This window comes from Eleutherodactylus coqui, chromosome 6, assembly GCF_035609145.1.
Source record: "Eleutherodactylus coqui strain aEleCoq1 chromosome 6, aEleCoq1.hap1, whole genome shotgun sequence".
Classification (NCBI taxonomy): Eukaryota; Metazoa; Chordata; class Amphibia; order Anura; family Eleutherodactylidae; genus Eleutherodactylus; species Eleutherodactylus coqui.
Window position 1 is genome coordinate 220648348 of NC_089842.1, and position 68772 is coordinate 220717119.

General features: G+C 52.9%; 5 protein-coding genes across 8 annotated transcripts in view; 2 read left to right on the forward strand and 3 right to left on the reverse strand.

The window, feature by feature from the left end:
* Positions 1 to 4140: 4140 nt before the first annotated feature.
* On the reverse strand, positions 4141 to 15092 carry CRTC2 (CREB regulated transcription coactivator 2). 3 transcript variants are annotated; one of them, XM_066608854.1, is made up of 14 exons: positions 14904 to 15092; positions 14483 to 14584; positions 13564 to 13680; positions 12894 to 12952; positions 11721 to 11789; positions 11415 to 11518; positions 9143 to 9222; positions 9010 to 9059; positions 8677 to 8918; positions 8112 to 8521; positions 7676 to 8035; positions 5732 to 5785; positions 5478 to 5622; positions 4141 to 5404 (listed from the first exon to the last, which is right to left on the reverse strand). In XM_066608854.1, the coding sequence occupies exons 1-14, from the start codon at positions 15042 to 15044 to the stop codon at positions 5196 to 5198; spliced, it is 2142 nt and encodes a 713-aa protein (XP_066464951.1). In that variant the 5' UTR covers positions 15045 to 15092; the 3' UTR covers positions 4141 to 5195. The 3 variants fall into 3 exon arrangements, with proteins under 3 accessions (XP_066464951.1, XP_066464953.1, XP_066464952.1); XM_066608856.1 differs by lacking the exon at positions 14904 to 15092 and adding an exon at positions 14715 to 14864; XM_066608855.1 differs by lacking the exon at positions 11721 to 11789.
* A 2101-nt stretch (positions 15093 to 17193) lies between these two features.
* Positions 17194 to 24086, reverse strand: SLC39A1 (solute carrier family 39 member 1). The gene is made up of 4 exons (XM_066608860.1): positions 23996 to 24086; positions 22157 to 22350; positions 21914 to 22044; positions 17194 to 20147 (listed from the first exon to the last, which is right to left on the reverse strand). The coding sequence occupies exons 2-4, from the start codon at positions 22329 to 22331 to the stop codon at positions 19512 to 19514; spliced, it is 942 nt and encodes a 313-aa protein (XP_066464957.1). The 5' UTR covers positions 22332 to 22350; positions 23996 to 24086; the 3' UTR covers positions 17194 to 19511.
* Positions 24059 to 46785, forward strand: TDRKH (tudor and KH domain containing). 2 transcript variants are annotated; one of them, XM_066608857.1, is made up of 14 exons: positions 24059 to 24214; positions 24285 to 24394; positions 24459 to 24544; positions 24623 to 24815; positions 24989 to 25125; positions 25200 to 25437; positions 26040 to 26203; positions 28688 to 28860; positions 28954 to 29018; positions 43245 to 43393; positions 45317 to 45421; positions 45491 to 45569; positions 45794 to 46258; positions 46631 to 46785. In XM_066608857.1, the coding sequence occupies exons 2-14, from the start codon at positions 24289 to 24291 to the stop codon at positions 46681 to 46683; spliced, it is 2013 nt and encodes a 670-aa protein (XP_066464954.1). In that variant the 5' UTR covers positions 24059 to 24214; positions 24285 to 24288; the 3' UTR covers positions 46684 to 46785. The 2 variants fall into 2 exon arrangements, with proteins under 2 accessions (XP_066464954.1, XP_066464955.1); XM_066608858.1 differs by having other exon boundaries at positions 25200 to 25362.
* A 4781-nt stretch (positions 46786 to 51566) lies between these two features.
* On the forward strand, positions 51567 to 57332 carry MRPL9 (mitochondrial ribosomal protein L9). Its single transcript, XM_066608861.1, has 7 exons — positions 51567 to 51699; positions 51958 to 52117; positions 52188 to 52312; positions 52410 to 52463; positions 52948 to 53049; positions 56611 to 56694; positions 56975 to 57332. The coding sequence occupies exons 1-7, from the start codon at positions 51640 to 51642 to the stop codon at positions 57215 to 57217; spliced, it is 828 nt and encodes a 275-aa protein (XP_066464958.1). The 5' UTR covers positions 51567 to 51639; the 3' UTR covers positions 57218 to 57332.
* Positions 57333 to 68607: 11275 nt separating this feature from the next.
* RIIAD1 (regulatory subunit of type II PKA R-subunit domain containing 1) overlaps positions 68608 to 68772 on the reverse strand; it is an 11248-nt gene continuing 11083 nt past the window's right edge. The window contains exon 4 of the mRNA XM_066608862.1: positions 68608 to 68772. This exon is cut by the window's right edge and continues 123 nt beyond it. The gene's annotated coding sequence lies outside the window, so the exon portion shown is untranslated.

A 68772-nucleotide genomic window follows, 5' to 3' on the forward strand; every position in this document is an offset into this window, starting at 1 on the left:
TACACTGACACCTACAGGCAGATGCAGGTAATACGCCTGATTTGTTTATATTTTCCATACTACCACCAGGTAATACGTGTGATTTACTATTTCTAGTCTCCATATGCCACCTACAGGCCACTCGGTCTAGTTACACTGTAGAATCTATTAGTTTAGTGTTTCGACACTGCCACCTACAGGCAGAGCTTTGTAATTACACTAAAGAGCCTATTAGTTGCTTCTGCCCTGCCCCAACACACACTTGTGATTTATTTTTCTATGCTCGATGCTGCCATCTATAGACATCTAGGTCCAATTACACAACAGGGTCTATTAGTGTATTAACACTGAACCCATAGGGAGCTGCCAGTAATAAGTGTCATTTAGTAATAATATATACTCAGTACTGCCACCTGAAGACAATGAAATTAATTACAGAGCCAACTAGCTTATTTGCTCTTTGCTGCCACCTGCAGGCAGCTCGCTGGAATTACATCATAGGAAGCCTAGCAGCTTAGGATCAGCACACTACCACCTGCAGGCAGCTCGCTATAATTACACTATAAGAAGCCTAACAGCTTTGGATCAGTACAATGCCACCTACAGGCAGCTGTGGGAAACGCATATGACTGTTTATATTCTCTCTGCTACCATCTGCAGGCAGCTCGCTGGAATTACACAATAGGAAGCCTAGCAGCTTAGAGTCAGTAGACTGCCACCTATAGGCAGCTGCAAGTAATATGTGTGATTGTTTATATTGTCTCTGCTGCCACGTGCAGGCAGCTTGCTGTAATTACACTATAGGAATGCTAGCAGCTTAGGACCAGTATACTGCCACCTGCAGGCAGCTCGCTGGAATTACACTATAAAAAGCCTAGTAGCTTAGGATCAATGCACTGCCACCTACAGGCAGCTGTGGATAATGCATGGGATGGTTTATATTCTCTCTGCTGCCACCTCCAGGCAGCTGCAGGGAACATGTGTGAGTTTTTATGCTCTATGCTGCCATATGCAGGCAGCTCACTATAATTACACTACAAGAAGCCTAACAGCTTAGGATCAGTACATTGCCACCTACAGGCAGCTGTAAGAAACACATATGACGCTTTATATTCTCTCTGCTACCATCTGCAGGCAGCTCGCTGGAATTACACTATAGGAATCTTAGCAGCTTAGGATCAGTACACTGCCATCTACAGGCAGCTACGAGTACCAAGTGTGATGGTTTATATGGGCCTTTGCTGCCACCTACTGGCAGCTCGCTGGAATTACACCATAGAAAACCTAGTAGCTTAAGATCAATACACTGCCATCTACAGGCAGCTATGGGTAATACATGGGATGGTTTATAGTCTCTCTGCAGGCAGCTCGCTAGAATTACACTATAAGCCTAACAGCTTTGGATCAGTACAATGCCACCTACAGGCAGCTGTGGGAAACCCGTATGACGGTTTATATTCTCTTTGCTGCCACCTGCAGGCAGCTCGCTGGAATTACCCCATAGAAAGCCTAGTAGCTTAGGCTCAATACACTGCCATATACAGGCAGCTGTGGGTAATACATGGGATGGTTTATAGTCTCTCTACAGACAGCTCGCTATAATTACACTATAAGAAGCCTAACAGCTTAGGATCAGTAGCCTGCCACCTCCAGGCAGCTGTGGGAAATGCGTATGATGCTTTATATTCTCTCTGTTACCATCTGCAGGCAGCTCGCTGGAATTACACTATAGAAAGCCTAGCAGCTTAGAATCAGTAGACTGCCACCTATAGGCAGCTGTAAGTAATACATGTGATTATTTATATTTTCTCTGCTGCCACCTCACTGTAATTACACTATAGGAAGCCTAGTAGCTTAGGATCAGTACACTGTCATCTACAGGCAGCTGCAGGGAACACGTATGATAGTTTATATGCTCTATGCTGCCATCTGCAAGCACCTATGGGAAATGTGTATGACGGTTCATATTCTCTCTACTACCATCTGCAGGCAGCTCGCTGGAATTACACTATAGGAAGCTTAGAATCAGTAGACAGCCACCTATAGGCAGCTGCAAGTAATACAGTGAGTTGCCGGCAGGTGGCAGCAGAGAGAATATAAACAATCACATTTAATTACACCTTAGGAAGCCTAGCAGCTTAGGATCAGTACACTGCCATCTAGTGTCAGTTGTGGGTAATACATGCTCTCTGCTGCCATCTGCAGGCAGGTCGCTATAATTACACTATAGGAAGACAAGTAGCTTAGGATCAGTACATTGCCATCTACAGCAGTTGCGGGGAACACGTGTGATAATTGATATGCTCTTTGCTGCCACCTGCAGGCAACACGCGTGATTGTTTATATTCTCTCTGCTGGCACCTGCCGACAGCTCACTGTAACTACACTTTAGGAAGCCTAGCAGCTTAGGCTCAGTACACTGCCATCTACAGGCGGCTGTAAGTAATACATGGGATGGTTTATATGCTCTCTGCTGCCATCTGCAGGCAGCTCGCTATAATTACAGTATAAAAAGCCTAACAGCTTAGGATCGGTACACTGCCACCTACAGGCAGCTGCAGGTAATACATGGGATTTTTTATATTCTCTGTTGCCACCTGCAGGGAGCTCACTGTAATTACGCTATAGGAAGCCTAGTAATTTAGGATCAGTAGACTGCCATTTACTGTGTGAACAATGTCTTGCAACCAAAAACCGCTTCTCTTTTTGTGACAAGAGAAGTTGAGACACTCTTTAATAAAGGCTGAAAGTTTCACATATTACATGATAACTTTTTTTGGATTATTGCACTATAGGAAGCCTAGTAGTTAGGATTAGTACACTGCTATCTACAGGTGGCTGCAGGTAATACATGGGATGGTTTATAGTCTCTCTGCTGCCAGCAGCAGGCAGCTCGCTGGAATTACACTACAAGAAGCCTAGCAATTGAGGAATAGTACAATGCCACCTACAGGTAGCTGTGGTTAACAGGTATGATTGTTTATATTCTCTGCTGCCATCTGCAGGCAGCTCTCTGTATTTACATTATAGGGAGCCTAGTAGCTTAGGATCAGCACACTAGCACCTGCAGGCAGTTCAGTAGAATTAGACTATGTAGTCTAGCAGTTTAGAATCAGTACACTGCCACCTACAGGCAGCTGCAAGTAACACGTACGATGGTTTACATTCTCTCTGCTGCCACAAGCAGGCAGCTTGTTGAAATTTCACTATAGGAAGCCTAGCAGCTTAGGATCAGTACACTGCCACCTACAGGTAGCTGCAGGAAACACGTGTGATGGTTTATATGTAGAGATGAGTGAGGCTCACTAGGTAAGTTCAACTACTCGAGTGAGCCTCGCTCATCTCGAGTAACTGCCCCCCCCTCCACTCCCGAGCACGCTCTGAGAAGGCAGTTACTCGAGATGAGCGAGGCTCGCTCGAGTAATTGCCCTTACCAAGGGTGCTCGCTCGTCTCTATTTATATGCTCTCTGCTGCCATCTGCAGGCAGCTCTCTGTATTAACACTATAGGAAGCCTAGTAGCTTAGGATCAGTACACTGCCACCTGGAGGCAGCTCGCTATAATTACACTATAAAAAGCCTAACAGCTTAAGATCAGTACACTGCCACCTACAGGCAAGCTGCAGGTAATACATGGGATGGTTTATATTCTGTCTGTTGCCACCTGCAGGCAGCTCGCTGTAATTACACTATAGGAAGCGTAGCAGCTTAGGATCAGTACACTGCCATCTACAGGTAATACATAGGATGGTATATTCTCTCTGCTGCCACCTGCAGGCAGCAGCTGGTAATACCAGTCATTGTTGGAAATGTATGAAGCACATCTCGGCGCCGCCCAGCGCCTTAACAGAGACCCCGCCTACCATAACTTTCTTGGTAGAGGTAGCTCCACCCTTCCCAACAGGCTCCACCCCCCCCCCTTTTTTTGCAAAAACTTTGCACTTTTTTTTTCCACATCAGAAACGGAAATGTTTCCAGTATGTGTAGCCGTACGCCGCCCCCCGCAGTTCGAGCCTGATATTATGCAGTTGCTCTTATACGGTCACATGACTAAATGATGGCATCTGAATGTTACAGTAAGCATGCAATATGGCGGACCCACCTCTACACCTCATCTTACCTGCAGCACGCGTGAGCTGTACAAGAACAAATGGCGCGGGGGTCAGCAGAGTTCAGTTTTATTTCTGCTATCTTATAAAAAGGCTTCATACACGTATGTACATTTATACAGCGCGGCCTAGAAAAGGGGACGCACACAATGCGGATCATCATCAGTGGGGCGGCGGATCATCTCCGTTTATACGAAAGAGGGCGACAACTAATTACACCCACGTCTACATTTTGCCTGCAAAATTGGGAGTCAATAAATAACAAGTGTTCGCTAAAAAAATATTACGAAAATAGAAAAGTGGCGCACAGGGCGGGATGGGGGGGGGGGGGGAGGCTGCTGTGTGTACTAAGCACTGGTCTACCAGTACAGAGATGAGGACGAGGCGCCATCACTGCGAATGATGAAGACCGGACTAGAAAGTGCCTTACCCATGGCCCCGCCCACTCGCTCCCCTCCACCATTCTAGAACATGGATTATTAAAGATTACCGGAAAATAGTCTCATTTATAATGATAGAAAACGGCAGGCGAATACTGCACGCACAGCGGCTGGAGGCGCAACGGCGACCGAATGTTCATCTGTTCCACGCAACATCACCCTACATAGGTGATGTCATCCACGGGGCGGAGTCATCCACGGGGCGGAGTCATCCACGGGGCGGAGTCATCCACGGGGCGGAGTCATCCACGGGGCGGAGTCATCCACGGGGCGGAGTCCTGCACGTAAGTCTCAGATTAGACGTCCCTTAAAGTGCTCAAAAAGGTTAACAAATATTTTCCGTTTCGCCGTCGCATTTCCTGGATGAGGCGGTGGGATGTTCGCCGCCCTCCACGCCCACAGAATAAAAAATAAGTTATGGATTCCGGCAGTAAAATGTTTTTCTTCTTACAAAAAAATCTCGCGATCTGGCGCGGTCGATACGAAAATAGACATTTTAGGTTGAGGAAACAGATTTCTTTTGACATCCCTGAATTTTGAGTGTCCGTGGTCCGCCCACTCCCATCATGAGGGCGACGGCCAGACACACGGATGTTGGGCGGCCCGTGGAGCAGACACCTGTCCTCCATCCAGAACTCCCGGGCCGACACCGGCAGGACCGCTGACACTCACTGCAGCCGGTCAGAGCGGAAGGAGTCCTCCACCAGGGGGTCCGTCAGCGGGGCATAGGGGTCACTGAGCATATTAAGTCCATCCAGAGTGAGGGGCTCAATGTTTAGATCTTCATCCAAACCCAGGGACTGATCCACTTCAAAGCCGGGGACCGCGGACAGCGCGCTGGTGATCTCTTTGGAGAAGCCGGGAGGGGAGTCTACGGCTGGAAGGAGGAAGAAAATGGTTAATTTGCAGTGGAAGAGGGGGAGCGAGGAGACGGATAGTGGTGGGCGCACCTGTCAGGATGATATTGGGGATGGGGTCGTATCGGCTGCAGTTGTTCAGCTTCTTCAGGGGCTGCGAGGAGTTCTGCACCGGAGGATACTCCCCAGGAAAGTAGCTGCCGCTCAGGCCCGGCCGGCCGCCCTCCATCACGTTACACTGTTCAAAGTGAGCACAGACATGCACATCAGCGCCCCCTCCACCAGCTACTGTTAGCGCCCCCTCCACCACCTACTGTTAGCGCCCCTTGCGGTGCCAAGGCCCATACCTGCTGTGCCGCCAGCTGGAAGTCACAGTCATCAAAGAGGCTGCTGAGCAAAGACTGCGGACAGAAGGAAGAAGACAGTCAGTAAAGAGCGCGGGCACGGAGAGAAGGGAGGCCGACGGTCAGTAAAGAGCGCGCGCGCGGAGAGAGGGGAGGCCGACGGTCAGTAAAGAGCGCGGGCGCGGAGAGAGGGGAGGCCGACGGTCAGTAAAGAGCGCGGGCGCGGAGAGAGGGGAGGCCGACGGTCAGTAAAGAGCGCGGGCGCGGAGAGAGGGGAGGCCGACGGTCAGTAAAGAGCGCGGGCGCGGAGAGAGGGGAGGCCGACGGTCAGTAAAGCGCGCGGGCGCGGAGAGAGGGGAGGCCGACGGTCAGTAAAGAGCGCGGGCGCGGAGAGAGGGGAGGCCGACGGTCAGTAAAGAGCGAGGGCGCGGAGAGAGGGGAGGCCGACGGTCAGTAAAGAGCGAGGGCGCGGAGAGAGGGGAGGCCGACGGTCAGTAAAGAGCGAGGGCGCGGAGAGAGGGGAGGCCGACGGTCAGTAAAGAGCGAGGGCGCGGAGAGAGGGGAGGCCGACGGTCAGTAAAGAGCGAGGGCGCGGAGAGAGGGGAGGCCGACGGTCAGTAAAGAGCGAGGGCGCGGAGAGAGGGGAGGCCGACGGTCAGTAAAGAGCGAGGGCGCAGAGAGAGGGGAGGCCGACGGTCAGTAAAGAGCGAGGGCGCGGAGAGAGGGGAGGCCGACAGTCAGTAAAGAGCGAGGGCGCGGAGAGAGGGGAGGCCGACGGTCAGTAAAGAGCGAGGGCGCGGAGAGAGGAGAGGCCCACGGTCAGTAAAGAGCGAGGGCGCGGAGAGAGGGGAGGCCGACGGTCAGTAAAGAGCAAGGGCGCGGAGGGAGGGGAGGCCGACGGTCAGTAAAGAGCGAGGGCGCGGAGAGAGGGGAGGCCGACGGTCAGTAAAGAGCGAGGGCGGGGAGGCCGACGGTCAGTAAAGAGCGAGGGCGCGGAGAGAAGGGAGGACGACGGTCAGTAAAGAGCGAGGGCGCGGAGAGAAGAGAGGACGACGGTCAGTAAAGAGCGAGGGCGCGGAGAGAAGGGAGGCCGACGGTCAGTAAAGAGCGAGGGCGCGGAGAGAGGGGAGGCCGACGGTCAGTAAAGAGCGAGGGCGCGGAGGGAGGGGAGGCCGACGGTCAGTAAAGAGCGAGGGCGCGGAGAGAGGGGAGGCCGACGGTCAGTAAAGAGCGAGGGCGGGGAGAGAGGGGAGGCCGACGGTCAGTAAAGAGCGAGGGCGCGGAGAGAAGGGAGGACGACGGTCAGTAAAGAGCGAGGGCGCGGAGAGAAGAGAGGACGACGGTCAGTAAAGAGCGAGGGCGCGGAGAGAAGGGAGGACGACGGTCAGTAAAGAGCGAGGGCGCGGAGAGAAGGGAGGACGACGGTCAGTAAAGAGCAAGGGCGCGGAGAGAAGGGAGGACGACGGTCAGTAAAGAGCGAGGGCGCGGAGAGAAGGGAGGACGACGGTCAGTAAAGAGCAAGGGCGCGGAGAGAAGGGAGGACGACGGTCAGTAAAGAGCGAGGGCACGGAGAGAAGGGAGGACGACGGTCAGTAAAGAGCGGGGGCACGGAGAGAGGGGAGGCCGACGGTCAGTAAAGAGCGAGGGCACGGAGAGAAGGGAGGCCGACGGTCAGTAAAGAGCGAGGGCACGGAGAAAAGGGAGGCCGACGGTCAGTAAAAAGCGAGGGCACGGAGAAAAGGGAGGCCGACGGTCAGTAAAAAGCGAGGGCACGGAGAAAAGGGAGGACGACGGTCAGTAAAGAGCGAGGGCACGGAGAGAGGGGAGGACGACGGTCAGTAAAGAGCCAGGGTACGGAGAGAAGGGAGGAGACTGTAAGACCCAGGACATAGACAGAAGGGAGGAGACAGTCAGTAAGCGCTGGACAGGAGACCACCAGTAACTTACATTGCCCAAAGTGTAGTCTCCCAGGGGTGACTGGGGGTAGGGCTGAGTGCCTGCCATAAGGCCATGATTGTTTTTGTAGGAGGTTTGTGGCAATGTCTTCTGGGAAACCTCCCCTAGTCCGAGGGGGCAATGCTGGTTCATGGATTGGGGGGCTTGTTGCGATGGCTGGTGGGTCAGCATAACAGACGGCGGGGGATTCTGGGACTGATGAAAGGCCTGCTGGCCGCGGTGAATGGATGGCGGGCCTTCGGAGTGCTGGGACTCGTGCCCGGGTAGCTGGTGTAGGAGGTTTGGGTGACTGTAATGGTAAGGCGGCATCCTTGGATCAGCTGGCATCTTGCTGGTATCTAGCGGGACTCCCTACAAAAAGACAACAGGCGCTTGGGTCTGGTGGCCAGGAGGACGGCAAACTGCTGCAAAAGGCGGCGGCTGTTACCTGGGTGATGGACGTCAGCGTCGGGGACATGGTGGGCGAAAACTGCTTCTGAAGGGGCCTCCTGGAGTCACCGGTCATTGGCAATGTGAGGGGGCTGAGGGGGACCCTGCGGCGAGGGGAGGTGTTCAGCGAGGCGGAGACCAGGGGAGGGAAGGAGGAGGAGGACGACGACGACGGGGAGGATGGGGTGCTGTAGGCAGACGGCAGGCTGTGGCTGCTGGCTGAGGGCGACAGGGACTGATTGCTCAGAGAGGAGGGTAGAGACTGGCTGCTGAGCGAGGACTGCAGTGATGGGTTACTGTAGGACGTCTGTAAGGAGGCGCTGCTGAGCGACGTCTGCAGGTTCGGGTTACTCAGCGATGACTGTAGCGACTGGCGACTCAGAGAGTTCTGTACTGCGGCTGGGAAGCCTGAAACAAAAGAGAGCCAAATAACAGACAGAAGATGATACGGGGAGCGGGCGCGACCCCCTAAGGGCAGTGACTGGGGCAGCGTCGTAGGCTGTCACCAGATGCTGGGAATTGTAGTTTGCCAACAGCTAGAGAGCTGCAGGTTTAAGCCATACCTGATGAGTCAAACCCAGGGGGCATTCCCATCCTGCTGATGCCCAGGTGGGTCATGGTGCTGGTGAGGTTCCCGGTGCTGCTCCCTCCGCTTAGGCTGCTGAATCCCGACTCATCCGGGTCCAGAGGGGTGGGCAGCGGAGATGGGAAGTGCAGGTTGGTGAGGTCCGGTAGTGATCCCCCAGTATTAAGGACAGAGTTGACCGGGGGAATGCTGGCCGACTGCTCCACAGAGGGGTAAATGCTGCAGTAGAAGCATACGGGGGAGAATGTGACATCACGCTCCTGCCCCGGAGATGGCCACGCCCCATAATGCCCAGCAGTCCTCTACTCACTTAATCCCGGGGACTTCGCAGGACTTGGGCCGAGCAGCAGCAGCGGGCAGCTGTAGATATAAGCACAGGGGGTACAGTGATGCACATGACCAACAGTGGCATCAGAAACCGGGCCGACAAGCACAACACTCACTTTTTTGGCGTCACACGGGCTCAGCAGGTGCGCGCCGTCCGCCTGAGACTCTTCTATCGCTGGAACATTGAACTGGAAGGCTGCCGGGACAAAGAGAAAGTGTGAGACCAATGGAAGCGCCGCCGTCCCCTCGTCCCCCTCCCGAGAGGCCCCAGCGGGAGAGAGGCCGCCGTCCCCTCGTCCCCCTCCCGAGAGGCCCCAACGGGAGAGAGGCCGCCGTCCCCTCGTCCCCCTCCCGAGAGGCCCCAACGGGAGAGAGGCCGCCGTCCCCTCGTCCCCCTCCCAAGAGGCCCCAACGGGAGAGAGGCCGCCGTCCCCTCGTCCCCCTCCCAAGAGGCCCCAACGGGAGAGAGGCCGCCGTCCCCCTCCCAAGAGGCCCCAACGGGAGAGAGGCCCCCTCCCAAGAGGCCCCAACGGGAGAGAGGCCGCCGTCCCCTCGTCCCCCTCCCAAGAGGCCCCAACGGGAGAGAGGCCGCCGTCCCCTCGTCCCCCTCCCAAGAGGCCCCAACGGGAGAGGCCGCCGTCCCCTCGTCCCCCTCCCAAGAGGCCCCAACGGGAGAGGCCGCCGTCCCCTCGTCCCCCTCCCAAGAGGCCCCAACGGGAGAGGCCGCCGTCCCCTCGTCCCCCTCCCAAGAGGCCCCAACGGGAGAGGCCGCCGTCCCCTCGTCCCTCTCCCAAGAGGCCCCAGCGGGAGAGGCCGCCGTCCCCTCGTCCCCCTCCCAAGAGGCCCCAACGGGAGAGAGGCCGCCGTCCCCTCGTCCCCCTCCCAAGAGGCCCCAACGGGAGAGAGGCCGCCGTCCCCTCGTCCCCCTCCCAAGAGGCCCCAACGGGAGAGAGGCCGCCGTCCCCTCGTCCCCCTCCCAAGAGGCCCCAACGGGAGAGAGGCCGCCGTCCCCTCGTCCCCCTCCCAAGAGGCCCCAGCGGGAGAGGCCGCCGTCCCCTCGTCCCCCTCCCAAGAGGCCCCAACGGGAGAGAGGCCGCCGTCCCCTCGTCCCCCTCCCAAGAGGCCCCAGCGGGAGAGGCCGCCGTCCCCTCGTCCCCCTCCCAAGAGGCCCCAACGGGAGAGGCCGCCGTCCCCTCGTCCCCCTCCCAAGAGGCCCCAGCGGGAGAGAGGCCGCCGTCCCCTCGTCCCCCTCCCAAGAGGCCCCAGCGGGAGAGAGGCCGCCGTCCCCTCGTCCCCCTCCCAAGAGGCCCCAGCGGGAGAGAGGCCGCCGTCCCCTCGTCCCCCTCCCAAGAGGCCCCAGCGGGAGAGAGGCCGCCGTCCCCTCGTCCCCCTCCCAAGAGGCCCCAGCGGGAGAGAGGCCGCCGTCCCCTCGTCCCCCTCCCAAGAGGCCCCAGCGGGAGAGAGGCCGCCGTCCCCTCGTCCCCCTCCCAAGAGGCCCCAGCGGGAGAGAGGCCGCCGTCCCCTCGTCCCCCTCCCAAGAGGCCCCAGCGGGAGAGAGGCCGCCGTCCCCTCGTCCCCCTCCCAAGAGGCCCCAGCGGGAGAGAGGCCGCCGTCCCCTCGTCCCCCTCCCAAGAGGCCCCAGCGGGAGAGAGGCCGCCGTCCCCTCGTCCCCCTCCCAAGAGGCCCCAGCGGGAGAGAGGCCGCCGTCCCCTCGTCCCCCTCCCAAGAGGCCCCAGCGGGAGAGAGGCCGCCGTCCCCTCGTCCCCCTCCCAAGAGGCCCCAGCGGGAGAGAGGCCGCCGTCCCCTCATCCCCCTCCCAAGAGGCCCCAGCGGGAGAGAGGCCGCCGTCCCCTCGTCCCCCTCCCAAGAGGCCCCAGCGGGAGAGAGGCCGCCGTCCCCTCGTCCCCCTCCCAAGAGGCCCCAGCGGGAGAGAGGCCGCCGTCCCCTCGTCCCCCTCCCAAGAGGCCCCAGCGGGAGAGAGGCCGCCGTCCCCTCGTCCCCCTCCCAAGAGGCCCCAGCGGGAGAGGCCGCCGTCCCCTCGTCCCCCTCCCAAGAGGCCCCAACGGGAGAGGCCGCCGTCCCCTCGTCCCCCTCCCAAGAGGCCCCAACGGGAGAGGCCGCCGTCCCCTCGTCCCCCTCCCAAGAGGCCCCAACGGGAGAGGCCGCCGTCCCCTCGTCCCCCTCCCAAGAGGCCCCAAGGGGAGAGGCCGCCGTCCCCTCGTCCTTCTCCCCAGAGACCCCAACAGGAGCACCGCCTCCTCACCTCTGCTTTGATTGGCTACGTGTTTCCGCCACCCGCATGCATATAAGCACACAGCAGTTCGCTGCCCTTAAACACTTTGCACTGCTGTTACAATAATACATTTTCTGGCCCCCAGCGTGACTTACCACTCCTCCGGTTGGAGATGGGGACCCCATGTGACGGTCCGGGGTATGGCTCCTGGGAGGCAGGGTTCATCACACTCGTGTGCAGGGCAGAATCAGAGTTGGTTCTGATGGGGAGGAGAGGAAGGGGCACAATTCAGTCAGGGTGGGCATGTGACAGGCACAGGGAGGGCAGAAGACAGAGCAAAGCTGCTGCATCTCACGGCAGGGGGCACACACACAGTGCAGCCAGGCTCACACTGCTGCAAAGCAAAGAGGCACCCAGCGGGTATCCCAGGGGCAGGGGGCAGGGCACACAAGATGCGTCACCTGTTCAACGCGCTGGGCAGCCTGAACAGCTGTCCGGAGTCTGTGGGGTAGGTGCCCCAGGGCGAGGTCCTGGAGGAGGAAGGAGGGGGTTAATATGCAGTACACGGTAATCAGCACAAGGGGGCGGCGCAGTCTCGTTCACTCCAAGACTTATTGGCCATAAATCCACATATACTCCAGTCACAACCGGAGCTGCACTCACAATTCTGGTACCCGCATCAGCAATGTACTCAGATCCTTAAAAGTTGAGCTGAGTCTCCGTATCTGGTTCTCAGAATACCGCACAGCCTGCTCTAGTACTTCCCAAAGCAGAAGAAAAATGGCTAAAACTTAACTGCAGCCCTGGATGTGACTGGAGTACAAGACGTGATGCAACTGCAGCCCTGGATGTGACTGGAGTACAAGACGTGATGCAACTGCAGCCCTGGATGTGACTGGAGTACAAGACGTGATGCAACTGCAGCCCTGGATGTGACTGGAGTACAAGACATGATGCAACTGCAGCCCTGGATGTGACTGGAGTACAAGACATGATGCAACTGCAGCCCTGGATGTGACTGGAGTACAAGACATGATGCAACTGCAGCCCTGGATGTGACTGGAGTACAAGACATGATGCAACTGCAGCCCTGGATGTGGCTGGAGTACAAGACATGATGCAACTGCAGCCCTGGATGTGGCTGGAGTACAAGACATGATGCAACTGCAGCCCTGGATGTGGCTGGAGTACAAGACATGATGCAACTGCAGCCCTGGATGTGGCTGGAGTACAAGACATGATGCAACTGCAGCCCTGGATGTGGCTGGAGTACAAGACATGATGCAACTGCAGCCCTGGATGTGACTGGAGTACAAGACATGATGCAACTGCAGCCCTGGATGTGACTGGAGTACAAGACATGATGCAACTGCAGCCCTGGATGTGACTGGAGTACAAGACATGATGCAACTGCAGCCCTGGATGTGACTGGAGTACAAGACATGATGCAACTGCAGCCCTGGATGTGACTGGAGTAGAGGACAATTTAGCAGCATCAATGTGGCTGCAGCTCTGCGGGTGACTGGAGTAGAAGACATAACACACGATCAGTATGAGGTAAACACGGGGTGACATTGGCAGAATATTAGACCCCCTGCCACAGAAGCAACCAAAGGGTTAACTGCGCATATTACCTTTTCCAGGACTCCTGGTGCGGGGACAGATACGAAGTGCCGTACGGCGAGCTGTCAACGTTAGCAGGTTAAGGAGACATTCAGTAATGCAGCTACTGTCCTCTGGTGTCAGCCGTTCTACACTATGAGGGTCAAACTGACAGACATAGCGATCCGATGAACCGCAGCAGATGTAAAGCGACCCTTCAGTCCTACGAACAAAGATGGCCGCCCTGCTTCTCTGGACGCATCGCGAGTCTCAAAGGGCCGCTTGCATGGAACGCTTGTCAAAATCTGATCAAGTGAACTAAATGTGACAACCGCCTTCTTGTTGTCGGTGACTTTCAGTCACCATAAAAACAATTGCTGAATCGCGGCTTCTCGTGTAAACGGCCCCCCAGTGAGAAGTCTGTGTGAACGCTATGCACGAGCAGTGGTGACCTCAGCACCACCCGCTGATCACACGGGCAATGCCGGCCAATCAGAGTGCACAGCCCACATCAGGCAGTCAGAGCAGTGCGGCGGTCATCTTTCTTTGTCCCAGACTGAAGGGTCACTTTAAAGGGGCTGAACTGCAGTACCGGCCTCGGACAACAGATGGCGCTCTCTCTGCTAGTCATAGACAAGCCCCATAAGGGGCAGAGCCACCACCCCACGTATGTAAGTAGTAGCAAGAAATCAGTAAGGATATCTGGCGCATATAGCGGCGCAGCGGCGACATCATCCGGCGAGGGTCTCTGTGGTGAACTCTCTCCACTAAGCCATGATGGCGGGTGCTCCGCGGGTCCAACGGTGACTGCGGGGGGCCCTGCCGACAAATGGGGGCGTTATAGAAGACCGAGAAGGGCGGACAGGGATGAGAGAGGAAAGACGTTTGGGGGGGGGGGGGGGGCGGGGGGGAGGAAGAGGGTTGCAGAGGAGAGGGTTGCGCAGGGGAGGGGGCTGCAGAGGGAGAGGGCTGCAGAGGGAGGGGGCTGCAGAAGAAGAGGGTTGCGCAGGGGAGGGGCTGCGCAGGGGAGGGGGCTGCAGAGGGAGGGGGCTGCGCAGGGGAGAGGGTTGCGCAGGGGAGAGGGTTGCGCAGGGGAGAGGTCTGCAGAGGGGAGGGGTCTGCAGAGGGTTGCGCAGGGGAGGGGTCTGCAGAGGGTTGCGCAGGGGTCTGCAGAGGATTGCGCAGGGGAGGGGTCTGCAGAGGAGAGGGTTGCGCAGGGGAGGGGTCTGCAGAGGAGAGGGTTGCGCAGGGGAGGGGTCTGCAAAGGAGAGGGTTGCGCAGGGGAGGGGTCTGGAGAGGGTTGCGCAGGGGAGGGGTCTGCAGAGGGTTGCGCAGGGGAGGGGGCTGCAGAGGAGAGGGTTGCGCAGGGGAGGGGTCTGCAGAGGGTTGCGCAGGGGAGGGGGCTGCAGAGGAGAGGGTTGCGCAGGGGAGGGGGCTGCAGAGGAGAGGGTTGCGCAGGGGAGGGGTCTGCAGAGGGTTGCGCAGGGGAGGGGGCTGCAGAGGAGAGGGTTGCGCAGGGGAGGGGGCTGCAGAGGAGAGGGTTGCACAGGGGAGGGGGCAGAGGAGAGGGTTGCACAGGGAAGAGACGGTTGCAGGGTTGGTGTGGGCGCGAAGGGGTTACCTGGAACTCCATGGATCCGCTGCTGATCTGGTTGACGTTGGGCAGGGAGCCCCCGTAGTAGGACCCCCGCATGTGCGCCACACGGAGCTTCTGGACCTGCAGCTGCCGAATACAAACATTATAATGACATACGTGACCCTGGTAACCTGCCATGTGACGCCCGTGATCTGTGACATGTGGTCTATGACATGACGTGGTTAGACACGTGACAGCGGCGATCCGTGATGCTTACACTACATACATGCAGACAACTGGTTAGGATGCAGCACACGTGTAGCAGACACATCTATTACATGTAGGACACCTGTGACACAATCCACACGCCGCGGTATAACAGCACGCTTGTACGACACACGCCACAGGTGACTGAATCACAGAATGACAGGAGTCGTCAGCTATCGCGATATGTGGCGGCCAGTACCCGGGTGGAGCCGATGTCCATCATGACCTCCTCGAAGGCCGCCGTCTCCTCCGCCTGCCTCTGGCGCTGCAGGGCGATCTTCTCGCTGAACTTGCGGGGGTTGGAGGCTGAGCCGGGCCCGCTGGCCCCCGGAGCCGCCATTTCTCCAGCCCTTCCGCAGCCGCCGATGGGGTGCGAGAAGCCACAGAGCAAGGCAGGCCGGGAAATGTAGTTCTGCTCCGCCCTAACTCTGGAGTGCGGACGGCGGAGCGAGAGCAAACGGAATACAAATCCCGCTCACCATTGCGCAGCGCAGTCGGCGCGGAATGCAAAGCTTGCCGGGAAATGAAGTCCACGGCGACAGCTGTTAACTAAGGGTGACCCGTGCTAAAACTACATCTCCCGGTGTGCCCTGCGGTCAGCCCGCAGTAACCCCTACTAGCCCGCTCACAGACTACTATGCCTGTTACCCTCATGCCGGCTGCTATGTGCTTTCACACCGGCAATACCAAAGAGCGTAAAAATGCAGAATTATGAAACCAATGATTTTGAATGGTTTCCTTCACATTTGCAATGTCTTCACTTATGTGAAGTTGCAAGAAAAAAAAAAATTTAAAAAAACCCCACAAACCGCCTCAATGTTTGAGAAAAAGCAGCGCTGGCAATCAAAAACCACTAGAAAAAGACGCAAGATCGCGATCACCCGTGTGAAATGACCCTTAACCCCTTAGTGACGGTGCGTTTTTTTCCATTTTCGTTTTTTCCTCCTCCCTTTAAAAAAATCGTAACTCCTTTATTTATCCATCGACGTCGCTGTATGAGGGCTTGTTTTTTGCGGGATGAGTTGTATTCTTCAATGGCACTATTTATTGTACCATATAATTTACTGAAAAACGTTTTAAAAATTCTTAGCGGAGAGAAATGGAAAAAAAACGACATTCCACCATCTTTCGGTGCGTCCTGTTTCTATGGCCCACAAACTGCAACAAAAACAACCTGATATTTTTATTCTCTGGGTCGGTACGATTACTACGATACCAAACCTATATAGTATTGTTTTTTGCGGGACGAGTTGTAGTTTTCAATGGTGCTATTTAATGTACCATATAATGTACTGAAAAACTTGTAAAAAATTCTAAGTGGAGTAAAATGAAAAAAACGACATTCCGCCATCTTTCGGTGCGTCTTGTTTCTACGGCGCACAAACTGCAACAAAGGCGACCTGATAACTTTATTCTATGGGTCGGTACGATTACTACGATACCAAACTTGTATAGGTTTTTTTTGCTGTACTACTTATATATTTTTTTTAAAGATATTTAATTTTTTACATTTATTTTCTGTGTCCATTTTGTGCGCACAATAACTTTTTCATTTTTCCGCCGACGTAGTTGTGTGAGGGCTCATTTTGTGCCGTATGTCCCGACGTTTCCGTTGGTACCATTTTCGCATACAATTGACTTTCTGATCGCTTTTTATTACATTTTTTCTCGGAGATAGGGTGACCAAAAAAGTGCATTTCTGGCGTTCTTTATTTTTTTTTTTCGGACCACCTGCACCGTGCGGGGTAAATAATACATTACTTTGATAGATCAGACTTTTACGGACGCGGCGATACCAAACACATTTTTGGTTTATTATTTTGATTTTTTTTATTGCAAATATGGCAAAAGGTTGTTTAAAAACTTTTATTACTTTTTTTTTAAATATTTACTAAAAAACTTTATTGATCTTATTTTTACACTTTCTTTTAGTCCTCCTAGAGGACAACAACCAGCGACGCTTTGATCGCTCCTGCAGTATGACGTAATGCTATAGCATTACGTCATACTGTTTTTTTGACAGTCAGTCTATCAAGCCACCCTACGGGGATGGCTTGATAGGCAGTCTGCTAAGGCAGCCTTGGGGCCTTTCCAAAGGCCCCCGGCTGCCATGACACCTGCACGGCTCCCCCCGATCTCACCGCCCGGGACCCCTGAACATCGTTTGGGGGGATTGCGGCTACTGCCCACGGGTGTCAGCTGTAATAAACAGCTGACGCCCGCGCTGTATGGAGGGAGATAGCGGCGCTATCTCCCTCCATACACGTCCTGCAAGAGCAGGACGTAAAAACACTATAGGGTCGTCACTAAGGGGTTAATTAACGATGAGCATCGGAGAACGAACAAGAGGCACAAGCCGTGTGACACCTCCAGAGGGGCTCAGTGCGCAGCGGCAGCTGAAGACGCCTCTACATACAGTTCACTTACCGTTCGTTTCATGCGGCGGGAACCTCCTCAGACCCCCCAGGAATAATCCACCACGCAGGGAATAGTGGAAATATAGATATTTATTGCACTCTCACGCGGGTACAAAATATGGCGTCAATAGAAAACCCACAGATATGACAAATAACTTCAACGCAACTACTAGAAAATACAGCGAAATATCAAATCTAGAAAATGTCATGACAAGGAAGGGGTTAAAAAGTGGCGTAACAAAATTCCCATCGGAAGTGATGAATATCCAGTTGATTCCGGAGAATGGCGACTTCTGCGTCCAAAAAGCATCATGTTTGCCAATAATGCGGGTGCTGGCGAACAGAAGCGGCAGAAGTGTGGCGTATGCCGCGCTGAAAAGAAGGCGATGCTTAACAACTATTTAAAAAAAAGGCGGAGCTTCATAACAGGACAAATAGGCGGAGCCGATCAGCATGTTCTCAGCGCGTTACTTACAAAAAGCAAACTAGCAAAATCCTTAAAATGAGCTAGGAGGACGGTTAGCAGGGTAGGGGGCAGTGCGGGCCGGAGACATTTAGGACGCCCCCTTTATTTGTGCAGAACGTTTCTAAATCTTTAGGTGCAGAAACGCTAGAAAGTTTTTTCCGTATAAATTGAGCACTAGGTGGCGGCGTAGAGCGCCAATAGAAATATTATGCCGTGCGTGCTCGGAAAAATTCTCCCCGCATGAATGATGGCACAGATCTCCATCCTAGTGAACCGAACGCAGATCTTGCAGCGGATTTGTTGAGGAATTAGCGCAGATTCTACCGCAAAATCTGTGATTTGGCTTAGGGTTTTAAAGAGACCCCAGACAAGTAGGAATATTACCCTCCATGTCTACACCACGTTTTTGTCGGTATTACACTCGTTTGTGCTGGTGAGGTTATATTCCTTTACATAGGGGGCAGTATTACACTAGTTACTGCTGGTATCATATAATTGTACATAGGGGCAGTATTACGCTAGTTACTGCTGGTGTAGTAATATTCTTGTCAATAAGGGGCAGTATTGCACTAGTTATTACTGGTGTAGTAATATTCTTATCCACAGGGGGCAGTATTACATTAGTTACTGCTGGTATAGTAATATTCTTGTATATAGGGGGCCGTATTACACTAGTTACTACTAATATCATATAATTGTACATAGGGGCGGTATTACATTAGTTACTGCTGGTGTACTTATATTTGAGTCCTTAGAGAGCGGTATTACGCTAGTTACTGCTGGTGTAGTAATACTCTTATTCATAGGGGGCAGTATTACACTAGTTACTGCTTGATGAAGTAATATTCTTGTACATAGGGGGCAGTATTACACTAGTTACTGCTGGTATAGTAATATTCTTGTACATAGGGGGCAGTATTGCACTAGTTACTGCTGGTATAGTAATATTCTTGTACATAGGGGCAGTATTACACTAGTTACTGCTGGTATAGTAATATTCTTGTACATAGGGGGCAGTATTACACTAGTTACTGCTGGTATAGTAATATTCTTGTACATAGGGGCAGTATTACACTAGTTACTGCTGGTATAGTAATATTCTTGTACATAGGGGGCAGTATTACACTAGTTACTGGTGGTATAGTAATATTCTTGTACATAGGGGGCAGTATTACACTAGTTACTGCTTGGTGAAGTAATATTCTTGTACATAGGGGGCAGTATTACACTAGTTACTGCTGGTATAGTAATATTCTTGTACATAGGGGGCAGTATTACACTAGTTACTGCTGGTATAGTAATATTCTTGTACATAGGGGGCAGTATTACACTAGTTACTGCTGGTATAGTAATATTCTTGTACATAGGGGGCAGTATTACACTAGTTACTGCTGGTATAGTAATATTCTTGTACATAGGGGGCAGTATTACACTAGTTACTGCTGGTATAGTAATATTCTTGTACATAGGGGGCAGTATTACACTAGTTACTGCTGGTATAGTAATATTCTTGTACATAGGGGGCAGTATTACACTAGTTACTGCTGGTATAGTAATATTCTTGTACATAGGGGGCAGTATTACACTAGTTACTGGTGGTGAAGTAATATTCTTGTACATAGGGGGCAGTATTACACTAGTTACTGGTGGTGAAGTAATATTCTTCTTCATAGGGGGCGGTATTACACTAGTTATTGCTTGTATAGTTATATTCTTGTCTATATGTGGCGGTATTACACTAGTTACTGCTTGGTGTAGCTATATTCTTGTACATAGAGGGTGATATTACACTAGTTACTGCTGGTTTTGTTGTATTCGTATCCCTAGGAGGCGGTATTATAATATCACTACCATCTGGAGTTTCACTGGGGCTGGTACCCGTGGGGCAGGGTGTACTGACCATAACGGGTGGTTCTCTGATGCATTAGATCTTGATGAATAAAATGGCGGTGATGACGGAGAAGCCGCAGAGGATGACGATGACTTTGACGATGCGCTGGTCGCCGGCGCTCAGCTCATGGGGCAGGATCTCCATGAACGTGATGTAGAGGAAGGTTCCGGTGGCGATGCCTTCCAGGACACTGCGGGTCAGCTGGTGGATGGGGTCTGCATTCTCTGTCAACACAATGCCAAGTCCGATGCCCAGAGGAGTCATGAAGGCGAAGAGCAGCAGGCAGAAGAGGATGGCCCGCGGGCGGAGGCGGCCCTGTGCCAGCTTCAGGGTTAAGCTGAAGGAGATGATGCACTTGTGTATGAGGAGCGCCAGGCAGGTCTCCAGCACCTTACTGCCCTCCTGCAGGAGCCCGACAGCGAGACCCTCCAAGACCGAATGTAAGGAGAGAGACAGGACCAGAACCACCGCCCGCACGGCAGAGTGGGCGTTCACATCCACATGGACGTGCGGCTGGTCCGTGTGCGGGATCCTGGAGTCCGAACCCAGGAGGGAGTGTGTCTCCTCCGACCACCCCGGCTGCTCCTTGTAACTCAGCACGATCTGCTCCAAGACGAGGACCAAGAAGAAGCCCATGGCCAAGATGAACTCCTGCAGCGGGAACTGAAGCTGGGGGCCAAACACAGAATGCAAGGGGTTAAACAGGCCAGCTCTGCCCACACACAAACAAGCAGTACCCGGGACCAAGTGCCATCTTTTGTGTCAGGTGGCTAAGTTTTATGTTGTGTCATGTGACCAGGAGTTGTGTGTGTTAGGTCTCATGTCATGTCTCTAGGTATAGTGTAACGTGCATTATGTCCAGTGTCACATGACTAAGTATTATGTCTCATGTTATATGACTAGGTATTACATCCCGGCTCCAGGAGTTATGTGAATATGTCCTGTGACTCATGACCAGGCATCACGTCTCTTGTCACATGACTAGGTACTATGTCCCATGTTATGCGACTAGTGTAGTCGGACGCTTCATGGCGATGTCACGCTGCAACTCTGGCTGGGGGGGCTGGGAGTGACATTTCTGTGCGGGCCCCTGCGAGACCCGCTCACAGAAATAGAGCATGCTCGTGTATTTTCACGCTGACAAGTCGCGGCCGTCTGCATAGGATTGCATTTTCTAATGCTATCCTATGCAGGCGGGCACGGGTGGAAATTCTGCGGAAAATCCCGCCTCAGAATTTCCGCCCGAGTGCAGGGGGCCTTACTCACATACCAGGATTAGGGGGACTTGAGGGTATTTAAGGTCCCCCTATGAAGTAAGTCCTAGCTTATATCCTATACCACACCACTTAGCACATAGCAGCACTCTAGCTTGGATGGATACAAGATGTGATACGGGCGGGCATGGAGGCTCTAGTACCCTGTTGCACCGCCTCTAGCTTGGATACAAGATGTGATACATGCGGGCATGGAGGCTCTAGTACCCTGTTGCACCGCCTCTAGCTTGGATACAAGATGTGAAACGGGCAGGATGTCTCTGGATGGCGGACAATGAAACAGTTGGGGCTGCTGGTGCTTGTCGGATGATCAGACGCTTCTCTCTACTAGTGGTCTGTAGGGGGCGTCTTGAGCCCGGTCACCTTGTGTGCCCGTATCCACTGGTCCCAACACCTCCTAACAGTCTGGTCAGACGCTCCTCTCTACTGGTGGTCTGTAGGAGGCATCATGAGCCTGGTCACCTTGTGTGCCCCCATCCACTGGACCCAACACCTCCGGTCAGAACGGCCGGTGGGGGACAATTCATCGATATGACCATCCAGCTTCTCACATCCCAATAATGCGCCCCTCTCAGACTCTGGTAACGGGGTGAAATCTCTTCTCTGCGCCGTAGAGGCGTCTAGTGGTCTTCAAGCTCTACACAAGCGGAAGAAGAGGTCACTACACACAAGGGGCCTCCGAGAGCCTTTTATAGGCCAAGGGGGAACCACTTTTAGGGTCTCCGGTGACAAGACCGTCCATCTAATCACCACAACTCCCATCATTACAGATCTGCCTGAGATGGAACTGCAGGATGGGGTCTACAGCAGAGCGACAACTTCTGGGGATTGCCGTTTCGTGTCACATGTGCTGGCATTGTGTCTCATGTGACGAGCTATTGGTTCTATGTCCTGTGACCAGGTAACATGTGTCACGTCATATATGTAGTTACGTGTATCACGACTTGTGTTACACGTCCAGGCATTATGTGTATTATGTCCAGTGTCATGTGACCAGGCGTCACGTGCCGTATCATATGATTAGGTATAATGTCCCATGTCTCTTATTGTGACTTGGTATGTGCCTAATCTAGTGACCAGGTGTCATGTGACTAGGTGTTGTCTCCTGCTGTGTGATTGGGTATTATATTCCGTGTCATGTGACCAGGCGTGGTTACTTACGGTTAGATTCAGCTTCATGATGGCATCGTTCATCCCCGAGAGGTAATCCGGCAGCAGATCGAGGAGGCAGGTGGCCAGAAAGACGCCGCCGGAGAAACAACTGATCAGACTCAGCGCTCTGCGCCGATCACCTGCAACAGGTAATTAACGCTGATGTTACAAGCTGGCTCCACCCAGCGCAGCCGCTGCACACTGACATCACATGGGGTGTCTGAGCCCCGCACCCTCCCCGGCAGGACTTACCCAGGACGTCCGAGGCTGCTTGACGTCTGAAAAGGAAGAGTGGGGTCAGGCCGCTGACTAGGGTCAGGAGGAGCAGAGTCACCAGAGAGCCCAGCTTCACCTCCAGGCCGCCGACCGACAGCGAAGCCGCCTCCAGGTTCGGGCTCCACACCACGCTGGCGGGGTTCACCTCCATGATGAGTCACCAGAGGGCACTACAAAGCAGAAGACATGTTATATCCTGCCCCTCCTGTATATTACCCTACACGGCGCAACTACCCAGCACAGCGGAGGAACAGCGGGCATTGTAGAACATCGATTACACTAGTGGGCGCCAACTAAAGAAGAGGGGGGTGAGGAGAGTAACAAGCACCACTTATGGGGGAGGATGGGCAGCACCTATAGCGCAGCCCCCTATAGAACAGCAGAAGCCTTAGCAGGTGGCAAATACATAGGGATGCGGCAGCGGGCGCCTGACTGCACGGTGGGGACCGCAGCCAGTGCTGTGGTGGAGTATATAAAGGGCCGTAGCGCCCCCTGTAACAGCCACTGCCTTGGAGGGCTTTCACTTGTTTGGGGTTCCCGTGGTCAAATGTCTCCTTCTCTGGACGGAACCAAACAGCGCTGTGCGGCATTTTGAGCGCTATCTGTGACGGGGCCTCCGGCGGACACTGAAGTGTGGTACCAGCCTTACGGAATTATGGGTCACTGACTGTATAGAAGGTCGTGTCAAATCTCTGACAGGAGGTGGTGAGAGGCACCAGGAAGGTCTGAGTGAGGTGGGAGGTACAATAAGGTGCGGCCGTGGGGTGAGAGGTACAATAAGGCGCGGCCGTGGGGTGGGAGGTACAATAAGGCGCGGACGTGGGGTGGGAGGTACAATAAGGTGCGGACGTGGGGTGAGAGGTACAATAAGGTGCGGACGTGGGGTGAGAGGTACAATAAGGTACGGCCGTGGGGTGAGAGGTAGAATAAGGTACGGCCGTGGGGTGAGAGGTACAATAAGGTACGGCCGTGGGGTGAGAGGTACAATAAGGCACGGCCGTGGGGTGAGAGGTACAATAAGGCACGGCCGTGGGGTAGGAGGTACAATATGGCGCGGCCGTGGGGTAGGAGGTACAATATGGCGCGGCCGTGGGGTAGGAGGTACAATATGGCGCGGCCGTGGGGTAGGAGGTACAATATGGCGCGGCCGTGGGGTAGGAGGTACAATATGGCGCGGCCGTGGGGTAGGAGGTACAATATGGCGCGGCCGTGGGGTAGGAGGTACAATATGGCGCGGCCGTGGGGTAGGAGGTACAATATGGCGCGGCCGTGGGGTAGGAGGTACAATATGGCGCGGCCGTGGGGTAGGAGGTACAATATGGCGCGACCGTGGGGTAGGAGGTACAATATGGCGCGGCCGTGGGGTGGGAGGTACAATAAGGTACGGCCGTGGGGTGGGAGGTACAATATGGCGCGGCCATGGGGTAGGAGGTACAATAAGGTGCGGCCGTGGGGTGGGAGGTACAATATGGCGCGGCCGTGAGGCATAATAAGGTACAGCAGTGAGGTACGGTAGGAGGTACAATAAGGTACAGCCGTGGGGTGGGAGGTACAATATGGCGCGGCTGTGGGGTGGGAGGTACAATAAGGTGCAGCAGTGAGGTATAATAAGGTACAGCAGTGAGGTAGGAGGTACAATAAGGCACGGCCGTTAGTTAGAGATACAATAAGGCATGGCCGTGGGGTACAATAAAGTACAGCATTGAGGTACGGTAGGAGGTATAATAAGGTACAGCAGTGAGGTAGGAAATACAAGAAGGTACGGCCATGAGGTATAATAAGGTACAGCAACGAGGTATAAGCCACATTTCTCACCCCTCTGGTCAGGCCCCTAATCTTTAGACCCTTCTTCCCAGAACGATGTACTGCGCATGCTCGTCCGCCATCTTGCTACACCCGGAAGTAGCGTCCCCCATCCGCATCACGGGCTTCAGAGGTGCCGAGCACCGGTACGGGGCGGACTAACGCTGGAGTGGGAGGAGATAAATACCGGAGCGGCGCCCCCGGCGGCCCTTTGCTTAGCTGAGCCGGCAGGTAAGTAGTGACCGGTCCGTTGCTATAGGTGACTGTCCTGCTGAGGGTCCCATATTTGTTGCCTTTGCAGGGTGATGGAGCGGTGGAGCAGCCTCAGCACCGGGCAGAAGGTGGCGGTGGCACTGGGCGTGTCAGCGGGAGCAGCGCTGCTATACGTGTGGTACGCCAGACCGCGGACAGGTGAGAGTGCGTTGCGCAGCGACCGCCACCCCGAGCGACCTGTAACACCTGTGTCCCCTCCCAGCCCCCCACCAGGACGAGCTGTGTGTGACCGTCCCCCGACATGCCGCAGAGCTCATCATAGGGCAGGACGGCGCCCTCACTGACCAGGTGAGTCATGGCGGTTGTATCCGCGCCGGACACAAAGCACGTAGATTTGTGTTTACGGCTACCGGTTCTCTCTCGTAGCTGCGGACAGGGAGCCACGCCCGCATCGTGGTGAGCGCCGCTCCGGATGGCGTAGGAGACCGCGAGCTGACCATCCGGGGCAGCCCTGCACAAGTGCGCCAAACCCGGCAGCTGCTGCACGGGATCCTGCAGGACGGCGCCGCGCTGAGGGTGGAGCTGCACTTCCCCGCCATATCTATGGGCCGCATTATAGGTAAAGCGAGGCATGATGGCCGCCATGTTACTGCCTCTGAACTGCACCAGGGAGTCCTCCTGTGTCAGTCTTCACAGCGGTCCTGGCATGCTGTTCCTGATGCAGGAGGCTCCGACGCATCGGCTTGGTGATTGGCGCGTCGGGCCGCCTGCAGTCTTCTCTGTTGGTTGCAGGACAGGGAGGCGAGCGGATACGGGAAATTACCCGAAGCTCAGGAGCCAGAATAGAGTGCGAGCGCCAGGCGGAGAGCAGCGGGGCGACACGACGCATCACCGTCAGCGGGAGCTGCCAGCAGGTGGAGGCGGCCAAGGTGCGTGGAGAGAGGGCTGAGGGGCGTAGTAATCCCAGCATCACATAACATCCCTCTACTGTTCCTCCGGGCAGACCCTCCTCCAGAAAGCGTCCGAAGAGGCGGCTGCTGTCCAGCGTCGCGCTGCAGAATCCTCCACCTTCCGCTCACGAAGGAAAGAGATCATTGCTGTGAAGAAGGAAGACGGACAGCGCCCCCAGGAGGGCGAGAAACAGCCGCAGACCATGGACTATGCAGGTGACAGACCCCCGGAGGACGACCTCCAGCTTCTAGAAAACATGGCCGACTGCGCCTATGTCTGCAAGTTTGAGGGTAACTGTAATGTCTTTCTTAAAGGGGTTTTCTCGTTGGGGGGTCCGGGGGGGGGGAGAGTTTACGCAGCTGGAGGATGCCCTGTGGGAGTAGGCTGGCTGTGCGTAGCGGGACCACCTCTCCAGGTGGGGAGGGGGGCTCATGAACTGTGCAGCGCTGCTAAGCTCACAGGAGGTGTTCAGGGGTCCCGGAGGTTGGAGCCGCAGTGATCAGACACTTATCCCCCATTCTGTGTAGAGGGGCTACGTTATTTTGGCAGCCTCTTTACCCCAGCATCACATGACTCCCTTCAGCACTTCTGATTGGTTGGGGGTGGTTATACAGGTACTTCTACCATTATTAGGGGAGGAGTTTGATGCCATGTGACCCCAGGGGCGATCACAAAGTAATATAATTCACACTTAGGCCGCTGCAGACGGCCGGGTGGGATCCAGCAGCGAGAATTTTCGCCGCGGGACCCGACCCGAGCGCCTGCAGAGAGCAGCGCGTACTCACCCGCGCCCCGCAGCTCCGGATCTTTCATGTGCCGTCTGTCGGGCAATTTCCGCCCGTCTGCAGGCGGCCTTAAAAATGTGTAAAGTTTTAGTGGTTTCTTTCGTCAGTCCCCAGTCCGGACTACAACTTCCAGGCAGATGAGTTCGTGGACGTCTACATGTCGGCCATAGAGAACCCCGAACACTTCTGGATCCAGATCCTGGGGTCCCGCTCCTCGCAGCTGGACAAACTGACCACTGAGATGAGTGACCACTACCAGAGGCAGAAGAGGGTGAGTGCCTGCCCCCGACTACTTGAGCTCCGCCCACTGGGTTTGCTGCCCCTCTCCCTTAGGCCGCCTGCAGACGAGCGGGTCGGATCCGGCGGCGAGAATTCTCGCCGCGGGACTCGACCCGAGAGCCTGCAGTGACGAGCGCATACTCACCCGCACCTGGCGGCCCCGGCTCTTTCATATGCCGGCTGCCGCGCAGACCGGAGCCAGCGGCCGGGTGAGTGCGAGCCCCGCACAGAAATAGGACATGCCGCGGTTTGTTTGCCGCGCGAGATTTCGCACGGCCAAACCGCGGCCGTCTGCATAGGAGTGCGTATTGTAATGCACTCCTATGCAGGCTTTCAGTGGCGGAAATACCGCCGCGGGATTTCCGCCCATCTGCAGGCGGCCTTATGATGCCTTCCCCAATCTATTTCCATAGTGGAATCAACGCAGCTAAAACCTCGTCAAAACCCGCGAATGTTCTGCAGCGGATTTGGCTGCACGCTGACCTAGCGCAGTCAGTGGTCAGAATACACATGTGAGGTTCTGGTGTGTTTTTGCGCAGAACTGCATGGAGAAGTGGCGTTATTTCTTGCAGAAATGCTTTGGAAATTCAACATGCGGATTTTGCCCAGTGACTAGGCTCAATCTACGTGCCAAGTCCATGGCAGAATCCGTGACGGAAGCGTAACACAGCTACGGGATACTGCTGCCTGCTGTGGGTCTAAAGGCGGAATATTCTGCATCACATTCCACAATGTGAAGATGCCCTTAGCAAGTCGCGGCCTTGGCTTTGTCGCCCTCCTTAGCCTGGGGTCACACGGGGTGGATTTCATTGTGGAAAATCCGCGTGTGGCCCGCTAATCCTGGGATTAACCAGCCATGTGGATGACCTTTGTCAAAAATCTTGTCCACAGGGGCAGCGCATCTGTCACGGCAAAGGTGGCGATGCAGTGCAGATTCCTGGGACACTTCTATGGGAGAGCCGGCCGCAACAGAAAAGCATGCAGCTAAGTTTCTCCAAAATCCGCGGCTAAGTACCGCGGGTTTTAACGCTGCGCTTTCCCGGCGGGTTTTTTGCTGCGGTGAAACCGTAAGATTTCTGCCAAGGATACGACCCATGTGACCCCAGCTTTAGGAAGTCGCAGCCTTGGCTTTGTCGACCTCCAGAAAGTCGCGGCCTTGGCTTTGTCGCCCCCTCCCCGCTTAGGATGTCGCAGCCCTGGCTTTGTTGCCCCTTCCTCCCCGCTTGGGATGTCGCGGCCTTGGCTTTGTCGTCCCCACCTTCCCGCTTGGGATGTCGCGGCCTTGGCTTTGTCGCCCCCTCCTTCCCGCTTAGGAAGTCGCGGCCTTGGCTTTGTCGTCCCCACCTTCCCGCTTGGGATGTCGCGGCCTTGGCTTTGTCGTCCCCACCTTCCCGCTTGGGATGTCGCGGCCTCGGCTTTGTCGCCCCCTCCTTCCAGCTTAGGAAGTCGCGGCCTTGGCTTTGTCGCCCCCTCCTTCCCGCTTAGGAAGTCGCGGCCTTGGCTTTGTCGCCCCCTCCTTCCCGCTTAGGAAGTCGCGGCCTTGGCTTTGTCGCCCCCTCCTTCCCGCTTAGGAAGTCGCGGCCTTGGCTTTGTCGCCCCCTCGTTCCCGCTTAGGAAGTCGCGGCCTTGGCTTTGTCGCCCCCTCGTTCCCGCTTAGGAAGTCGCGGCCTTGGCTTTGTCGTCCCCACCTTCCCGCTTAGGAAGTCGCGGCCTTGGCTTTGTCGCCCCCTCCTTCCCGCTTAGGAAGTCGCGGCCTTGGCTTTGTCGCCCCCCTCCTTCCCGCTTAGGAAGTCGCGGCCTTGGCTTTGTCGCCCCCCTCCTTCCCTCTTAGGAAGTCGCGGCCTTGGCTTTGTCGCCCCCCTCCTTCCCTCTTAGGAAGTCGCGGCCTTGGCTTTGTCGCCCCCCTCCTTCCCGCTTAGGAAGTCGCGGCCTTGGCTTTGTCGCCCCCCTCCTTCCCGCTTAGGAAGTCGCGGCCTTGGCTTTGTCGCCCCCCTCCTTCCCGCTTAGGAAGTCGCGACCTTGGCTTTGTCGCCCCCCTCCTTCCCGCTTAGGAAGTCGCGGCCTTGGCTTTGTCGCCCCCCTCCTTCCCGCTTAGGAAGTCGCGGCTTTGGCTTTGTCGCCCCCCTCCTTCCCGCTTAGGAAGTCGCGGCTTTGGCTTTGTCGCCCCCTCCTTCCCGCTTAGGAAGTCGCGGCCTTGGCTTTGTCGCCCCCTCCTCCCCGAATAGGAAGTCGTGGCCCTGTTTAGGAAGTTACGACCTTAGCTTTGTCGCCCCCTTTGGATGTCGCGGCCTTGGCTTTTTTTGCTTCCTCCTTTTAATGTTGCTTTCTTTTAATGTCGTGGCCTCGTCGCCCCACCCCTTAGGATGTCGCAGCCTCGTCGCCCCCTCCCCCCTTAGGGTGCCGCGGCCTTGTCGGCCCACTTAGGATGCCGCGGCCTCGTCGATGCCTCCTCCTTTTAATGTTGCTTTCTTTTCAGGGGTCTGTGCCAGAGGTGCAGGTGGGCGACATTGTTGCTGCTCCCTTCCACAGCGATAAGTTTTGGTACCGGGCCGAGGTGCTGGGCTTCCTAAAGAACGGAAATGTGGATCTCTACTATGTGGACTATGGTGACAACTGGGACACGTTGAGAGAGAACCTGTACCCGCTGCGGTGAGTGGCAGCGCAAAAATCCCCCCCTCACCCCATTGTGTCATCCCACGCCCGGATTCCTGTCCTCTGTAACATACACTTGTCCTCTTCCAGGAGTGATTTCCTGAGTCTCCCCTTCCAGGCGATTGAGTGCTGCCTCTCTGGTGTCGCCCCCAACGGTGAGTTGTCTAGCAGATAAGCGATCAAGTAGTCGTTCCTGTGAACCCTGATGTAGCCTTTTATCTTTACAGTCTAGTCAGATGGCCAATATGGCCACCATTACAGCTGCCAGCCAGCAGATCTCTGGTTTTTACATCGATTCGGGGTGGGCAGCACCGAACAAAACTTATATGGATTTGTCATTCAGGAAAATAGATGACAGCGCTGTCGTGGTGACGATGCTGCTCTTCCTGGAGCAGAGGGAACTGAGAAAAAGCTTCACCACTCCTGATGAGGAGAAGGGATGTGTTGCAGTACCATGTAGGAGTGTGGTGCAGCTTGCTCTGTGGCAATGCCAGGGCTGGCCATAGGTGTCGCCATCTTCTGCCATTACAACCATTGACAGGCTGCATGGTGGCTCCTCTTTCTGTACACCCGCCGATCATCGGGTTTGTTTACCTACTACCATCCCCATAGAAACCAGTGTGGGGGCTGTCTGCCAGCGTTCCAACTTCCACCAGTTCATGTCCGTTCTCATGCGCAGTGGCCATAACTATCGCAGTGAGAGCGCAGGAAATGGGGGACATCCAGACTGCCTCCAATGCGGATGGAATTGATGGTACGTTGTTTTCAGTCAGGGCAGGAACCAATGTTCTGCGAATGGTGCGACACGTCGTCTGAAGAAGACACCAATCATCGCGCAACTTTCACTTCTCATACTACTGAGGTAAAATGAATGCTGCGCTGTGATTGGTTACTCTGGCCAACAAGGACAGATTTTCTTTCAGACAAATCGTTATAGCAATAATCGTTGCGTCTAAATGTGCGCCCATCGTGCACTGCTAGCTGATCGTTAAATTCAGTCCAACCTAAAAATCGGGGCTCAGCCTTATCAGTAGTTCTCCACGGGGAGTGCTGAGAGCATTGTTTTCTGCTGGAGAACAAAGGATCTCAATGCAGATAAGAGCCCGGGCTATTGACTGCATTCAGTGAAGTCTTCATTTGCATACTTAATAGCTCTTAAGTAGCTGAGTAGCTACTTAAAAGTTTATGCAAAATGATCGCTTGAAGCGGTCACTCAAACTGTCCTTTGAGCGATCATCGGCTGGTGTAAATGGGCCTTAACCGTGTGGTGCTGCGATACTTTTCCGTGGCGACCCTGCAGAGTGGTCATCTGTATTTGCAAGTGGGTAAGAGTTGTGTACAGCGCAAAAGTAACCAAAGCCCCCATTCGCCACATGGACAATGATGTCGTTGTCGGTCCTGGACAGCTTGAACATATCGGTCACCACAAACGCAAGCGGCCTCTGTACGGTTGAGATGCCGACCAGCTGTAGGTGTGTGCAGGGGAGAGATGTGGGGGCCATTCACAGCACCGTATATGCAAGCCACATACTGTCTGTACGTCCCACAGACAGCACAAGGCCCGTTACAGCCTCTGCGGATATGCATGATTTTTCACACAGACCGTGAAAGAAATGTCCACCTCTATTGCCTGCTTTCACAAAGGATGGTATGCAGTGTGACATTATGATTTAAGGCTGTACAGCTCCGATGTTGGAAGACGTCCGTCGGGGTTCTCTTACTGTATATTGCCAGCCTCTCTGCTGTCGGAGCCTATCCAACGTGTCACCTCATGCAGTACTGGCTTTAGCCAGCAGATAGCGCTGTTGTATAACGCAGAAAAAGAGTAAGCCCCCTAGGAGAACCCGGATACAAATTGGATTGGAAAGGGTTAAGAAAAGATAAAGAAAAGGCTGAGGAAGGTGAGGAGATCAGAAAGGGGGGGAGAAAGAAAAGTTATAGGAAATGATGGGAAATAAGTGTAGAATTTAGAAAAGATCAAAACAGCGTATTTGACATCCCGGCGGGAGCAGATTGTTCCAGGGATTCCACATACTATCGTAATTCTTTATAGCATTAGTTCTAAAGGCGAAACGTTTTTCAGAAATGCGATGTTCTGAAATCGTCCTAATAAGGTCATTTACTTCAGGTATTATCAGTTCTCCACTTTCTAGATATCGCTACTTTTGCGCGCATCAATATATGGCTAATCAATCTTCTATTTTTTGGGCCGGCCTTCCTCTAGATTCAGAAGCATCAAGGCCACTGCTGGGCTCTTTGGGATCGGCTGGTCTGACAATTCATTTAACCCCTTAGTGACCAAGCCTGTTTACGCCTTAATGACCAGGCCAAATTTTGCAAATCTGACACGTGTCACTTTAGCATGGAAAAAGACCAGAAAGGTTTTGCATATCCAAGCGATTCTGACATTGTTTTATCGCCACATGTTGTACTTCATTTAGGTGGAAAAAAAAGACCGATAGAATTTGTGTTTATTTATTAAAAGCGCCAAAATTGGGAAAATTTTGAAAAAATCGTCATTTTTTCACATTTCCAACTGCAATATCTCAAATATGTGCAAACATAATATAGAAATTTTTGCTAAGATTTATATTTCCATCCGTTTACTTTATTTTGGGCGCACATTGGAAAAACTTTCGTTTTTTTTTAACCATTTAGGAGACGTACAAATGTAACATTACTTTTCAGCATTTTGAGGAACACTTTGTTTTCCTACACCAATCCAAGATTGGAAAGGCTCATAGGAGTCAAAATGATAGATACCCCCACAAGTGACCCCATTTTAAAAACTACACCCTTTAACGTATTCACTGAGGGGTGTCATGAGTATTTTAACCCCACAGTTTTTTTTCAGGAGTCAATGCAATTTAGAAGAGAAAAACAAAAATTTCATATTTTTGCAAATATGTCATTTTAAAGACAGGACTTTTTTCTATAGTACACATGAAAATTAGGATTTGCACCCCAGAATGGATACCCCTGTTTGTCCCGTGCTCAGAAACATACCCATTGTGGCCCTAATCTTACGTTTGGATGCACAATGGGGCCCAAAATGAAAGGAGCAATCGGTGGCTTTCGGAACAGAAATTTTGCTTGAAGGAGATTTAGGCCCCATTGCCCACTTGTAGAGCCATTGAGTGACCAAAACTATGGAGAACCCCCACAAGTGACCCCATTTTGAAAAGTAGACCCCTTAACGAATTTATCTAGGGGTATAATGACTTTTTTGACTTCACAGTTTTTGAATGAATCTAAGCCAAGCCGAAGGAAAAAAATTACAATTTTCATTTTTTTGGTAATTCTGTCATTTTAAAAGCAGTTTTTTTGTACAGCACATATATGAATGAAGACTTGCACCCCAAAATGGATATCCCTGTTTCTCCCGTGCTCAGAAACATACCCATTGTGGCCCTAATCATATGTCTGGATGCACAATGGGGCCCAAAATGAAAGGAGCAACCGGTGGCTTTCGGAACAGAAATTTTGCTTGAAGGAAATTTAGTCCCCATTGCCCACTTGTAGAGCCCTTGAGTGACCAAAACGATGGAGAACGCCCACAAGTGACCCCATTTTGAAAAGTAGACCCCTTAACGAATTTATCTAGGGGTAGGATGACTTTTTTGACTTCACAGTTTTTGAATGAATCTAAGCCAAGCCGAAGGAAAAAAAATACGATTTTCATTTTTTGGTAATTCTGTCATTTCAAAAGCAGTTTTTTTTGTACCACACATATATGAATGAAGACTTGCACCCCAAAATGGATACCCCTGTTTGTCCTGTGCACAGAAACATACCCATTGTGGCCCTAGTATTACGTCTATATGCACAATGGGGCCCAAAATGAAAGGAGCAACCGGTGGCTTTCGGAACAGAAATTTTGCTTGAAGGAGATTTAGGCCCTATTGCCCACTTGTAGAGCCATTGAGTGACCAAAACGATGGAGAACCCCCACAAGTGACCCCATTTTGAAAAGTAGACCCCCTAACGAATTTATCTAGGGGTATAATGACTTTTTTGACTTCACAGTTTTTGAATGAATCTAAGCCAAGCAGAAGGACAAAATTACGATTTTCATTTTTTTGGCAATTGTGTCAATTTAAAAACTGTTTTTTTTGGAAAGTGTACATAGGAATGAAGACTTTCGCCCCAAAATGGATACCCCCATTTGTCCCGTGTTCAGAAACATACCCATTGTGGCCCTAATCTACTTAAAGGACACATGGCTAGGCCTATAATGGAAGGAGCACCCGTTGGATTTCAGGGTACAACGGAATAAATTCCAGTCCCCATTGCCCACATGTAGAGCCATTGAGCGTCCAAAACGATAGAGACCCCCCACAAATGACCCATTTTAAAAACTAGACCCCTTAACAAATTCATCTAGGGTATACTGTGTATTTTGACCCCAAAGTATTTGAATGAATCTAAGCAAAGCAAAAGGAAAAAATTACGATTTTCATTTGTTTGGCAATTTTGTCAATTTAAAAACAGTTTTTTTTGTACAGTGTACATAGGAATGAAGACTTTCACCCCAAAATGGATACCCCTGTTTGTCCCCTGTTCAGAAACATACCCATTGTGGCCCTAATCTACTTACAGGACACATGGCTAGGCCCATAATGGAGGGAATGCCCGCTGGATTTCAGGGCAGAACTGAATAAATTCAAGGCCCCATTGCCCACTTATACGGAAAAAAAATTGACTTGCTAAAAATAATTCCCCCCCCCCCCCCACCATCCCCATTTTTTGGCATTCCCTAAATATTAGATAAAGGTAATAATATAAATGCGTTTTATGTCCGAAGACAGGGATAATTACGGAGGCTGGTTGGGCTGGGCACATGGGGCAAGAAAACCGGGTATCCCCCCCCCTCCTCATGTATTTTGGGGGGTATTTCGTAACCTCAGCAGCGGGGATGGGGTGTAGAAAGTGGCGCTGTGAGGCTTTGTAATCTTGCTGCGGTGCAGCGGTCTCACAGAGAAGGCGCTCAACAAGCTGCTCCTGGAACTGCAGGAAGGCGAGCGTTCCCGGGGCTTCTTGTAAATTACGGATTACAGGTAGCGGTCTGAATAACGCCGGGCTCACGTAGCCGTAGGCGGAATCTGCTTGCGGAGGCCTGCAGCTGATCCCAGCTGTGAGCCCGGCTGTGACCCTGCGTACGGTTGCGTAATGTACTGCGCTTAACAGCCTACTCACACAGGCAGTTTTTTGTTTGCATTTCCCGTGCCGTCGCTTAGAGATGACCCGGGTACCCGCAGCCCGTACACAATGTGTTTGTATATGGGGTGCGAGTATATCCGCGGTCATAGAGCACCAAGGGCTCTAGGTCGCAGATATTCGTGGTAAAATATAGCATGCTGTGTTCTGTTTCTGCGAGTGGATTACGTAATTCCGACCCGCTAATTGGGGGGAATTGTGTAATCCAATGCATGCGATTGATCCGTGGATTACTGCTGATCAAGCGCATGCAGAACCTGTAATTCCTCTCCGGTCACGCGTGACCGGCCTAATGTTAGTTCGCTACTTTATCACGTGACCGGGGACCGCTCAGCGAGGCCGCCGGTCACTGCTCCAAGCACTCAGCAACCATTGGTCACTGGGAGCAAGGAGATTTAAAATTTCCTGGGCTCCCCGCCTCCTGCGAATGTGTCCGGCATTTTGCCGGCGGGCGCATGCGCAGCAGCCGGAAAGGTCCATGGAGGATAATCGCATCTGGATTTAAATGCGGAAGCCTCCGAGAAGATGTTTCATCTCCCCTCACCGATCGCATCGGTGAGGGGAAATGAAACTGTCACTTTTTAAAGAACTTTTACGTGATCGCCATTATGCATTGGATAACGGCGATCACGTGACCAGTAACCGCATACCGCGGCTCCCCGTGACATCTCCAGGCTCTTGGCTACCTTTTGTAGCCAGCAGCAGGGAGATTTTATAGTTCTTGGGCAATCTTTCACTTTTGCGCATGCGTCCGCCATCATGCTGACGGGCGCATGCGCCGAAGCTGGGGTAACATCCGCGGATCAACATCCCACCAGGGAACAAATCCGGGACCTTGGGTACGTAATTTCATCCCCCCTTACGGATACGATCCATAAGGGGAGATGAAACTTTAACTTTTTAAACTTTTTTTTACTTTTAACTTTTTTTTTTTTTTTTACTTTTTAACTTTATATGATCACCATTATCTGATGGATAACGGTGATCATATAACTGGAAACCGCATACAGCGGTCCCCAGTCATATCTCCCTGCACTCGGCTATCTGTGACAGCCGGGTGCAGGGAGATTTTGAATTTGCCGGGCTCGCCGGCTTCTGCGCATGCGCGCCGCATCGGCACATCGCAGAAGCCAGCGGGGGGTCCAGACACCGGCCGGAGGACATCGGCGGACCTGAGGTGAGTATTTTCACCTCCCCTCATGGATCCGATCCATGAGGGGAGGTGAAACTTTACTTTTTTTACACTTTTTTAAACTTTTTTGCGATCGCCGCTATCCATTGGATAACGGCGATCGCGGTACCGGGGACCGCTCACCGCAGTCCCCGCTGACATCTCCTGCCTCCCGGCTACCTACAGGAGCCGGGAGCCAGGAGATTTTAAGTCTCCCGCGCCGCCGGGCCTTCTGCGCATGCGGCTGACGTAATGCCGCCAGGCGCGCATGCGCAGAAGGACGGCTACGGCGCCCGGAGCATCGGGACAGCTGGGACTCGTGCGACGGACATCGGTGAGTAATTTCAGCTGCTCCGATGGATCCGATCCATCAGAGCAGCTGAATCTTTAACTTTTATTGCACTTTTATTTACTTTTTTGCGATCGGCGCTATCCATTGCATAGCGCCGATCGCAATGCCGGGGGGGGCTCCGAACAGCCCGGGATGACAGCTCCATGCTGTCAGCTACCTGCGGACACCAACAGCATGGAGCTGTCACGTCCATAGCCCGAGGGGCATTATTCTCTGCAGGAAGCATGTTTTTACGTCCTCAGAGAATAAGGCCCACTTCGGGAGGACGTAAAAACACTATGGGCTGGTCGTTAAGGGGTTAATATAATATATACTGCTTTCCAAAATCTCAGAATTAATGGGGAACACCAGAAAATATGTAGAAGTGAGCCTACATGGCCATAGTTTCTCCAACAGGAAGCCTCCAGAGCCAGATGTCTAGTCTTGAGTTGTACGGGAGTAAAGTACCATCTTAAAGGGGTTGTCTCACGGAAGCAAGTGGGGTTATACACTTCTGTATGGCCATATTAATGCACTTTGTAATGTACATTGTGCATTAAATATGAGCCATACAGAAGTTATTCACTTACCCCCTCCGTTGCTGGCGTCCTCGTCTCCATGGCTCCGTCTAATTTCAGCGTGTAATCGCCCGATTAGACGCGCTTGCGCAGAAGGGTCTTCTCCCTTCTGGTCGGTCCGGGCACGACTGGCGTTCTGGCTCCGCCCCCTTCTACACGTCATCGCGTAGCTCCGCCCCGTCACGTGTGCCGATTCCAGCCAATCAGGAGGCTGGAATCGGCAATGGACTGCACAGAGCCCATGGTGCACCATGGGAGAAGACCCGCGGTGCTCCATGGGAGAAAACCGCGGTGCATCATTGGGAAAGGACCGGCGGCCATCTTTAAAAGAGGAAAAGAAGATGCTGCGCGAACTGGGAGGGAGGTAAGCGATTTTTTTTTTTTAAATTACAAACGGTATTGATTTTAACAGGGCAGAATGCGGGGGTAAGTTGAAAAAAAAAAATTTGCATTTCGCCGCGGGACAACCCCTTTAAGTTTTTTTATTTTGATTGGCCGTAGTTAAGCTTGCAGCAATTACCATTGGGAAACTGCTTGTGTGGACAGGGTTTTTCTGAAGAAACGAGCGCACCTGAAAGTATTTAGAAAGCTCTGATTTTGGTAATCTACATCTCTCAACTAGGCTCTCAAAGGACCTCAGGGCATCCCTTTCAAAGAGGTCCGCAATAACTTTTATTCCTGATTCGACCCAGGAGTTCAATCGTAAGCCATGAATAAATAATTCCAGGGCTTCCGTAGGAATTTGTTTTAGTTGACAGGATATTGTGGCGTCTGCGGATTTTAGAAGTTCTCCCCAAGCTTCCAAAGTGGCTTTCATAGGGAGAGAGATGGGATGTTTGTCTAACTTTTCTACCAGTGATGGGTGTTTGATGGTAAATAGCTTTGCATAAATCAACGTAGATAAGGACCTCACGTTCCCCAGTTCTAATTCTATGGTAAGCCAACTTATCCCCGGGAAGCGAGAGAGCCACTAAGAGGACTGGTTTAAAAGTAGAGTGTTTCAATATGCCTTCAGGTTAGGCAAGTCCGCTCCTCCCTGGGATCTATGGAGAGCTAGAATAGAAAGGGGTTTCCCATCCAGACATAGTTTGTTAGTTGTTTCTGAAACTTTGAGAGCATTAAGTGAGGGACTGGTGTCAGTAAAGAACGGAAATAATATACTGTCCCCCTGAAAATAAGACCTAGTAGAGGTTTTGCTGAAGTGCTAAATATAAGGCATCCCCGAAAATAAGACCTGTCTCTGTCCCTGCTGTGTGAGTTTGCTGTGATGAGCTTCCCCTGGTGGCCGGAAGCTGCACTGCTGTACAAGTGGTCCACGAACTGCTGTGGGTGATGGTTACAGTCCCCAGACAGTCTGTGGGTGCCACGTACTTTACAGCCCTTATTTTTTTGTGGCCCTGTGTGTGTCATGCAACCAGTGTGTCACTTTGATTCTTTAGGGGGTGATCGTTAGTCTCCAGACAGTGTGTACATGGAAATAATGGTAGTAACAAGAAATTCTTGATTGGATTCACAGTTTGTCTGGTTCTGCTGGTTTGTGATGACAACTACTGTACAGTATATAAGAAATGTTATTTTTTTTTCTGTTCAACAATAAATGTGAATTCTTCTTTATGGAAAAAGAAGAAATCCGCTGAAAATAAGACCTAGCGCATCTTTGGGAGCAAAAATTAATAGAAGACACTGTCTTATTTTCGGGAAAACAGGGTAGTAACGTGGGAAGAATTAACATTTTCTATAATACTATACGGCCCCTCCAAAGAATTAGGCCTCATGTCCACGGGGAAAAGAAGATTTTAAATCCGCAGCGTATCACCCGCACGTGGATCCGCACCCCATAGGGATGCATTGACCACCCGCGGGTAGATAAATACCCACGGATGGTCAATAAAAGGGAATTACAAAAATCCTGGAGTATGGAAAAAAAAATGGGCATGCTCCATTTAGGTGCGGGTTTCCCGTGGGGCCAGCTCCCGCGGGCTTCTATTGAAGCCTATGGAAGCCGTCCGGATCCGCAGGAGACCCGTGCCTGAATTAAACTCGCCTGCTCCGGGCGATGCAGTTCTTCCTTCCTTCGCGGCAGGGTCTTCTTTCTTTGGCCCAGCGCATGTGCGCGGCACGCTGCCGGCATGCCGAGCACATCCGCCGGGCCGAAGAAAAGATCTGGCCGCAAAGAAGAGAAGACACGCACGGTCCGCTGCGGGTAAGTTTATTCTGATTTAATGCCTCATGTCCGCGGGGCAGGAGGGACCCGCTACGGATTCTCCATGGAGAATCCGTAGCTGGCCTGATTTTCCCTGTGGACATGAGGCCTTAGAGTTCCATCTACTAAGACTTTAGCTGAGGGAGAGGTATAAAGTTTTTATCCCATTAAGTATGCTTCCATCAAATCCAAACTTTTCTAGAACAGAAGAGGCATATCCCCAGTGAAGCCTGTCAAATGCCTTTTCGGCACCCAAGGCCAGAAAAATATCGGTAGTGCTTGAGGACTCTGGTTTTGATAGCAGATTGAAGATTCTCCTTGTTCCATCCGGCGCCTGTCTTCCTTTAGTAAAACCTACTTGGTCTGAGCGTACGATATCCCGTAATATTTTAAGTAATCTCTGAGCAATGATTTTTTAATAGCGTTTCGTGTCACAGTTTAAGAGGGAAATGGGTCGGAAATCAGCTGAAGAGGAAGAATCTTTACCCGGTTTAGGAATAGTGATTATCGTGGCTTCAAGCATTTCTGGCGGAAATTTGCTTTGTGTTAGACATTGATTAAATGCTAGAGACACATGTGGGGTTGAGATTTTTTATAGTATCCATTTGAGAATCCATCTGGGCCTGGGGATTTCTGAGTTTTTAGCAGTATCTAATATTTCTTTGTGATATGGGCTTGTTCAAAAATCTGTTTAACCCTTAACAATCCAATTTTGGATTCAGTTTCCTAGAGGGTTTTCTCTTTCTGCCATTATATAATGGCGCCATCTGCTGGCTAGAGCCTGTACTGTGGTGTGGGACATGCTGGAGAGGCCTCCGACAACAGAGCGGACAGTAATATACAGTAAGAATACCCTGCCGGACGTCTTCCGAAATTGGAGCTGTCCAGACTTCAAGCAGAATGTCTTTAGACGTCAGACAATGGGTTGGAAAGGGTTAAAGATTCCGAGAGAGATGGGAGGTTCACTTTAGACAAAAACGCCTGGATTTCTGTTTGCGACGGTTGGGGGGGGGGGGGGGGTTGGATCGTCGTCTTTCAGGTTGTACAATTTCTCATAAAATGTACGAAAGGTTTCAGCGATGTATTTTGGGTGAAAGGCTTTTCCCCCAAGGAGTATCTGGGCAAGAGATATAGGGAATCTTAAATCTAGTCAAAAAGAAAATTATCAGAGCTGCCATCAAACGAGAAGGTTTGTTATACGATGCTCGAGAGATTTTCATAGCTTTATCGAAATTTTCTAGTAATAAATTACGCAATTTCTGTCTTGGTGTGAAAAGCTGAGCACGATCGGTCTCAGAGGTGGAGAAAAAGTTCTATGTCAAGGGGAATAGAAGGTATACTCTCTAGCTGAAGCGTTTAAGCCAGGGTCGCAGGGAAGGAGGAGTCCTGGGAAGATCTCCCGAAGAGTCCATAGTCCTGTCTGGAATGGGGTTAAAATCCCCACAAACTATCAATCTGCCTTATTCTCGCTTCCGCAACTTCTTAATGGCCTTATTTAGAAATCTTACTTGCACAGAGTTGGGCGCGTAGACATTAAAAGGGGTTGTCCCGCGGCAGCAAGTGGGTCTATACACTTCTGTATGGCCATATTAATGCACTTTGTAATGTACATTGTGCATTAATTATGAGCCATACAGAAGTTATTCACTTACCTGCTCCGTTGCTAGCGTCCTCGTCTCCATGGTGCCGTCTAATTTCAGCGTCTAATCACCCGATTAGACGCGCTTGCGCAGTCCGGTCTTCTCCCTTCCGAATGGGGCCGCTCGTGCCGGAGAGCTGCTCCTTGTAGCTCCGCCCTGTCACGTGTGCCGATTCCAGCCAATCAGGAGGCTGGAATCGGCAATGGAGCGCACAGAGCCCACGGTGCACCATGGGAGAAGACCCGCGGTGCATCGTGGGTGAAGATCCCGGCGGCCATCTTACTAAGGTAAGTAAGAAGTCGCGGGAGCGCGGGGATTCGGGTAAGTACTGGACGTTTGTTTTTTTTTACCCCTGCATCGGGTTTGTCTCGCACCGAACGGGGGGGGCTATTGAAAAAAAAAAACCTGTTTCGGTGCGGGACAACCCCTTTAAGGTAAAAGGGATAGAATTTATTGTACCTGAAAGAAGTATGTATCTTCCTTTAGGATCTTGTTCTACGATAAAGATATCCGTAGCAATAGTATCTTTAAATGCGACCAAAACGCCTGCTTTCTTTTCAGACGCGAGGCTAAATAGGTTAGGAAACTTGGTAGGAAACATTTTGGGGCATGCGGAGGCGTCAAAATGCGTCTCCTGGATACAAACCATGTCGGAATTGGTGGCAGGAGCCTCTTTCGATACTGCAGAGCGTTTGAATGGAGAATTGAGCCCATTTGCATTCATGGAAAGCAGCTTAACCGCCATATCTGCTTAACGACTTGCAATAGAATATTGTGGAATTGGTCGGATGTCGAATACAAACACAATAAGCAAACATTTCTGAAAGAAGAAACAGATTCCAGCAAAAGAATCAAAACGAAACAAATCGAAACAAGAAGTCCTTTGACCATATAGTGGGCTTGTACTTGGGGGAGGTAAGCAAAGTTCAACTAAGATAAAGATTAAGACGTCCTTCTTGGGCCCCATAGTTGCCGATCAGCGATCTGGATCATCCGTAAGAGAATTTTTCTCGTGGGACCGAGGTCGTCTGGATGGAACTGTTGGAGCATTTTCTGTCATCCGTATATTCCAGGAAGATGGCGAAGTAGACTCTTCTTCCGGATTGGAGAAAATGTGGGTTATTCCATCCCTCTGGACTATCAGCTTAGGTGGGAAGCCCCACTTGTAAGGACTTTACTCCTGTCTGAGGGAGTTGGTAATAGTGGCAAATGTTCTTCTCGCCTGTAGCGTAGCTTGAGATAAGTCAATAAAAAGGCGCTCCTCTCCGAAAGGCTCTGGAAGTTGGTTTGTTTTCCGGACCGCCTGCATGACGGCCTCTTTTATATGAAAATAGTGAATGTGTGCAATTACATCTCTTGGGGTTTTTTCTGATATAAACTTAGGTTTAGGCAGTCTGTGAGCTCGATCAATGATTAGCTCTGTAGGAGATACGTCTGCAAGGATGGCTTTTATCATGTGTTGTAGATATTTAGTAATCTCCGTAGGTGAGACCGATTCTGGAATTCCTCTGAATTTAACCTTATTACGGCGGTTTCTATCCTCCATGTCAGCCAATTTAGGCTTTAATTTATCCACTTCGTCGGCTAGCGCGTAGTGAGAGTCAGTAAGATCGTTGTGCGAATGAGTTAATTCGCCCATTTTGATCTGTATGAGTAATCCTCTCGTCAAACGCCGCTAGATTCGCGTTCAGTGTAGATGTCAGAGTCAAAATTGGCTTGTAAAGCGGTTTTTAGCGCAACGACCATTTCTTTCATGAAGGTTTCTGTGACTGGTTTTTCAGAGGTGGGCATATCAGAAATCATATCTTCTACATTAGAGATTATGGCCTCATGTCCACGGGGAAAATCAGGCCCGCTACGGATTCTCCATGGGGAATCCGTAGCAGGTCCCTCCTGCCCCGCGGACATGAGGCATTAAAATCAGAATAAACTCACCTGCTGCAGACGGTGCGGGTCTTCCCTTCTTCGCGGCCGGATCATCTTTCTTCAGCCCGGCGGATGTACTCGGCACACCGGCTGCGTGCCACGCGCATGCATCGGGCACATACGTCGGCCGCGAAGAAGGAAAGACCCGTACCGAGCAGGTGAGTTTAATTTAGGCGCGGGTCTCCCGTGGATCCGGACGGCTTCCGTAGGCTTCAGCAGAAGCCTGCGGAAGCCGTCCCCGCGGGAGACCCGCGCCTGAATGGAGCATGTCCGGATTTTTTCCTGCACACGGGACCCGTGCCTGTAGGGAAAAATGACATCCGCAGGTATTTAACTACCTGCGGTAGTCTAATGCATCCCTAGGGGGCGCAGATCCGTGTGCGGGAAAAACGCTCTAGATTTTAATTCTTAATTTCCCCGTGGACATGAGGCCTTAGGGCTCATCTGCTTGTTCCTGCATAAGCTTTTTTTTTTTTTTTTTTTTGAGTGGACTGGCAGAGGGAGAGATGTGTCTGCCCCTGATATCGGGGAGCCGGTGCCATTTTGGGCACATGCTGCATTCCTGCCTTTAGAGGCCATTATAATCTCTTTTGGAATTAGCTGGGATTCGGCAGAGTATTTTGGTTCCTTGAGATAACTGCCCTGGAATATGTTTTGGCAGTGAGGGGTTAATAGTTGTGTGGGCTGTGGTGTTAAACTCCGAGAGTTTTTGTGACAAGCAGGGGCTGCGGTGCAGCAGCAGACTGCAATGAGTAGACAGCCTGTGTGAAAAACTCACCCTCAGCTTCAGACCGACCAGGGAGCTCGTCCGGGGCCACAGGAACAGCGATCACCGGCGACGAGGAGATGACAGGAAAGGCGAGCTCTCCCCTCCACCAGTCACCCGAGCTAACGAGCGGCTCGGAAGCTTAGGCGTGGCAACGGCCGGCGACGCGGGGCAGGCAGGGGCAGAGAGCTCACTCCCAAGTCCCGAGACAGCAGGCAGACATATCGATCCTTCTGAAGCCGCCACGATCGGCGGCGAGAGGCCGAGAGGAGTGAAGGAGACACCAGTCTCTTCCGGCGGTGCGAGCAGTGAAGATAAGGCGTCCGATGGAGCGGAGTGCCTGTTGATGCAGGCGGTAAAGAAGTCCTCCCAGGTGTCGTGGCTGCACCCGCGATTTGCGGAGACTCTGATGGTGCTTTAGGTAGTTTTAAAGATACTGGTTCTCAGAGCTCCAAGATTACGCAGCCGTCTTGGTGCTCAGTTAGGCCACGCCCCCCAGCCTTATATGTATTTTTATATTTGGCGCTTGTCTTATTGTCTTCTCGGCAGGCGGTACCTGGTCAGATCAGGCTCTGGATGCTTTCGACACTTTGTCGCACTGCGCTGAATGGAAGCCGCTACTCGCCAAAATCTCCAGCTTTCCATCTCCGGAGGTGTCCTGCTTCCAGATCCAGCTGTATGACCCCTCCACTGACCCTGTGAGTCCAAAGCTGCCCTGCGCCCACCATCCGCTGCGTCCTGGAAGATGTACTTGCGTCACTGTACCGGTGGTAGGAGGTCTGCACTCTGCAGCATTGCATTGTGGGAGAATACAATTGCAAGGAACATTTAAAGGGCTTGTACCACAATTGTAGATTATCCCTGTCCATAGGATAGGGGATAACTTGCTGATCAGTTGGGCCCTCATTGCTGAGATCCTACCCCCCAGGGGTCCCGTGCCTCCCATTTCCCTCACTGTAGGGTTACAGTGAGCCACCAGTGCTCCATTCACTGTGAGTGGTGCTGCAGATACCAGAGTGGCCCCCGCTCAGGTATTTCCGTTGGCCCCTATTGAAATGAATGGAACACAGATTGCAAATGCTCAGCAAGTGACCCCCTACATGCTAATATCACTACGGGGAAGAAGACTCCCCCTACAGTGACAGGCAGAACAGGACAAGTGAGTCCCCTTCTGGAGAATAGCAGGGGTTTTGGCAGTGAGCCCCCCCCCCCACTGATTAGCATATTAGCCCCTATCCTATGGATGTGGGGATAACATGCAATCTTGGTGCGCCCCTTTTAAGTGAACCCGTTGGCGTCTCCTGGATTTCTGCACTGATTACTAGCACAATGTGGTCGGATTGTGTTTGTTTAGAATTGTCACGTAGATACAAAGTAACTAAAATCGTACAGCTGGACTGCTCATCAATGTAACAACCTGTTGATCCCCCTTTAGCAGTTATCACCTCCCCCTGTTTCCTGTAGATGAGGAGTTTTGGACCCTTCCTCTCTGCAAATGTATTTCAGTTCATGTGTATTTCTGGGATGACTTTTGTGCACAGTCCTCCAAGTCAGTGTCTCCATAGCGTTAAAGGGATTGTCTGGGCAACAACTATTGATGACCTATCCTCCGGGTAGGTCACCGAGGTTCACGTTTTTTCTTTCAGTGTGGATGATGACCAGTACAGCAGTCTGTATTACAGGGTGTGCCATGAAAAAGTAACCCACCTCCAGTCCCAGCACCATGCTCTTCAGAGTGGGCTATAGCTCCTTGCACCCTGCTTGGCGGCGAAGCCATGTGGCCTGATGTGACGTGTTCTGGCTTTATTTTACCCTGCTATTTAGTCCTTCTATGCACATCCCCTCAGAAAGATAGCGTTCTTCCTGCAGCAGCGAATAGTTCTTATGGAAGGCTACGCGTGAAGCGGATCAATTAAGGAAATGCAATAGGCCTTGCCAAGAAACACGGGTTCATGAACTGTTTATGGAAGAGCAAACTGTGAGCAGAGGGCTATGGCCACCACGTTTCCCGGACTTGTCCACGTGGTTTTTTATTTATTTATTAATTTTTTTAAACTGTGCGGAAATATAAAACAGAAAGTGTATGCTGGTAACCTGCATAACCTGGATGAACTCAAGGACAACCTCACAAACACTATCTATACATCACCGCTGAAGAGCTGTAGGCAGTATCAGCCAACATGTTGAGACGTTCTCAGAGGTGCATAGAAGTAAATTGGGACTGCTTTTAGCATGTTGTAATGTGGGTAAATCAATAGTTTTGGGAAAAACAGACCACTTGCTCGTTCTTCCTGACACAGTATTGTCAGAGGCGGGCTACTTTTTCTGTGGTCCACCCTGTATCACTTACATTTGTGTTTCTCGAGATACAATTAGACCACATTTTATTAATAATCACTGCAGAAATCCAGGAAATTCAAAGGGTTCTCTTTTGCAACTCTACCGCGATCAACTGGCAATAGATTTTCCCATAATTCAACAGAAATCCTATAGAGTTGTGACTGATATGATGCATCAGCAAAGCCGTGCCTGCAGCTTTGGCTGCAACTGTGGTAGAGAATGTGATGCACGGTAAGTGGGTGTAGGTTACGGCCCTCTACTCATTGTTCGTCTCTCCTCAGATGTTGGACATTGGTTTAGAGTTGATCCGCCAGGGTCATGCCATCGAGTGCAGGGTGAGCCCCACAAAAGCCGAAGACGACGAATGTCTTGTGTCTCGACTCCTGGTGAGTAACTGCTCCTAAACCAGCGGTGCCAGCGACATGTTCTGTGCTTACGGTGTTTTACTCCTGCAGGAAGAAGTTGCCAACCTGTCGAAGGGGTCAGAACCTGTCAGCTTCTCCAGCGGGCAGGAGGAGGGGCATCTGACATCTGGTAAGGGGGTTAGGGTAAGAGCCAGTCTGGCACCAAAGTTTTGGTTCAGATTATTGGGAATCGGGCCTCGTTAGTCCCACTTCCTTTCTCTCCCCCGCCCCTCTGTGACTGCCACAGCGCATTAGATGAATGGTCAAGTTTTGTCACCTACATAGTTATTGGCTGCTGTGGTTTTTGCGTTGCCGCCATCTTAGTTGATTAACACTCGGATACCTACATCCCAGATGGGTCTGTTGAGGAGATGCGAGCGGATGTGAACCCCAGCCCTGACCACACTCAGAATGAAGTCTCCATCCCCTCACCCGGCATGAAGTCTGTGGAGGAGGCAGACAGCTTGGAGCAGAGTATCTTAAAACTCAACATAAGTGGCAGCGACCATTCCCTGCCGGATGCCTCCAGCTCGTCCACCTCCTCCTACCGGCCGATCACGAGCTCCTCCACGGAGTACTCGGCGGAAGCGTCCTGCTCCTCCTCCTGCACAACCTCAGAAGAGCAGAGCTTTGGGTCTTCCTCCCTGGAGGACAGCAGCATCTATTCCCCTCGTGGCTGCTTCTACTACATGGCTGACGAGGCGTTCAACAGCTCCTTGTGCACCAGCTCCTCTGGAGACGTCATCACCATCAGCTCAGACAGTGAGGAAGAGTCAGGGAAAGTCCAAACGGACGAAAGGAAGGCGGCGATGAGTTCTGGTAAAGTGTATGACCTGGTGGTGGAAATATGAGGACTTATTCCCTACAGTGAGCCACTAATCACAGGGACCCCCACAAGCATTACCCGAGGAGCCCAGTAGTTACATTAGAGGGTTGTGCACTGCGGGTTCTCGTTTCTGGTGTCTTCCTCACTACACTCACATTTGTATTGTGTGCACTCTATCGCTCTTGCCTGCTGTCTCTGACCCTCTCCTTATTCTACCTGTTTGACTCCTTTTCTCATTCTACCTCCAGCCCCCTCTCTCTCTCCTGCCTCTGTCTCCCCCTCCCCTCCTCTCTACCTCCTGCTTCTGTCTCCCCCTCCCCTCCTCTCTACCCTCATGTTGACTCTCTGTTGTTCTCTCTTGGCAGATGTGTTCCTGAGTTCCAGCAGTGATGTGATTGTCATTGAGGATGAGTCCTGAGCGGCGCCCCCTCTGACTGCTCTTTGCGTTTTGTTGCACGTTCCAGTTCATGTTTACCAGTTGTATATATTTCTCTTAATAAATGTTGGTCTGTTCATTTACCGCCAGACTCCTCCCTCTACATTATTTATTTAGCTCTTACAGCTTATTTTTATTGGTGGCCTTTATGTCCCAACCTGGGTCCGTTTGGTCCAGTGTGTAGACCAGGAAGATGATGTTGGTGAAGGTTGGGAGCCATCGCCGCTGGACTGGTTTTACAACCTCAAAGCCGAAGTAATTAGAAGCTCTAAGTAGACGGCCTGCATGTAAGAGCATGGCGGCATCAGTCACTATTAGCGCTCCTCCCACCTGCTGTATTACGCCAGCCCCCATGCTCCTCCCACTACCTCTCAATGTTCTTTATCGACTCCCACAACAACCCAAACTGTGTCCATCTCCACAAACCCCAATATAGCTGCCAGACTGCAAGTGAGAAGAGTACATGGGAGAGAATGGTAAAGCGAGGAAATACAAGTTATGGTAATTTACAATCACACCCAAAGCTTTTTTTTTTTCTTCCCATTTTCATTTTTTCTCCCCTTTCCCCTCCTTCCCATTTAAAAAAAAACAAAAAAACTAACTCCTTTATCAATCAACATTGCTGTATGAGGAACGAGTTGTATTTTTCAATGGTGCTATTTAATGTACCATATACTAGAAAAAAGACATTCCGCCATCTTTCAGAGTGTCTTGTTCCTACGGCGTACAAACTAATAAAAATGACATGATAACTTTATTCTATGGGTCACTACAATTACTACGATACCAAACTTGCACAGGAGTTTTTTTTTTTTTTTTCCGGTACTGCTTTTTTTTTAAAAATAGACATTTTAATTTTTTTTTATTATTTTCTGCCGCCATCTTCTGCGCACAATAACTTTTTATTTTTCAGTTGTTGTGCGACTAAATCATATTCCAGAAGATTTCACTGGTTTGCTCCAGATTGGTTAAAATAAAAAGCTTCATGCATGATTATATGCATTTGAACTCACTGATGTTATCCGTCAGCCCCCAATACTCTTCTGATATATTCAAAGGTAATACAATACAAATATAATTGACCATGACGCACAAATTACATGCACACCCCCCAACATCATAACAACTCGTGATAGGCCTAGTATGTAATGATGCTAATGATTAACATATGTTTACGCCCCAGGTGTATGTCACTGTGTGAACATGTAATTCCTATAAATCCAAGTAGCATAGATTTTATTAATATACCAATCTGCACCACAGGAATGCATAAAGATAAGAAGCTCCTCCCCTTATGCGGTAGCGCTCGAAAGATGCGTATGGGGTTTTGCTTCAACACTGTACTTGTACATACCAGGGTATACTACTGAGCTTGTTAACCATTTAACTGCTAGCTATTTCCTATGAAGGTGGATATGTGAAATATATATATTATATATATTTGCCTAGGCTTATTTAACCCCTTGAGTGGCACGCCCGGAAAATTTCCGCGACGAGCTCCACTGCTCATAGCAACATAGCCCGGAAGATTTCCGGGCTATGTATCACTATGGGAGCTGCAGAGCACAATGCCACAAGCTGTGACAGTGTGCTCTGCCTGCACAGACCCACACAGAGCAGTGCAAGGGCTTTGAAAAACCAGCAGAAGATATTGCCGATATGTCGGCAATCTCCTGCTTTGTTTACAGGTTGCCATAGAGACCATCGGCTTGTCAGAAGCAAGCTGATGGTCTCTGTGGCAGGGAGAGCTGGTTGTTAGCTGTCAGAGGACAGCTAGGTACCAGCTCTTACAGCAGAGATCAGAGAAAACCTCCGATCTCTGCTGTGTTAACCCTTTACATGCTGCAGTCTATGTGACTGCAGCATGTAAAGGGCTGTCACTGCAGCATGTAAAGGGCTGTCACTATCGGACCCCCGGAATGTGATCAGGGGTCCTGATGGGTCCCTGTGGAAGTCCCCTAAAGGGACAAAAAAAAAGAAAAAAAAAAAAAGTTAAACAACCGAACATCATCCGGGGGATTTCAGACAGCGGCATTTCCAGGGGTAATAGCCGCGCATCTGATTGCAGCTATTGCCTGCGGATGTCAGCTGTAATAAACAGCTGAGGCATGTGCTGTATGAAGAGAGGTCGCGCCATAATCTCTCTTCATACAAACGCTGCAGGGCGTAAATGTATGCCCTGGAGTGGGGAGGGGTTAAAGACAGAGCCATAAGCACTGTGGCTATAGCTTGGAGTAAAAGTCTGGCTACACTGCCACATCGTGCTGCTAAAAAAAAGTTGGTGAGATCATTTGGTCTGTTTGCTCCATAAGTTTGGCTGCAGATTCTAGAAAAAGCCTCTGATTGGTCAGTAGTCCGAAGCAGCGTAACAGGTTTGGTCCTTGCTTGAACTGGAAGAGAGTCGGGGTGAGGGCTGGAGCAGCCGCATCTGTGAGGATGGACAATTTTCCAGCCTCTGTAGTAGAAAACCAACAGTAGATACCATCACCTCCTCCAAGAAATCCTTTGTTCCCCCTCGTTCCTGCAGCTCGCGCCTGAAGCTATCAGTCTGTGACTTACTGCATACAGAGGTCTAAGATGCGACAGTCCAGACTCGATCCTCAGCTGGAGACGCCTCAACTCAGAAATATCAGGGGCAGCAGTGATGGCGGGACCCCTGGGGCCGGAGCACGGTTATTCTACAAGGGTTCAGAAGGAAAACTCAGGACTGAGAAAAGGGTCTGGATAATTGGGAACCTTGTCATCTCCGAATCAGAGACCTCACAATAATCCATCATGGAAGACGGTACTTGTCCTGGTTCCTGCAAGATATGTGCTTGCTTCAGCTGTTTCTAGCACAGGTTGCATTTGATACATTGTGGGCGCAGTGTTGCCAAGGACCCAGTAATGGCGGAGTCTGGTCCGAGGCCATTATCCGTGAGGTTAGGGTGATGGAGAGACACGGTCGGAAACCCTAATCCAAGAGGCCTAGGTGATGGAGGGAGGTGGTCCAGTGACCGTTATCCATGAGGGTGGGGCGATGAAGGGAGGACAGCAGGAGGAGACCCTTATCGATGAGGTCCTGTAGATGGAAGGAGACCAGCAGAGACCATAACGCCCTGGTGATAGAGAGAGGCTGTTGGAGATCCATGTCTGTGAGGCTGGGGTGGTAAGCCATCAGCGAACCATATTCATAAGGCCCTGGTGATAGAGAAAGACTGTTGGAGACCCCTGTCTGTGAGACTGAGATGGTAAGCCATGAGAGAACCATATTAATAAGGCTCTGGTGATAGAGACTGTTGGTGAACCTGGTCTGTGAGGCTGGGGTGGTAAGCCATCAGAGAACCATATTCATGATGTCATGGTAATAGAGAGACTGTTGGAGACCCCTGTCTGTGAGACTGAGGTGGTAAGCCTTCAGACAACCATATTAATGAGACCCTTGTGATAGAGAGAGACTGTTGGAGACCCATGTCTGTGAGGCTGGGGTGGTAAGCCATCAGAGAACCATATTAATAAGACCCTGGTGATGGAGGGAGGCTCTCCACAGACACTTATCTAAGAGGCCAGGGTGATGAAGGGAGGGAGGTGGTCCAGTGACTCATCTATGAGAGTGGGTTGATGAAGGGAGAACAGTAGGAGAGCCTTCTCTCTGAGCTTCTGTTGATGGACGGGAGAGCAGCAGAGGGTACCCTTGGCCATGAGGTGGATGGAGCTGAGCTGTTGGAGGCTCTTATCTAGAAAGCCAGGGTGATGACAGGACGCCGAAGAACCTTCCTTACCTATGGGGCCTGGCTGTTGGAGAATTACCTGTGCCGTTGGGGGATAGCAGAATCCTCCTTTCGGCCTAGGGGGCAGACGTCGGGGGTCTGCACTGGGCGGCATGCAGGCCTCCTGTGTGTTGTGACGATGATGTAGAACGTATTATAAAGGTCATTGATGAGATCACAAGGATGGAGAGACGGGTCGCAACAAACAATAGGGTAGTGCAGTTCTATCCGGGACCAGATGACCACCACGTGTAACTCTGCAGTTGCTCCATAGGGAGCGCTGCGATACAAACGTGAGCCCCATACACAACCTTGTATATTGCTGCAGTCCCCCCAACCCTTCGGATAGCGTCCGTCCGAGGTGACGGAGCAGATACTCTACAAGTGACTGATGGCGTTACAAGCTGGCCATCCCTGCGGGAGCTCGGCTCTAGACGATGGTGTGACCGCACCGACACCGCAGGACCGGCCCCTAGTACCGCCCCGTGGCACGAAATCGAGTTTAAAGCACAGAATCGAGTTTTGCCTTTGCTTATCTTTGGGCTGCCATGATACAACATTGTGAGTCGGGACCCCCTCCGGCCCCCCACCATGAACGGGCCCATTCTAACGCTGCCCGCACCTGCCAGGTTAGGTTACATAGCAACATTTGGCTGCGACAGAGGTTGTGTAGCAAAAAATTGGCGCTGCATCCCTGCGCCCTCCTGTGGATGGGACTGGCGTCACCAGGCGAGTCGCAGGTTATCGCAAAAATTTGACTTTTAGGCACCTTTTTGCTACCTGCGGCTTACAACCCCATCCCCCTCAATGTGTGAGATTGCAGGGCTATACGGCAATCATGGTCATGTGACCTTTAGTGATGGGGCGCATTCAACAGGGTGAGCTGCCATGTTTCTGGAGTCCTTCCTACAGAAGGTAATAATGGGGGGTGGTAGTAGTCGGTTTCTACTGCCGTGAGTTGGAGTAATTTATTGTAGTTACTGGGCTCAGGACTGAAGGGATTATCTAGAAGCCAGCAGGGAGGTCTGAGGTACAGCAAGACTCCGGGAAGATGGCGGCCGCCGGTGCGGACACTCCCTCGCCGCTCTGCTCGCTCTACTCAAGTCTCTGCCGGGTCACGTGACGCGCAGCGCAGGCGCTGATTTGCTGCAGAGTCACACGTTTTGGCGTCCCCGGGCGAGCGGTCGGGATGTTGCGGACGTGCAGCCACCTTCTGAGCCGTGGGTCACCGTTTGTCGCCCAGGTTCGGGTGAGTGAAGGGATCACAGTGCGCCCCCTAGCCGCATGTGTAATAGTGTCCCTGCAGCAGCCAATCAGGATCCGGCTTCTATAGTGAAAGAAGCGAGTCTGAGAATGCAAGCGGTAATCTGATTGGTTGTTCCTGGGCAACGCTGTTACTAGGGGGAACAGGTTTCAGTGTGCTGCCCTTGTAGCTCCTCCTCCTCCCCCTGCTAGCCCCTCTTCCTGTGCTCCTCCCTACACGTGGGGTGACTGTCAGTGATTTCAGGGTACGGTGATTGTGGAGCGATGGTGGCAAGTCCCCCTGGCCAAGGAAGGTGAGGAGCCATACCTGCACCCACGGCGGCACCGGATCTACCGGATGGTGGAGGACACCAAGCATGGCGCCAAGGAGAAGATGGAACTGATCCTCACGCAGAATGTGCACCGTAAGGCCGGGCTGCGGGGGCCCCCACGTCTGTATGCCCCCGGCAGCCCCTCATCTCCTGTCTGTTGCAGGGCTGGGCAGCCGCGGGGACACGGTGCTGGTGGACAGACGGCCGGGGCGATGCAAGCTGTTGGCGCAGGGACTGGCAGTCTACCCCTCCCCCGAGAACAAGGCCAAGTTCGAGGAGGAGAGGCGGGTGAGCACTGGGGGCAGCGGGGGCTGTTATGGGGGCACCGAGGGCTGTTATGGGGGCACCGAGGGCTTCTACTCACACTCCTGTTTCTCTATTGTAGTTGCAGCTGGCGGGCGATCTCGGAGGACGGGCGCAGACCTGGACGGGCGAGATGGTGAGATGCGCTTCATGATGCCTACTGGCGTCCTCGGGGTCATGTGACTGTGAGGCGTCCTAGGTGACAGGAACGTATGGTAATAGATCCCAGGTGTAAATGCTGCACGTCCCGCAATGGGCCAGCAGAGGGCAGCGGACTGCAGACGTAAGGGTCCTTTTAGAGGAGCACGAGTGACATCGCCGCTACCTCGTCCGCTCGTGCCGCCTGCAGATACATCGGTGGCTCGTACAAGTGAGAGCGACTGAACGAGCGCCAACTAACCCGAACCCTATGGGTACAGGGCGACAATGACTTTACGCCTGCAGAAACAGCGCAACTGTTATCTTTCGCCCATTTAAACAATAATGGTTCCGTGTAAACGCACCCTCAGACCTCGGTGGATCAGTCCAGTGATGAGAATATAAGCTGCTAATTGGCGGAGACGCTTGCCATCCGCCAAATTGTGTGAGGTCACATGATCAGCTCTGCTTTCTGCCTCCAGACTGTCAACTACCTGAAGAAGTCTCGACTGCGGGTTGAAATGAGGTCACATACAACGTGGGAGCTGAACGAGGAGATTGTAGCGCGACAACTTCTGAAGAACGTAAGAAGAATGCACCGTGTGGTGTCATGGCGGCCTCCACCGGGCAATACTGTGTGGTCAGCACAAGTGTGTGGGGGTCGAGAGCGGTCGCATGAGGTGGAAGGCGATTGTATACCCTGGGTATGAGGTGGAGGGCGGTCGCATGCCCTGGGTGGGGTATGAGGTGGAGGGCGGTCGCATGCCCTGGGTGGGGGTCGAGAGCGGTCGCGTGAGGTGGAAGGCGATTGTATACCCTGGGTATGAGGTGCATGGCGGTCGCATGCCCTGGGTGGGGGTCGAGAGCGGTCGCGTGAGGTGGAAGGCGATTGTATACCCTGGGTATGAGGTGGAGGGCGGTCGCATGCCCTGGGTGGGGTATGAGGTGGGGGGGCGGTCGCATGCCCTGGGTGGGGGAGGGGGGCGGTCGCATGCCCTGGGTGGGGTATGAGGTGGGGGGGGGGGCGGTCGCATGCCCTGGGGGGGGGGCGGTCGCATGCCCTGGGTGGGGTATGAGGAGGGGAGGGCGGACGCATGCCCTGGGTGGGGTATGAGGAGGGGAGGGCGGACGCATGCCCTGGGTGGGGTATGAGGTGGGGGGGCGGTCGCATGCCCTGGGTGGGGTATGAGGTGGGGGGGGGGGGGGCGGTTGCATGCCCTGGGTGGGATATGAGGTGGGGGGGGGCGGTTGCATGCCCTGGGTGGGATATGAGGTGGGGGGGGGGGGCGGTCGCATGCCCTGGGTGGGGTATGAGGAGGGGAGGGCGGACGCATGCCCTGGGTGGGGTATGAGGAGGGGGGGGGCGGTCGCATGCCCTGGGTGGGGTATGAGGAGGGGAGGGCAGACGCATGCCCTGGGTGGGGTATGAGGAGGGGAGGGCGGACGCATGCCCTGGGTGGGGTATGAGGAGGGGGGGGGGGGTGGTCGCATGCCCTGGGTGGGGTATGAGGAGGGGAGGGCGGACGCATGCCCTGGGTGGGGTATGAGGAGGGGGGGGGGGCGGTCGCATGCCCTGGGTGGGGTATGAGGAGGGGAGGGCGGACGCATGCCCTGGGTGGGGTATGAGGAGGGGAGGGCGGACGCATGCCCTGGGTGGGGTATGAGGAGGGGAGGGCGGACGCATGCCCTGGGTGGGGTATGAGGAGGGGAGGGCGGACGCATGCCCTGGGTGGGGTATGAGGAGGGGAGGGCGGACGCATGCCCTGGGTGGGGTATGAGGAGGGGAGGGCGGACGCATGCCCTGGGTGGGGTATGAGGAGGGGAGGGCGGACGCATGCCCTGGGTGGGGTATGAGGAGGGGAGGGCGGACGCATGCCCTGGGTGGGGTATGAGGTGGGGGGGGCGGTCGCATGCCCTGGGTGGGGTATGAGGTGGGGGGGGCGGTCGCATGCCCTGGGTGGGGTATGAGGTGGGGGGGGGCGGTCGCATGCCCTGGGGGGGGTATGGGGGGGGGGGCGGTCGCATGCCCTGGGTGGGGTATGAGGTGGGGGGGCGGTCGCATGCCCTGGGTGGGGTATGAGGTGGGGGGGGGGGGGCGGTCGCATGCCCTGGGTGGGGTATGAGGGGGGGGGGGGGGCGGTCGCATGCCCTGGGTGGGGTATGAGGTGGGGGGGGGGCGGTCGCATGCCCTGGGTGGGGTATGAGGTGGGGGGGGGGCGGTCGCATGCCCTGGGTGGGGTATGAGGTGGGGGGGGGGCGGTCGCATGCCCTGGGTGGGGTATGAGGGGGGGGGGCGGTCGCATGCCCTGGGTGGGGTATGAGGGGGGGGGGGGCGGTCGCATGCCCTGGGTGGGGTATGAGGAGGGGAGGGCGGACGCATGCCCTGGGTGGGGTATGAGGTGGGGGGGCGGTCGCATGCCCTGGGTGGGGTATGAGGTGGGGGGGGGGCGGTCGCATGCCCTGGGTGGGGTATGAGGAGGGGGGGCGGTCGCATGCCCTGGGTGGGGTATGAGGAGGGGAGGGCGGACGCATGCCCTGGGTGGGGTATGAGGAGGGGAGGGCGGACGCATGCCCTGGGTGGGGTATGAGGAGGGGAGGGCGGACGCATGCCCTGGGGGGGGTATGAGGTGGGGGGGGGCGGTCGCATGCCCTGGGTGGGGTATGAGGAGGGGGGGCGGACGCATGCCCTGGGGGGGGTATGAGGTGGGGGGGCGGTCGCATGCCCTGGGTGGGGTATGAGGAGGGGGGGGCGGTCGCATGCCCTGGGTGGGGTATGAGGAGGGGGGGGGCGGTCGCATGCCCTGGGTGGGGTATGAGGAGGGGAGGGCGGACGCATGCCCTGGGTGGGGTATGAGGAGGGGAGGGCGGACGCATGCCCTGGGGGGGGGGCGGTCGCATGCCCTGGGTGGGGTATGAGGGGGGGGGGGCGGTCGCATGCCCTGGGTGGGGTATGAGGGGGGGGGGGGGGCGGTCGCATGCCCTGGGTGGGGTATGAGGGGGGGGGCGGTCGCATGCCCTGGGTGGGGTATGAGGGGGGGGGGCGGTCGCATGCCCTGGGTGGGGTATGAGGAAGGGGGCGGTCGCATGCCCTGGGTGGGGTATGAGGAGGGGAGGGCGGACGCATGCCCTGGGTGGGGTATGAGGAGGGGAGGGCGGACGCATGCCCTGGGTGGGGTATGAGGAGGGGAGGGCGGACGCATGCCCTGGGTGGGGTATGAGGTGGGGAGGGCGGACGCATGCCCTGGGTGGGGTATGAGGTGGGGAGGGCGGACGCATGCCCTGGGTGGGGTATGAGGTGGGGAGGGCGGACGCATGCCCTGGGTGGGGTATGAGGTGGGGGGGGCGGTCGCATGCCCTGGGTGGGGTATGAGGTGGGGGGGGGGGGCGGTCGCATGCCCTGGGTGGGGTATGAGGTGGGGGGGGGGGCGGTCGCATGCCCTGGGTGGGGTATGAGGTGGGGGGGCGGTCGCATGCCCTGGATGGGGTATGGGGTGGGGTATGAGGTGGGGGGGGGCGGTCGCATGCCTCGGGTGGGGTATGAGGGGGGGGGGGGCGGTCGCATGCCCTGGGTGGGGTATGAGGTGGAGGGCGGTCGCATGCCCTGGGTGGGGTATGAGGTGGAGGGCGGTCGCATGCCCTGGGTGGGGTATGAGGTGGGGGGGGGGCGGTCGCATGCCCTGGGTGGGGTATGAGGTGGGGGGGGGGGCGGTCGCATGCCCTGGGTGGGGTATGAGGTGGGGGGGGGGCGGTCGCATGCCCTGGGTGGGGTATGAGGGGGGGGGGCGGTCGCATGCCCTGGGTGGGGTATTAGGGGGGGGGGCGGTCGCATGCCCTGGGTGGGGTATGAGGTGGAGGGTACGCGGTCGCATGCCCTGGGTGGGGCATGAGGTGGGGGCGCGGTCGCATTGCCCTGGGTGGGGTATGAGGTGGGGGCGCGGTCGCATTGCCCTGGGTGGGGTATGAGGTGGAGGGGGCGCGGTCGCATTGCCCTGGATGGGGTATGAGATGGACGCTGCTGCGCTGGGTGAGGTGGACATGTTTGTGTATAGTCGGTGACCTCTCCCTTCTCCGTTGCTTGTTGTGGCGATGGCTTTGTATCCTTTCGCCCCGTGATCCAGCATCATCCGTTTGTCTCCTCTCTCCAGTTAGGGGTGATGGCACCGGTAAAAGCAGTAAAGATCCCTGATGAGCCCATCACGGCGTACGGGGAATACTGGTGTGAAGTGACGGTGAGTTATTGGTTTCCATGATGCATTTTGGACACACAGTATGGGGGGAGGAGTCTCCCTGTGGGGTGTATTTACCTGCAGCGCTACCACAGGGGAAATGAAGCATGACATGGTTTTCACCAGGCGTCCGTGACATGTCCTCCAGTAAGTTGCTAATTGCTGAGGGTCCTTGATTGGTTTTCTGATATGCAATGTGATCTGTTGTATTTAGGGGTGTGGGAGGGCATCTCGGGGTTATATTTTGGGTAATATCCTGATTTTTCTTTTGCTCCCACCGCAGATAAACGGCATTGATACTGTCCGGATGCCAATGGACGTTGTCAGGTTTATGAACCCGAAAACTAAGCGATACAAGCATTGGTTATCTAAGCAACCGAAGATGACAGAATCGCCAGCAGAGGGCGACATTCCCTCGGAGCCGCCAGCAGAGGGCGACATTCCCTCGGAGCCGCCAGCAGAGGGCGACATTCCGTCAGAATTACCCCCAGAAGGTGGCGCTCCCCCAAAATCTAACACAAACTGAAGCTGGGAGTGTGGGGTCAGCTGTGCACCCTTATTAGACTGTTCTCTCTGGCGTAGACACACAAAGTGCTTCGGCCTCCAAGTCCTTTGTTTCTAATAAAGTAACCTCCATATTGGCTGCAGTTGCAACTTGTATATACGGACCGGCTCACCAGCCATGCGCCGTCGTGGTGCCACACATTCATGTGACGTGGCAGCAGTTTGATGCTGGGCACTGGGAGTAGCATCACATCTGATAGCTGTGAGCAGAGACCGCTGAGGGGTGTGGGAATGCTTCCGCCCGACAGGGGTGTGGCTGCGTATGACATGGCGTCTTTGAATAATTGCCGCACGTAAAATGTGCAACCTGCTGGCTGATGCTCTCTCCATTGTCTGTGACACAATATGTTACTCCCCACATTAGAGTGTAACCCCCTCCGGGGGACCAGAGCGCTCCAATCCTCCCCCGTCATCAGATCCCGGCTGAGCAGGTGATGCATCATGGGGTAGAGAGGACAGAGCGACGCTCTGCAGATCTGTGATCCACCCTCTGACTTCCCATGGGTTGATGCATCATCTGTGTGCAAGTGACTGCAGCTCCAGGCTTCCCCCCCTCCTCCTCCAGGGCCTGGGACTCTTGCTCTCTCTTTCCTAGGAGAGGGTGAGGCCCTGGGCTATGGTTATAGGGAAGCCCAATACCTCCACTCCAGGCTGAGCTGGCGGAGGGTGAGGATGTAATGCAACCAGCTACTCAAGCAGGATTGAGAAGATCCAGCTGGTGACGCAGCGATGTGTCGTCTGCATCCTCTGTGGAGACCATTCAAGGTGGCAGCCAGACTAACCAAGGTGAGGGATGGCACCCCTCTGAGACCTTGACTGCGGGGGGTTCCAGCAAAGGCCTTCCTAGAACCAGGCCAAGTGTTATGAGGGAGACCCAGGTCCTAACATCGAGGACTGGGGGACATTGCAGGCCCTAGAGGATGTTGGCAGCTTTTCCTCCAGGATCACTGCAAGGACCCAGAAGCACTGTGAAGCCGGTCTCGCCATTAGAAGGCTTCAGGGGGAGTTCCAGGCAACCAGGTCCCTGGCCAATAACGCAGGTGGGGCAGGGAGGGCCCAATACAACCAGGGCGGCCAGGAGCTAAAAGCTGAGAGCCTCACCCTGGTTGAGAGAAGGTCGGCCATCTATAAGGCCTGCTTCACATGGGCGACATGGCATCGCCGCGAGAAAATCGCAGCGATATCGCATCGCTGCAACGTGTGATATCGCTGCATCTTCTCATGGCAATACCGCGATTTTGTAGCATCACGTGCGAGGATTTTTGGGAATGGAGGCTTGAAATATAAGGAAAAAAAGTATACATCACCTGTCCTGCACTGTCTAGAGCACCGCCGCAGCTTCTCCCTGGGTCCCAGCACTTATCATCTTCTGGACGGGGATTGGCTCAATCACAGCCATTCATTGAGCACTGACTTTGATTGGCTAAGCGTCAGCCAATTACAGCCAGCGCTTCCAGAAGGCGGGAATTTTTCAATCCCCAGCCAGAAGATGAAGAGGAGAAGCTGCGGTGGAGAGCGCTTCTAAGGTGATGTATGTGTTGTTTTTTTTTTATTTTTTCCTGCAGCTGGGGCTTAGATTTGCCTTTGACAGTAGGATTTCCTACTGTCAAAGTTGCATCACACAGCACGAAAATCGTGTTTTCATGCGATGCAACAGAGATGAAGGCTCCATAGAGAAACATGGGCTACAAAACATCACGAGTCGCAGGCATATCGCCGGACCCGTGAGGTTTTTGTGTCGGGTTATTGAATGCTACAAAACATCGCATGTGTGAAGGAACCCATAGGAAGGTATGGGCTTCACATACATGCGATTTGTAGCAACGCGACAAAATCGCCCGTGTGAAGGAGGCCTAAGGGTGCAGGTCCTTTCACCAAACAATTGGCAAACGACCGGTTTGAAGGGTCTCGGCTGGCTCTGGCTGGGGTCTGTGATGATGTAAAGGATCCAATGTCCAACATGGAGCAGGCCTCAGGCAGAGAACTGCAGACAGTGGACAGTCAGCAGTCCTTGTGCAGTGGACCTTCCAGCCGGGCAAGTAACAGTCATATCAAGCTCGGACTCCTCTGGGGAAGAGAGCGATGGCAGTGGCCCAGGAGGGCAACTAATGGCAGACATAAGGCACCTGGAATTCCCTGGAGGCCTGGGGGGCTTTTGTATTGGAGATGACCTACCTAAACGAGACTTCCAGGTCAAGAAGAAAAGATCACGCAGGTGAATTTCAGGTATGTCAACCTCCCAGGGCAAGCCTCTGAACCAGGGGAAGGAGGTAGCTGCTTGGGTAGCCCCCTTACCTGACCCAGCCTGGACTATGTTAAAGTAGGTTCAGTGCAGGGAAAGGGGGAGAGTACTAGGCACCCCAGTCCAGACATACCACTGGTTTGTAATAATAGGAGGGGTGACGGGCAAAAAGTGTTGGCATCTGACAGGTTGGGGGTCATCCGGCGTCGGGTAACCCAAAGTTTTATAAGGTTACAGGAAAGGTGGAAGGCCAGCCGGGTGGCCTTCAGACTGGTTCTCTGGTGGGCCCAGAGGTGGGGCGGGTGCCTGGCGGCAGGTGCCCCAGGCAGGGGGTCATTTGGTGTCTGATAGCCCACAGAAGGGTCCTGCGATGAGCCAAGGAAAGGGGGGTCACCCAGCGTCTGGTGATCTTAAGACCATGGAAGCAGGGGGTCATCAGGTGGCCCCAAGACTGTGGAGGCAGGGGGTCATCTGGTGTAGGGTGGCCCCCAGAAGGACCCTGCGATGGGCCGAGGGAAGGAGGGTTGCCCGACGTCGGGTGATCCCAAAACTGTGGGGGCGTGGAGTTATCCGGCTTCTGGGGGCTTTCACGAGGGCCCTGCGGTGGGCCGAGGGAAGGGGAGTAACCCGGCGTCGGGTGATCCCAAGACTGTGGAGGCAGGGGTTTATCCGGCATCGGGTGGCCCCCAGAACAACCTTGCGGTGGGCCCAGTGAAGAATGGATGTCTAGCATTGGGTGGCCCCTATTCTAAAAGGGCAGATTTGGTGGCCCTTTCCTGTTGAATTTCTTTTGCCGGGATTGAGTTGGCAAGAGGAAGCTGTCTTTAAGAAGCCTACCCTGTGTTTCTCTCCTGCAGGTGTGGGAGGAGGTAGCAGGGGTCCTCCGGGCCGCCATGTGCCTCTTGCTCCCCTAGCCAGGAGGAGAGCTGTTACTGGTCTGGTCGCAGATAAAGGTGTGAATGATGAGGGGAGGGATAATGATAGTGTGATAGCGAGTGGTGTGATAAAAGGAGAGGCTGGGGGTGTGAAGAATCTGTCAGGTGGAGTTGTGTCTGGTTCTGGAGTGTCTGGTAGTTGTGTCTGGTGATTTGGGGAGCATTGGGGCCCTAGTCCATCTGCCCCCCCAGTGGTGGTGGCTCCAAGCAGCTATGCAAGTGTTGCCGGTAAGTGGGGGACCTTCTCCTCCTGGCTTCAGGGCCCCCATGTCACATGAGCTGTTCTTATCTTAACAGAGGAGAGAGGTCGGTCACTATAGAGGGTGAAAAGCACTTCCTACAGCCGGGCGGGGGGCAGGAGGAATGTGGTCCGTCTCCGATGGGGAGGCAGTGATGCATCCCCTAGCGGTGCTGGGATGGTGTAGCTTCTCCTCGGGATGGAATTCAGGGTGAGTGACATCTTTGCCATAAATCATCCCTTCAGGACCTCTTTGTTTGATGTCAGCTTCGTGAGACCGGAGGGGCTGGAGCTCTTCTGGTCAAAGTACGAGCTGGCTCAGACGGAGTCCGAGTGACGAGATTTTGCGGTTCAAGCAATTTCTCACCAAAGTGACTCTAATATGCAATCAGGACAGAAGGAAAATACTTCAGCGCTCCGTTAAGCTGTATCAATAAATATCGGGTTCTTACTTGTTTGGGGGTGCCCGATCTCCTGGCACCCCTCACATCCAGGAAGGCAGAAAACCCAGTAGAGAAAAGCGTATTCTTGTGAGTCAAATTTAATAAATTTAAAACAAATTTACAATGCGACGCGTTTCGGCTTGTACTAAGCCTTCCTCAAGCATGCTGCATCCCAGCAGGATCTAATATACAGGAGCTCATGCACAGATCCACAATCACAGGCACGCAGCGCCGCCCGGTTCCACGAGCGCGCACACAGCGCCGACCTGCCACCCGCGCCCCTGGCAGCCGGACGACAAGCCGCGGAGACGCGCCCCGACCGCGGGACCCAGCGCCCGGCCGCCCCGGGAGGACCCGCAGCCGCTGCATGGTAACAAGTTTTTAAAGTCAGGCAAACCTGCTCCTCCTTTTGATTTGGGGTATGACAACGTGCACATACCCACTCACGGTCTCTGTCCCCCCCCAAATAAATTTGGTTAAGGCCAACTTTAGTTTGTTTAAAAATGTTTGGGGTACCATAATCGGGATGGCCTGGAAAATGTATAAGAAACAGGGTAGGACGTCCATTTTAATGGTATGTATCCTCCCAAACCATGACAAGACTTTGGTGGAGTAGGCAGAGAGGTCTTTTAGAGTGCGGTCCAACAGGGTGGAGTGGTTCATGGAGAATAATTCATGGAGTGATCCGTTGGGCTATATATTCCAAGGTATTTTATGGCCTCTTGTTGCCACCTAAAGGGGTAGTGTCTATTATGTGTTTTCTCGTCCCTGGTCCCAGGGATATATTTAGGGTTTCAGTTTTGCTGTAGTTAACCTTTTCCAATCCACTGTCTGACATCTGAAGATATTCTGATTGAAGGCTGTACAGCTTGATGTTTGAAGATGTCCAGCAGGGTATTCTTACTGTATATTACTGGTCGCTCTGTTGTCGGGGCCCTCTCCAGCATGTTCCATACCGCAGTACTGGCTGTAGCCAGCAGACGGCGCCATTGTATAATGGCCGAAAGAAAAAGCCCCCTAGGAAACCCTGAATCCAAAATTGGATTGCAAAGGGTTAATTTTAAAATTGGATAGGTGGCCAAATCTCTCGAATTCTTCTATTAAAGAAGGAAGGGTGATGCACAGTTGTGTGATATATAACAGATCGTCTGCGCATAAGGCCGCTTTATAATGGGTCCCCCCCCACTGTCAGTCCGCTAATGTTCGGGTTGTTTCTGATTGCTGTCGCTAGATGCTTCATCACTAATACGTGTAACAGAGGGGACAGGGGGCAGCCTTGCCTGGTATCATTCCCAATGTGGATGGGGGAAGAGAGTGTGCCGTTTATCCTGACCCTGACTATAGGGCAAGCGTAAAGGACGAGTGTTCTGCTCAAGAATTTAGGATCCAGGCCTATCTATTCAAGGGTTGCTGCAAGAAACTCCCAGTGTACCCTGTCAAAGGCCTTCTCCACATCCACCGACAACAGACACCTTAGATTAGCATTGTCTCGAGCCTTAGAAATAAGAAGCAGGGTTTTTATTCCGTTGTCTCTGGCTTCTCTCCCCCTGACAAAGCCCACCTGGTTAGTGTGCACATTGTTTGGGAGATGCCTGTTGGCAACATCTGAGTTTTATAAAGCCTTTAAGGAAGTTTTGGTTCCCCTCTTGACCAAGGTTTTCAATGAATGTCTATCCTCAGGTGTTTTGCCTGGGTCAATGAGGAAGTCAGCCATAATTATTCTGTCAAAGGGTAAAGATTAGAGATGAGCGAACGTACTCGGTAAGGGCGATTTCGCAATCGAGCACCGCGATTTTCGAGTACTTCACTACTCGACTGCGCTCTGGGGCGGGGGGTTACAGACAAACTTTGTATTCAGGAGCTAAAACTTTCCCACTTGTGAACGGTTGGGTTGGCCATCCTTTCGTAGTTGGCTCGGGCATCCGCCAGGGATGCCCTCTGAGCCCCTTACTGTATGCGTTTGCTGTCGATCCCTTCATCAGAAGGGTAGATGGGGACCGTTGGCGGGGGTGAGGGTGGACCCGGGGGTCCCGGCTTCGGCCTTGAGGACAGTGGCATATGCTGATGATGTTACTATCTTTGTCTCCTCTCATGAGGGGGCGTGGTGGGTGATGTCGGAAGTATATATATATTTTTTGTCTTGTATTGGTATATTATGCTTTATTTTGGCAAAAATGCAGGATATATTACTATATATCAGGAGGTAGAGAGGACAGAGCGATGTTCTGCATATCTCTAGAGGTCAGTGGTGTAATAATCTGCAGGATATATCACTATGGTTCTGGGTCTGGTCCGACAAGATTATTCCCCCAGCTTTCGCAGACCTCCCACATCCCTGCCTAACAAGGGCAGTCAGGACTTGTGGGGTGCTCCTAATCTGGGGTGACAGACTGACTGGGTATATGGATGGGTCAGCAGGACCAGGGGTGTGTAAGGGTGCAGCCATACTCTGTGCCAATGCTATTCATGAGATATGATCGTTGGTGCCCCTGGTACAGACTTTGCACGCGCACCCAGGAGCTTACACTCGGCTCATTCTCCATGCCCGTTACTTGTATCAAGCCCTGGTGACTAACTCGTCTCGCTGCGGCGTATTACACGGCCGCGTCAGATCAGACACATTGATAGTGATGCTGGTAGTGGGGTGGAGGTGGGCAGTGATGATCGCCCGGACAGGAATGAGTTGACAGGTGTGCAGGCAGCAGCTTGTAGTCTCCTTGTGGCCTGTAGAATGTGCTGCTACGGATGAGCGGTTATTAGCAGGAAGCATAGTTGAGGATACTCTTTTGTACCTCCAGGGATTCACCAGCGACTACGCCGTGGACGGGAAAATTGTGCCTGTCCACCCAAATAGTGACCCTTCCTCACACTCACGAATGTTCCTCTACTCTTAGGGCTGACTGACACGGGCGTATTTTCTGTCCATATCTTTTAGGCCTCGTGTCCACGGGGAAAATCAGGCCCGCCGCGGATTCTTCATGGAGAATCCGTAGCGAGTCCCTCCTCCCCCGCGGACATGAGGCCAAAAAATAAGAATAAACTCACCTCTCCGGATGCTGCGGTTCTTCCTTCCTTCCCGGCCCGATCTTCTTTCTTCGGCCCGGCGAATGTGCTCGGCCCGCCGGCAGTGTGCCTCGCTCATGCGCCGGGGCACATCCGCCGGGCCGAAGAAAGAAGATCCGGCCGGGAAGGAAGGGAGACCTGCAACGTCCAAGACAGGTGAGTTTTAATTCTGGTATGGGTGTTCCGCGGATCCGGACGGCTTCCATAGGCTTTAATAGAAGCCTGCGGGAGCCGTCCCGAGGGAGACCCGCACTAAAATGGAGCATGTCCGTTTTTTTTTCCTGCACGCAGATCCGCGCCTGAAGGGAAAAATGACATCCGCAGGTATTTAACTACCTGCGGGTGTCCAATGCATCCCTAGGGGGCGCGGATCCGCGTGCGGGAAAAACGCTGCGGATTTTAAATATTAATTTACCCGTGGACATGAGGCCTTACAGACGCAATATGGACCGCATCAATCATCACTTTACATTGATGTATTCAGAGGAGCAGTTTTTTCATGTACTGATCATTCGTGTAAAAAAAAAAAAAAAAAAAAAAAAAAGAAAACCCAAAGCAGCGGATCCTATTTTTTTTTTGCGTAATTAATAGACTGAAACAGCCCTTTAAAGTCTATGGGATTGTGTAAATGTGCAGCAGATCTGCAGTTGCATGAGTATTCTCTGCGTTTTTTAGGCATGTTGCCAAGAATGACAATAATTAGGACTAATTGCTTTTCTTTTTGCACACGTTAAAAACGCAATGAATTCGGATGCAATGCAGATGTGAAAAACGTGCACACGCATCAAAAACCCACGCAACATGCACAGGCTTTTCACAGACCGAAATTGCACATGCCCATGTGAACGAGCATTTACGCTATGTGCACACAACTGATCTTTAGGACCAGATTTCAGCCTTAAAAAATTAGACGGAAGTAAAGTAAATTATTTTAAATGGTTTTGTTTACACATGTGATTTTTTTGTCCTAGCGGACGAACGACCCAAGCAAAAAAAAAAAAAAAAAAAAAAAAGTCGCATCATGTCATTCAAATCTATGCGTGCAGCTAAAGCGGATTGCAGATTGGACTTGTTTGATGCAACTGCATGTAACCATGGTAACCATAAAAAAGGGGGAAGGAACTTTACATCATTTGGCCCAGCACGTGTTTTTCTTTTTATGCAAAATGCATTGAAATTGCATGGAAAAATCACAATCTATGAAAATTGCACTAAAAATGTATCCAGTTTTTCATGGCTGAAAAAAAAGCCCACTGATGCGAACATACCCTAAAGGCTGATTTAGACACAACGATTTTCGCTCAAAGGAGTCTTTTGAGCGATAATCGTTGTGTCTACCTGCACTGACATCGTCCAGTTTTCGTAACGCCGTATCTGATCTTTTAGCATGCTGGAAGATCAGCAATCAGGAATTCACAGCGGGATACAGCTGATACTATTTTTCAGCTGTATCCCGCTCCCTGAAGACAGGCGGGGTATGAAGAACACAGCTGTCCAGCTGTGTTCTGCATCTCCCGCTCGGCTGTATAACAGCCGGGCGCTCCAAGCAGAGAACACCTGGATGCAGAAGACAAGCGAGACCACCCAGCTTGTCTTCTGCATCCTCCGCTCGGAGCGCAAGGTGATCGCTCAACGTTTGGGCGATCACCTTACGCTGTAAAAAGCATATAACGATTATCGCTGAAAAGATTTTTTGAGCGATAATTGTTGTCTAAACCAGGCTTTAGTCTGCACAGAATTTCACTTACTACGGTAGCAGTTTGTACTCCAGCGTTGGAACAATAGTCAGCTGCTTTGGAACCTATGGAGATCTCGTCTGGCCACCTGCTCAGCCAGCGTCCCTATTATGTTGACCACTAGGGGGCAGATGTCTCAGAGGTTGGCCTGTCCGTATCCGGTGTAAAGATTTCCCTCTTCTTGGATACGTTTGTGATTCCTGCTGTCGTTCTCCCTCCTGGTGACAGTGTCCCATGTATGAGCTCTGCTCTGTATTCACGGCCAGTCTCCATGTCGGTCTCATAAATATTTCATGGCGTTCTCTGGGGGCTGCAGTTCAATCTCATCCAAGAGATAAGACCCTCTGTTGGCAGCGGTTTATCTTCTGTGAATCCCCTCCTCCAACAGCGCCACGCACCTCTGTCACTGTCTATTCTCCGAGAGCACCTGCGTCTAGCTGCATGCCAAGAAACATGGCCACCGCATTCTCCAATGTTCTGTGGACGTCTCCAGGACTGACAGATGCCATGTGATGTGAGGGACAGGCCTGAAAGGACATTTCTATTGATGGTGGCAGCTGTAACTGGGTCTTGGCATACTGACAGACTCAGGTGCTCTGGGAGGGAGCAGAGGTGTTGTGGATAGAAGCCGCTGCCAGAATAGGGTCTTATCTCCTGGATGAGAGTCAGCTGCGTCCTCTGAAGAACGCTGTGAATTATCCAAGAGGGTGCGGGCCGTGGAGAACATGAGGCTGGCTAGGGAACACCCTATACAACTAGCCAGGTTGGGCTGCGTCCCGTGAGCGCGCTCTGCTGGCTCTACGCTAAAGATCTATGATAACAATGGTCTCGTTCTCCATGGACTCTTTCTCATTTCCATCCTATCTGTTGCCCTGCTCCAGTGTGCGCTCTGGCGGCAAGAGCGCGAGGAACAAAGGCTTTCGTTACCAGGATGCTCACTCCGACAAGGCAGGGCCAGCTCTTGTCTTCTCACTGAGCCATGTTTATAGGAGAACACCCACGTTATGGAGGCTGCCCTGTGACCGGCCGCGCTTTCTAGGAACTGAATGGACTATGAATAACAGTGGTTGGTTTGGAGCCATAGGATGCTGAGGGTTCAATCATCTGTGCATCCTTTAGTCCCCAAGAACCTCTTCTGTGTCCGTCAGACTCTCATAACACAATCAGATATTCTAGAAGACGTCTCTCTAACCTCCTCTTACTGTTCACAGCAGTACAAAGTGCACTCATTGTCAGGAACATCCCTCACCTAGAAAGAGTTGTCAGATGGGCATGGAGGCTCTAGTACCCTGTTGTACCGCTTCTAGCTTGGATACAAGATGGGATATGGGGGGCATGGAGGCTATAGAACCTTGTTGTACTGCCTCTAGCTTTGATACAAGATGTGATATGGGTGGGCATGGAGGCATACAGGTTCTGTATGGTATCCTTCATCATATCGCTCCGCATTTGCAGTAACTGAACCTCTAGATCGTGTAAACTCGTAGGCTTTGGAAGTTGTTGACCCAGATGGTCCCAGACATGTTCTGTTGGTGATAAATCTGGAGACCGGGCGGCCATGGAAGTGTGACAATGTTGTGGGAGCTCCTGTGACCCCCTTGTGTGTGCGGCCAAGCATTATCCTTCTGTCTTTTGGAAGCCACCATGAGAGGAACACAAGTGGCTACAGACTGGTGGTCTGTAGGAGGCGTCCTGAGCCCGGTCAGCTTGTGTGCCCTCACACATCCACTGGTCCCAACACCTCCTGAGAGTCTGGTCAGAACAGCCTGGTGGGGGACAATTCATCGATATGACCATCCAGCTTCTCACATCCCAATAATGCGCCCCTCTCAGACTCTGGTAACGGGGTGAAATCTCTTCTCTGTGTCGTAGAGGCGTCTAGTGGTCAACAAGCTCTACACAAGCGGAAGAAGAGGTCACTACATACAAGGGGCCTCTGAGAGCCTTTAATAGGCCAAGGGGGGAACCACTATTAGGGTCTCAGGTGACAAGACCGTTCATCTAATCACCACAACTCCCATCATTACAGATCTACCTGAGATGGAACTGAATGCCAGGTTTTACAGCAGAACAACTTCTTCTGGGGACGCAGGAGTGTCTTTGACAAGGAATATACTTCAGGAAATGACTGTGATCGAGTTATCGGTGCAGAATGCACCTTTTATCATGTATATGCACTGTATACTATGGCATTTGGGCCCCTTTACTGTGCATGTCTGACCTTGCAGGACTTACTTATCCGGAGAGCAACACACTGAACAATATGGCGCACTGGTATCTTGCAATATCTTCACGTCAAAGAACAGTGCCATTTTTGTGACCACCTATCTACGATACACATAACTGCGGTTAATCCGTCACCACCTGTTGTAAATACTACATCTCTCACTATGTACCACAGCACTATGTGCTCTGTACAGACACTGAACCAGCAGGGGGCAGTAGGGGAACGTGAGCTCTGCAACTGCTGCTCACGACCCACATGATTGTGCATGTTCACATCATCAGTCTCTCTGGTGCTGCACCTTCCTGGTGTAAACGCTACATCTCTCACTGTGCACCACAGCAGAATATACCCAGGCAAGTAACGGGCACTGGGAAGATGTGGCTTAAAAACTAGCAGGAAACTAACAGAATTGTGATTTCAGTTCTGAAGGTGAATGGGTCAGTATAAGATAAAGCTATGACAAAGCTATTGATTGTTATATATAGATGTAATCAGAGACAGGAGGAGCTATGAGAGTGGAGAAGGTCTGGCGGACATCACACCTCCCTGTCCACCATAGATGAGGACCAGCAGATGTCCCCAATAGTCACTCCATACGTCAGACTGGAATGGATGAAGGGATGGTGACCAATA

Excerpts from the sequence above, each read along its gene's own strand:
- SLC39A1 (XM_066608860.1), bottom strand. The coding sequence starts at position 22,331 with ATGGAGGTGAACCCCGCCAGCGTGGTGTGGAGCCCGAACCTGGAGGCG. Across the intron at positions 22,045-22,156 it reads AGCAGCCTCGGACGTCCTGG|GTGATCGGCGCAGAGCGCTG; the intron begins GTAAGTCCTGCC and ends TACCTGTTGCAG. Across the intron at positions 20,148-21,913 it reads TCATGAAGCTGAATCTAACC|CTTCAGTTCCCGCTGCAGGA; the intron begins GTAAGTAACCAC and ends TTTGGCCCCCAG.
- MRPL9 (XM_066608861.1), top strand. The coding sequence starts at position 51,640 with ATGTTGCGGACGTGCAGCCACCTTCTGAGCCGTGGGTCACCGTTTGTC. Across the intron at positions 52,118-52,187 it reads CCTCACGCAGAATGTGCACC|GGCTGGGCAGCCGCGGGGAC; the intron begins GTAAGGCCGGGC and ends TGTCTGTTGCAG. Across the intron at positions 53,050-56,610 it reads CGCGACAACTTCTGAAGAAC|TTAGGGGTGATGGCACCGGT; the intron begins GTAAGAAGAATG and ends TCCTCTCTCCAG.
- CRTC2 (XM_066608854.1), bottom strand. The coding sequence starts at position 15,044 with ATGGCGGCTCCGGGGGCCAGCGGGCCCGGCTCAGCCTCCAACCCCCGC. Across the intron at positions 14,585-14,903 it reads TGGACATCGGCTCCACCCGG|CTGCAGGTCCAGAAGCTCCG; the intron begins GTACTGGCCGCC and ends TGTATTCGGCAG. Across the intron at positions 11,790-12,893 it reads CACCAGGAGTCCTGGAAAAG|GACCTCGCCCTGGGGCACCT; the intron begins GTAATATGCGCA and ends TTCCTCCTCCAG.
- TDRKH (XM_066608857.1), top strand. The coding sequence starts at position 24,289 with ATGGAGCGGTGGAGCAGCCTCAGCACCGGGCAGAAGGTGGCGGTGGCA. Across the intron at positions 43,394-45,316 it reads ATGACCCCTCCACTGACCCT|ATGTTGGACATTGGTTTAGA; the intron begins GTGAGTCCAAAG and ends GTCTCTCCTCAG. Across the intron at positions 45,570-45,793 it reads GGAGGGGCATCTGACATCTG|ATGGGTCTGTTGAGGAGATG; the intron begins GTAAGGGGGTTA and ends CCTACATCCCAG.